The 66,651-nt window shown below is 35.8% G+C and overlaps 4 protein-coding genes across 4 annotated transcripts in view; 1 reads left to right on the plus strand and 3 right to left on the minus strand.

Moving 5' to 3' along the window:
- The window catches only part of LOC306857794 (ubiquitin domain-containing protein 1), a 13,196-nt gene extending 7,300 nt beyond the window's left edge, over nt 1-5,896 (plus strand). Inside the window, exons 2-3 of the mRNA XM_079397955.1 lie at nt 1,027-1,254; nt 3,684-5,896. Of these exons, the coding sequence (XP_079254081.1) occupies nt 1,027-1,254; nt 3,684-4,069 (614 nt within the window). The 3' untranslated portion in view covers nt 4,070-5,896. The remainder of the gene's footprint in view (nt 1-1,026; nt 1,255-3,683) is intronic.
- LOC306857792 (MMS19 nucleotide excision repair protein homolog) overlaps nt 1-8,634 on the minus strand; it is a 44,227-nt gene extending 35,593 nt beyond the window's left edge. Inside the window, exons 1-2 of the mRNA XM_079397951.1 lie at nt 8,443-8,634; nt 4,611-4,711 (exon numbers count right to left, since the gene is read on the minus strand). The gene's annotated coding sequence lies outside the window, so the exon portion shown is untranslated. The remainder of the gene's footprint in view (nt 1-4,610; nt 4,712-8,442) is intronic.
- Nucleotides 8,635-24,144: 15,510 nt separating this feature from the next.
- Nucleotides 24,145-55,251, minus strand: LOC306857937 (anthrax toxin receptor 1-like). The gene is made up of 18 exons (XM_079398224.1): nt 54,633-55,251; nt 47,360-47,431; nt 47,113-47,184; nt 46,946-47,027; nt 46,830-46,860; nt 46,141-46,214; nt 45,984-46,052; nt 45,693-45,773; nt 44,867-44,927; nt 44,154-44,252; nt 42,163-42,232; nt 39,804-39,882; nt 35,767-35,862; nt 35,485-35,523; nt 33,126-33,224; nt 31,772-31,936; nt 31,605-31,685; nt 24,145-27,596 (listed from the first exon to the last, which is right to left on the minus strand). The coding sequence occupies exons 1-18, from the start codon at nt 54,776-54,778 to the stop codon at nt 27,369-27,371; spliced, it is 1,644 nt and encodes a 547-aa protein (XP_079254350.1). The 5' UTR covers nt 54,779-55,251; the 3' UTR covers nt 24,145-27,368.
- Nucleotides 55,252-64,960: 9,709 nt separating this feature from the next.
- Nucleotides 64,961-66,388, minus strand: LOC306858167 (growth/differentiation factor 2-like; the record flags this gene model as incomplete). Its single annotated transcript, XM_079398565.1, has 2 exons — nt 64,961-65,887; nt 66,058-66,388. 2 exons carry the CDS (start codon nt 66,386-66,388, stop codon nt 65,058-65,060), a joined length of 1,161 nt encoding a protein of 386 aa, XP_079254691.1. The 3' UTR covers nt 64,961-65,057.
- Between the last annotated feature and the right edge of the window lie 263 nt (nt 66,389-66,651).

A 66,651-nucleotide genomic window follows, 5' to 3' on the forward strand; every position in this document is an offset into this window, starting at 1 on the left:
AGTATTTGCAGACAAACAGTCATAAATACACAACCTTTGCTCAGGCATGGGAATATGATTAAGCGAAGTTCACTTCTGCTTTTATTGAGATTGAGCTTATTGTACTATAAGAAAAACATGTTTTATATGCATACTAATTGGCCATTAATTTATCTCCATCTTAATTTTATAGGTAGTTGGGTCCAATTAATTATATTTAATAATAATAGGATCAAACTATATGTAAGCTTTATATAATCTTATAAGCCTATATATGTGAGATTTCTTTTCTTATGCTCACCGAGGCTATGGTTATTTGATTAAAAGTACAGCGAAAATTGTGAAATATTATTACAATTTAAAATAACTCTATTCTGCGCGAGTAATGTAAAGCTGAATTTTCAGCATCGTTATTTCAGTTTTCAGTGTCACATGATCTTCAGAAATTATTCTAATATGCTGCTCGAGAAACATTTATTATTATTAGCAATGTTGAAAACAGTTGTGCTGCCCAATATTTTTTTGGAAACCTGATGTACTTTATTTTTCAGGATTCACAGACGAATAGAAAGTTCAAAAGAACAGCATTTATTTGAAATAGAAACCTTTTGTAAAATTATAAATGTCTTTTGATGCCTTTCTGAATAAAAGTATTAATCTCTTTCATATATTTACCCCCCCCCCCCCCAATATTCCATTACACCATAATCATTTGAAAGCAGTAAATGTCAATTATTGTTTATTACACTATTACTCTTACATTCCACTCAATCTCCTTTTTGTTGCCCGTTTATGAAAGTGCTGATGGAAAATGCGAATGAAAGTCTTTGTCGGCCTACATTAGTGAAATCATACGTGCCTTCGCTGTGATTTGAAACTAACCTCATCATAATTCATCAGAATAGTATACTTCTGGCATAATGGTCAAAAATAATGCGCTCTTCACTTTGATCCTCATGAATCATCGAAGGCATTATTCCAGGAAATGCTGTATGGCCTACGCTTCTCACACATTAGTGTTAATTCACACCTCGTCTGCGTCTGCAGGTCGTAATGAGCCGCTGAAGAAAGACAAGCCCAAGTGGAAGAGCGATTACCCCATGACGGAGGGCCAGCTCCGCAGTAAGAGAGATGAGTTCTGGGACACGGCTCCGGCGTTCGAGGGCCGGAAGGAGATCTGGGATGCCCTGAAGGCCGCCGCTGTGGCTCTGGAGTGTAACGATCATGAACTGGCTCAGGCCATCGTGGACGGAGCCAACATCACGTTACCACACGGTGAGAGTCTCCGATCGGCTGTGACCAAACCAGCTTTGTCTGTCTGACTTGCTGTCTTATGAGGAACTGGAAATATGTATTGTGCAAAACTGAAGTTACCATTTCTTTCTGGAAAATTTGGTCAAAACACTTTAACCTGTCAACAGTCAGTTCCACTTTTGGAGCATAGACCTGAAAATGACATTTCCAACTTGAATTGTTATAAATTGTGAATGCTTCGGAGCACAGACTTAAGGTTGGTCTCTTTTAAAAGACGACATTTGGCAGATTATTGTATTCGTGAAAAAAAGTTATATAAATTACCAAAAAGTTTAAGTTTATGAAAATATAAAAATTAATTTATTTTGTGCATTTTTAATAAATTATATAAGCAGGATACTTTTTAAACTAACTGTTAATTAACTAATATATAATTCATTAATTATTGTTAAGAATTAAACAGTCAAAATAACATACAAGCAAATATAAAGAAATAAAGGGGGAAAAAGACAATTACAAGTGATAAACAATCTAAGAGCGCTTTAAGTATCTGAAAGTTTACAGACAAACATAGTTATGGGTTTTTCTTTTCTCCTCAGCATTATTGCTGTTTGATTATTACTGATGAGGTCATATACATTTGCAGCATTCACACTAATGCACAGATCTGTTTCCACATATCATATGTTTTATCCTGTAACTGACTGTTTACACATTAATTCAGAATCATAAAAGTATTCGGAGATGCAAGTGCATTAAACTGCAGCCGCGAGTGAGCTTCAGGACAAACAAACACAAAGCGCACGAGAAAGTCTGTCAGTACACGAGTTTCATGCATCAAATATTTACTGCATTCCAAACGGCATAAATGAAAGTATATCTAAAGTAAAAGACTAAAATAACAGCGAGTGGAAGCACAGTCAAGCAATGCACACGTCTCGCAGAGAATATTCTGTGTAATGACGCCGTGATTGTCTCTAGCTCACACATGTGCCATATGCGGGAAAAAGCCAAGCTCAGATTTAAAAAGAGTGCATTTTTAATACTCGTGTGACAAGCGCGTATGCGTATGCTGTCAGTAGGCTGTAATCGATTATGGGCTATTACTGCATCGATGCAGAATCGTCCGCAACCGCATCGCAACGATTAATATCAACACCCCTAGCATGTACTTGCTGTAGTAATAACAGTAAATTATGCATAATTACATGCAACTAACCAGAAGGAAAACCCTAATCCTAACTCTCTTAACCTAAAGTGCAAGTTTTTAATATTAATCAGTACTTAATCGTACAAGGACTCCTTAAAATAAAGTGTGACCCAAAATTGCATTGTTGTTAAAAAATAAATAAATAATTGCATTAGTGCTTAATTCACATTTTATTACATTAAGAAATATCTGGAAATTTTACACAGTAAACATTTTAGTTCCCCTCGTTCCATGAAAATCTTTCAAATTTAAAAGGTATACAGAACAAGAATAGAGAATGCAAAAAATTATAGTTGCATTCACTATAAATGATATTTATTATAAGCACCAAGCCCAAATGAATTTAAAGCAAAACTGCATTACTGGCATGTGAGAAATGTGCTAAACAAATAAACCTGATTTGCCTTACCATTGCCATCAGGCTCAAGATGAATGTGAGGAGAGGTTAAAAACCAAAACCCAAGAAATAAAACATTTCAATACTAAAGCACAAACCAGATATTTCTTATTCTTGATGCACTGATCAATATTTATCATGATTTACATTTAAAAAAAACTGAGTGAGGATTTGAGAAACGAGAGTCCATCTGTTGTCCAGTGGAGAATCTCATAGGATGCTGTTAAAATTATAGAAAATTAGGTGAGCAGCCCACAAAATAAAGGTTCAATATAAAGCCAACATATGGCCTAATCCAGATTTATATGCATACCTCTCATTTGTTACAAATCCAGTTGTTTCCACATTCCAGGTTTCCTACATATCTTCCATTTCAACATTCCACACTTTTCCAGACTCAAATTTCCAAACCTCTCAATAGATTTTCAGACCATATTCAGTAGAGGTGTGAATCGGCACTGGTTTCACGATTCGATTACGATTATCAGGTCAATGATTCGATTCAATTCGATATCACGATGCATCATGATTATATAACATTTATTTTTGCAATTCATGGAAATTCCATAAATCAAATTCCATACCTTTTCATACTTTTCCAAACCACATCGGAACCTTATTCACAATGTAATGTTGAGTTGGTGTACTTATTGTTTACTCATGTTTCATTATCCACATAAAACAACTTATTTTACAACTTCTAGAGGGGAAGTTTTTACCATAATAAAGAAGTATTAAATAGCATGAAAACAAAAGAAATGACACACACCAACCCTCGTTGTTTTATCTGTCGCACTTTATTTCCCCATCGCTGATGGTTGTTTGTACTTTTAATTACTCCAGGATCCCTGACCGAGTGTTACGACGAACTCGGAAACCGTTACCAGCTACCGGTTTACTGCCTGGCCCCACCGGTCAATCTGATCAGCGAAAGAAGCGAAGAAGACCTGTCTGACAACCCCGAGCCCCCGACCACACAGAAGAAAGAGTTCCAGCTGAAAGTACGGCTCTCCACTGGCAAAGACGTGCGTCTGAACGCCAGCATGACCGACACCATCGGCCTGCTCAAAAAACAGCTGCAAGCTCAGGACGACATCGACCTGGCCCACCAGCGCTGGTTCTTCTCTGGGAAGCTCCTCACAGACAAGACCCGCCTGCAAGATACCAAGATCCAGAAGGACTTTGTTATCCAGGTCATCGTGAACCAGCAGCCCACACCCAACAACTAGGATGGACTACAAAGGGATAAAGGACCAAACCACAGCAGCTGAAAGAACATCGAACCACAACACGTTTTGCACAAAAATGAATCGAGACCATCAAGCAACTTGTTCTGGAGGAAAAAGTGTGATTCACAGCGTGCGTCAAGCCGAACATCTGGAGAAACAAATAAACCAAACGCAGCGGACTTGAGCAGAAGTGCCAACGTGAATTTGGTAGCGAACCACACTGATTTGAGTCTCTTGATGGTCCTCTGAAAGCGATCTCTCTCTCTCCTTTTAAGATAATCGAACTTGAGCTTCATTTTGCACACTTGAGTATCCTAGAATAGTCGTGCCTTGAAAGACGAGTAAATGCTGGTTTTATTTCGCTTATGAGGTACATTCGGTCACTTTCACACGCTTCATATTTTAGGACTGACGTCTTTAAGCACAACTGTACTTTCTATGCAATCCTAAAACCGGAAAAAGACGCTGATGGCGTTCATCCGATGTAGCTAATCTACAACTCGGACACGTCCGCTGACGGAGGCACTGCTAAAAGACTCACTGTGTAAATGGAGTGCGCAGAGACGATGCGTCACATCTTCATCAGCCTCTGTGCGCTGTAGATTACAGGTCATCTTGTAGATGAAGCCGTATTGCTGCCTCCTAAAGGAAGAATGGACACGCTATCAGACGACTTCTTTTATAGTGCTGTAATCGCTCAGGCTGCAATCAGTCGATATTGCTACTATTTTGGGAGATTATATTCTGTACTATTCCAATCTTTACCCTGCTTTTTGTAATCACTTAGAATTTTTAATGATTCTTAAACCTTTATCAGTGGCATTACGAGGCTGTTATATTTTGAGAATGCATTGTCGCATCTGTATCTGTATCAGGCCTGCAATGTTTGGTCCTCAATGTCTGTTCATTTAAATGTTGTTTCTTCTACTAAAGGTTTTCTGCTCCTGATTATATCACCGTGTGACTCTCAGCGCACACCACACTGGTTAGAAACAGCTCATTACCTCAACAGCAACTGTTCCTCATTAGCCCGAGTCTCCCGAACGCCGGCGTGTTTCTCACGCCATTCCTTCTACTTTGGGTTACTTCTTTCCTCTGTTGTTTTTAAGCATTTAATTTTTTTATATATATAAAAAGACACATGGAGATTTATGGATGAGAGAAATCAAATTAATTTATCATTGCAAATTGCAAAAGTTTCATTGGGCATGCAAATATTCAAGTAATATTCCAGGTTAAAAACAAGTTAAGATATTCAGAATCCTCTGTATTGTATGGTCAGCTACCACAGGAAAAAAAAAAAAAAAAAAAACTCAATTTTAACATTTATGCTCTTGCAATGTAAGTCCACAAGGTGTGTACTTTAGTAATAGACAGTATGCAATATTCAAGGGATTATTAAACAGAAAATGAAAATTCTGTCATTTAGTCACACTCATCCTAAAATCTGAAAATGTGTCATCGTCTTTTCTCTTTTTTTGCATTGTGTCATTGTGGTCCAATGTTATTTTGTTTGACATAAAAAGATGAAAAAGTCATGAAATAAGGGATTATGAGATAAAAAGCTAAATTAGGAAAAAAGTCTGAGTTCAGATCATAATTCTGACAAAAATCGCAACTTTATGACTTCTCAATTTTGGCTTATGCGTATTTTGACATTTTGGTAAGTTTCAATATTTGTCAGAATTACGATTAATTGAAATCATCTTTCATAATGTTGCTTTTTATCTCATACTTTTGGCTTCTTTTCAAAATGTTCTAATTTTTATTTCATAATAAAAGCCAGTGTGGTCCAGTGTTGTTTTGGACCCTACAGGCTGTCATTTCAAAAACAACAGCAGAAATATTTCTGTATCTTTTGTGCTTTGCAGAAGATATTAAGTCACACAGGTTTGGAACATGAGGGTGAGTGAATAATGACAATTTTCATTTTTTGGGTGAACTGTCCCTTTAACGTGGAACATTCCTAGTGCTGCACATTGTAAAGCAAAAAAAAACCTACGAACATCGTTTAGTCCAAAAACTCACTCAGTTCCTTTAACTGTTATGTGCGTCATGAATTATATGCTTTGATAAGGAAGAAACGGTACACAGTAACGTTGTGTACTCCTCAAATCCTGCATTCTTTGCTGCTTTTTTCCCAGGTTGGGAACGGTGTGACCTCCGGCTGTCTCCATAAACCTGTCCTTAGTCGGCACAATATGAAACCCTAATGCTGTGGCAGCAGCCCAAATAGATGCACTGTTGCTGCTAATGATCGAAACAGCAAACCTTGATAGCAGTTCTCTCATCGGCATCTGCTTTGTCTTTCTTACATTTCCCCCAAATTGCTACACTTCTGTTACGTCAGGATAATTATAATAGTGACAACACAGGTGTAGGTCTGTATTTTGTGTTCATCATCCATGCTGATTGTGATTATAATGGTTTTAGATTTGAAACCTTGCTGTTATTCTAAATTCTTCTGCACTCAATGTTTTCTTCCTGTATTGTTTGTGATCTGTCTGAATGCATGTATGATGTGGTTAAGGTGTGTCTCATGACATGACGTTTCCAGATTTGACCGAGGAAGCTGCTGGGAAGCCATACATGTGGATGTTTTTGGCTCCAGTGTGTCGGGGAGATTTCAGGAGACTCGCTTTGGACAGTTTTCTTTCAAATCCCAGAATATAAGAAGCCATTGCTCTTTACTCAAGCCTGTGTGTATGGAAGCCTGTTTCTGCCACATAAGAAAATAATCATGTTTTACTGAACGCAAGTCATTATGAGACTAATGAGATTACGAAGTAAAAAACAGACAAAAAGTTGTAATTCTCAAGATTAACTAATTATACCCCCGGTTTCACAGACTTAAGCCTAGTCCTAGACTAAAGTGTAAGTCTGAGCTGTTTGAACTGAAATAAACTTGCACTGACTGGTCTTAAAATATATAGGTGCCTTTGTTTTGTCTCAAGATGCACACAAGTAATGTTTTTTTCTATGCATGTTTATAAAAATTACGTAAATGTCCTAATTGAACTATGATCTAATCCTGGCTTAGTCTAAGCCCTGTCTGTGAAACCAGGCCATAATTTCATAAATTAATTTAGATTTCTCTTTTTCGACTGTTGTAATTATGACTTTGCATTTCAGAATTTTGACTTTCTCATAATTTTGTATTTCGACTGTCGTAGTCACGATTTTATCTTATAATTGAGTTTTTATCTGATCATTTTTATGGTCATAATTGACGTATTTCATAATTTTGACTCACAAATTTGAATATTTGTTTTCATCTAAATTTCAAATTTGTCATAATTGACTTTATATCTCATAATTATGACTTGTCTTATCATTATGGTTTAGCAAAGCATGATTTTTTTGTTCTTGCGTGGCAGAAATATCCCATCCACAAAACACATGAACTTTACATAAACCTTTAGAAGGAATTCACATGAATTTCTTCATAGATGAATATCTGTATATTAAGAGATAAAGTGTGAAATTCTTACCTAAATTTGCTTACAGCCTATTTTACAAAAGATATGTACATTTACAAGGTGTTTTAATTGTCAATTAAAATGAACAGCTGGGAAAGCAAACAGATGTTTGTCAGTAAACTGTTAATTATTTCTACATGTTCTCAGATCGGCTAGTGTTCAGTTTCCTCTGTTTTGTGTCTACACTCTTAAAAATGTTGGGTAAAATATGGATTGTGTTACTGCCCAGAAGGATGGGTTAACATTTAAACATTTAACTCAACTGTTGGTTGAAAACAATCCAATCGCTGGGTTTGTCCATATTTAACTGATAAAACAGTTAAATATGGCTAAAACAAATGTTTATGTAATTTTGGAGTTAACCACCTCAGACCACACGTTACGGCCGCCATGTTGCTGAAAACTGAATTCTGATTGGTTGTGAATGTGTTATATTTCATACAATTAAAGTAAGTATTGTTGTAGTTATTAGCTCTGGACCTCCTAGCATTTATTAGTAATCATACTGTATACAATATAGTTATCACATATATCAAACTAGTTAAATATTAAGTAATAAATATATTTAAAATATATGATAACTGATACAAGTAAATGAAGGTCCAATATTTCCATAACTAATGATATTTGAGATGGAAACTAGAATAATCAGGATAGCGCCATATTTAATTTTTGATGGGAATGAAAGCGAAGTTGTATTTCGATTGTTTAGCTGACAAAACATAGGCCTATTTCTAAAAGACATTCAATGACAAAAAGTCTATTAAAAGTGAGTTTTGAACATTTCAAACGCAGTAAATCGATCCCTCATCTCAGCCTTGTTTTTATCCGTGTATGATCCAAGATGGCGTCTACTCTAAGCTCGGAATAAGTGCAGAGTTGTGTTGTGCTCACAGTGTTGTGGTGTTCATGGCTCCAGTAATGCGGTTGAGTGCTGCTGGAAGTCTGGAACAAACGAGGTGTTGCTGGAGTCCCTGTAGAGAGCTGTCTCACCCAGTTAAAGCTGCTGAATCGGGTTTGTTCCTGACTCGATCTCAGAGGCCTGACTGAGAAACGTTCGCGCGCTTTGACCTTCTTCCCGCCCACGCGGGGAAATCTGGCGCGCTTTGAGGCTCACGCGTCATCAGCAGCCGCACGATGGCGGTATTTACAAAGAAATTATTGTGAAGTGTATTGATTTTCAATAAAGTAGAATATATTATAAATAATTGTCCATTTCATCCATGTATTGGCATCACACACCTCTTCTGTGTCTTTGTTCTGAAAGCAGGCTCCTGAATATTGTTTGTACAGGTAGTTATTAATATTTCCAGATGTTTATTATGATGATGTTTGAGGACATGACCTCAGCTGTTTTCTGCTTCTGATCATTAAATAAACTCAAAAGGCTCAGGGATGCTCATTTTGAGCCGATCAACCTGGTGTTTATCTCTATTAATGTGGGAAAAACTCTTTAGTTTTAAAAACACATGCAAAGTGTTCATGTTCATCACTATTTTTTATTTTTTTTTAAAGATTTAATTGCTAAAAAGTAATAAATGTTTTCATTACAATTCCGTGTGAGTACATATCGTGATCGTGATCATTAAAAGTTTTATTTATTTATTTATTTTTGCTAACACTGCAGTAAGATCCAATTAGTTAACCTTAATTGATGCAGGAACTAACAATGAGCAATTAATTTAGTACAGTATTTATTCATCTTTTGTAACGTTAGTAACTGATATTTTGTTTTATATTGTTATTTTGTTAGTTTTAAATAATTATACAACTTTTGATTTTAATTATGAATATTAATAAATGTTGAAATTAACATTAAAATTAATAAACTTTTAAATGCATTTAACTAATGTAGTTAATGTTACCAAATTGAACAGTAAAGTGTTGTCAATTTTTTATTTATTTTTTAATTAATCAGTTTTTATTTTGTTTGTGCGTGTGTGTGTGTTTTTTACAAATATTATGAATTATTAATTCAGAAATATCATATAGCTATATTTGTGTCCCTGCAGCACAAAAGCAGTCATCAGTAACACAGGTATATTTGTAGCAATAGCCAACAATACATTGTATGGATCAAAATTATACATTTCTCTTTTATGACAAAAATCATTAGGATATTAAGATCATGTTCCATGAAGATATTTAGTGAATTTCCTACCGTAAATATATAAAAACTTCATTTTTGATTAGTAATATGCATTGCTAAGAACTTAATTTGAACAACTTTAACTTTCTAATAGTTGTATCTCAGACAAATATTGTCCTATCATAACAAACCATACATCAATTGAAAGATTATTTATTACTCGATTTAAAAAAAAATACTCTATGACTGGTTTTGTGGTCCAGGGTCACATATAGCATTTAGCAATATAAACTAACCTTGCATTGTCAAATTATCTGAAATCCGTTCCTTTTTATGTTTTATTGCTTCATTTTGGTTGCATCACTTGACTTTGATTTGGTGGACAACATTTTTCAAATAATAATTGACAAATTACAAATCTTCGTTACTGCTTTTTTTTTGTAATGAATGAATAAATCTAGACATTACGTAATCATCATGTCGTTGACCCATGCACATGTTTGGCTGTTTCTTTAGGTGATAAACCCTAATAGAGTTTAAAAAGCACTAAAATGTCTCTGGATCAGGTTCACTGAAAATAACCCTTTCACCACGGTGTGGTTCCTTACATAACTCCAGCCCTGTTGAGGTTAGGATTCAAATCTGCTTGCTAGGCAGTAAAACACAACAGCTGCGGCCCAAAAAAGTCCCTAAGATGGTGGGAATGATGAGTAATGAGATAAATGCCTCAGCCAGAAGCAAAGCGTTTATAGCCGGGAGAGATGCGTCTCAATGACACATTCATCCGCTCGCCACGCTCTCCTACACATGAGCAAACACACATTCATGGCACTGCAGGCCTGGGAAAAAGCCTCCATTGATGTCAACTCACAAGGAGCCGTGTGTTCTTGTGTTTCCCTGAGCTCTGTAGAGAGCGTTGTTTCCCGTCTATCGGCTCTACTGTAGCTGATTTGTGTTTTATATGAAGTCGTTCATACATGCTCAGTGTCAGGCGAGCTTATTCAGTGCTTTTAAGTATTAAACTTTATGGAAAATCAGCTTTTTGATTCTTAGGGGCTTTTGGTCGACTCAGATGTTGGCTGTGAATTTGACCGATTCGATTTTCACTTGTTGATTTTGTCTTTTGCCTCACCAAAGCACATCTGTGATGAAATCATGGCAGCTGGAAGTTGCATACGGTGCCCTCCAATTGGAACAGTAAAGACAAAATTGCTCTGTCGGCTGTGGAGTCAAAACATTTACAAATATGATTAAAAGATGAATATGAGACGAAATTACAGAATGGCACATTTTATTATTGGGTGATTCAACACACAGATGTTTTAGCAGCTAAGAAGTTCAGCACTTTTAGAGTTCATCCCTCTATCTGATGAGAGCATAAGTATTGGAGCAGTTGCCTCTCAGGTCTTTCTAAGTGATCAGCTGTGTCCTGTTGCATTAATTCTTCAGATATTAAAAGCAGGGAATGTGTCGTATCAGTTATATCCATTACTTCTGTATTCTGAATCTGGCATTCGATGATGACACACACAAACCAGGATGAAGACGAGGGAGCTGACTTTGAGAGAAAAGCAAGCAATTTGGATGCTAAAAGAAAAGAGGAAGTCAGTTAGAGCTCTAGCAAAAACAAAGGGCATGGAGAAATCAAGAGTTTGGAAACCACCAGCAACTAACAACTACCTGATTGGCTGAGAAAACAACAGTAGTTGATGACAGACAAATCATAAAAGCTGTGAAAATGAACCCTAAAAGACATGTCTGTAAAATCACCAACAACTTCCAGAAAGCTGGGTGATGCTCTGACAATCTACTGTCCTCAGGAGACTTTGACACAGAATTACAGATGCTACACAGCAAGATGCAAACCTCTGACCAGCACCAAACATAGAAAGACAAGATTAGAGTTTGTTATAAAGCACAAAGGTGAGCCAGAAGAGTTTTGGAACTGTGTTTATGGACCGATGAGACAAAGATGAACCTTTATCTAAGTGATGGGAAAGCAAAAATGTGGAGAAAACAAGGGAACTGCAATGATCCCAAGCATACAGCCTCATCTGTAAAGCATGGTGGAGGTGGTGTCATGGCATGGGCATGCATGGCTGTCTCTGGAACAGGTCCTCTCAACTTTACTGATGACTTAATGTATGATGACAGTAGCAGAATGAATTTGGAAGGGTACAAAACCATCCTGCCTACCAATATTCAAGAAAATGCCACCAGATTCATTGGGAAGTGCTTCATATTGCATCAGGACAATGACCTAAAACACCCTGCCAGTTCAGTCAAGGAGTTTATAAGAGCAAAGAAATGGAAAGTCTTGGATTGCCCAAGTCAATCTCCAGATTTAAATCTGATTGAACACCAGCTGGAGAGGAGAGTAAAGGCAGAAACTCCCCAAAACAAGCAACAATTGGAATTGGCTGCATTAAAGGCTGGGAAAAGTATTTCAAAGGATGAGAGCAAGAGTCTGGTGATGTCTATGGGTCACAGACTCACTGCTGTGATTGTGTGCAAGGGGTCTGCAACTAAATAATAGCTTTTAATCTTTTATATCTGCCTTATGTTCAACTGTCCCAATACTTATGCTCACATCAATGAGTGGGATGAACTCTAAAAGTGCTGTTCTTTTTATTTGCTAAAACATCTATGTGTTGAAACGGCTAATAATAAAATGTGACATTCTGTAGTTTTGTCTCATATTCATCTTTTAATCATATTTGTAAATGTCTTGACTCCACAGCCAACAGAGCAATTTTGTCTTTACTGTCCCAATACTTATGGAGGACACTGTAAAACATCAGTTCTCACTGGTGGTCCCTTCTGTTCTGGTCGTAGACAATACCTCAAAATGTTGTATATGTTTTACTTACACATATTTTGAATTATGCATTGCATTGTGTTTTGTTTTAGCACTAAAGGAAATGTCCATAAAGCCATGGTAACATAATGCATTATAAAGGTATTCATAATGAAGATTGTAAATGCATTATGTATTTTCATAAATAATTGTAACCCAAGTTAAAATGCAATATGTGAAGGTTTGTTTGCCATGTGTTTTAATGCATAACACTTTACATGAAAAGATAAGGATAATGTCGTCACTCACTATTATGAATGAGATCATACCATGCATTATAAAGTGCATTACAAGGGATGATTAATGCATTGAAACTACTTCTATAATGCATTATATTTAAAGGCTTTAAGTAAAGTGCTAGCCGCTTTCCCATTTTTCTACTGATATTTTCTTACAGTATAATCATGCACAGATAGAACATCAAAATAAGCATGGTTTTAATTATTAAAAACACATTCTGCATCTTTTAGTGACGTCAAAGCTGTACGTCAGAAACACCGAGGAGAGTAGATGCCCACTTGTATAAAAATTAATTTAAAGAATCATAACGTTCATTATGGTGAAAAGAGCCTTGGTTTTTATTAATGCACTATAGCTTGAAAAATCCTGAGCTAAAGAAGCACAATCTATGAAACGTCAGATTGTGTTCCAAATTTGAAGTATGCTGATTATACAACACAAAGACAAACTGTTTTGAAGATTTCTATCGCCAAACCATTCAAGTTTCTTTTTGGTGCAAACTCATTTGTGTGATTTCAAGATTTCAACATGGACAGGAAATAAGATAAAAGAGAATTAGACCCGGCTGCATTAAACACACTTCACTAGAAATGAAAATAACAATGCTTTCTGCAGTGAATTGTGAGTATGAAATTAAATTATTAATGTTTAAAACCAAACAGTCAATATAAAAATAATGCAAAACCAAAACACCCGTTTTCCAGGTCTGAATCATTGCATGTTATTAGCCCTATATGTTTGTTTTTATGTACTTTAGTCCAGCAAACACTCCTGATATTAATCTATTATATCCTGATATTAACATAAAATCTGGGTCCTGAAAACATCTCAAAGCAAGCCGAGATTCACTAACTGAGCAGTTCAAGTGCAGCCAGAAGCAAGCTGGGATAAAGCTGCCATAAAATGACAATGTTTCTTCTTTCTCGTCCTTGACACACACATGTCAAATAAATACAGTAAGTACAGGAATTGGTCTTTGGTATGGTGAGTGAAGAGGCTTCATCAGATCGGGACTGGACGACAGCCGGGCTCAAACTGCCTCGGTTTGCTGTAACTGAGCTATTCTGTTTCCTCTTTGGAAAGTATGACGGTCTTCCCACCCACGCTCTCTAAACGCTCTCTACATGAGCCCAAAACACCAGCCAATGGGCCGACTGCAGCTGGAATCTGTGAGGCTGGCAGTAACGCAGCCTGGATTTCACCATTTTCATGCCGTCTTCTTTCACAAACTACTAGAAGAAGACCAAGTGCATGGAAGATTTCTTTCATCAATCTCTCCAGGGTTTGATGAATCGATCATATTTCTGTTCAGTTCCAGCATAAAGGCTTTGAAGGTCACAGCTGTTGAGCAGAGACTGAAAAAAACCCCAGCAGCTCTCACAGGTGAACTTAACGCTCCTTTGTAGAAAGATCCAACCAGAACAGACAGAAAACAGTTGGTGTGTGGTTCAGTGGAAGAGTGAGGAAGGACAGAAGGACTACCGGAGTAATCTTTAGTTTTCTTTACTGAGATTGACACCTGACTCCTCAGAATCAGTAAAACAAACTGATTTCATCTTTGATTTTTGTCTCAAAATACTTTTATGTTGATTTCCATTTATCCATGTACCATATCCAGATGTTGAATGTTTAGCTATGCAAATCCATAAAAAAAATATAAAATTAATTTAAAGAGTGAAATAAGTATCAATTATTTATTTTTTATTATAACTAATAATTTTCAATTAAATTAATTATATACACACATATATATATATATATATGTATATATATATTTAAATATAATATAACATAACTTTAAAATAACTAAAAATAATAAAAAGAATTATTAAAAATCTAGTTTTTGTTGTTGTTATTAACTTTTCCAGTCAAGCTATAATCAATAACTATTTTAGTATATACAAAATTAGCATTTGGAGTCAATTATTTTAGTTCAGAATTAATAAGTATAAATTATTTCAATTTCTATTATAATTAATTAAATTATATATATATATATATATATATATATATATTAGCATTAGCTAATGATAAAGGAAAATTAAAAAATGCTTCCAATTTCCATGACTGTCATTATAAATAATGATTGCTTTCAAACAGGTTTCCTGAACACACCCCCTGTCAGCCATTGGTCAGAAAAAAAGGAAGTTCCTCCCCAAACTCACGCCAGTTGTTCAGTGTAACTGTCTTGGCCCGGTCAGGATGCTTAAAGGAACAGTGCAGTGTCAGATTAGCTCATGTCTCATCCACCGTTGAGAAAACATCGCAGTACAAAGCGCGTAATATTACAATAATAACACCTTCTATTCTCGCTTGCTCTGCAATAGCACAATGAAAGCACTGATGATGTATCGTGTGTGCCAACAGGGTGGGAATATGCAAACCGGAGATATGCAAATACATACGAACCGGAGATATGCAAATACATGCATTGACAGCCAAGTAGGACAGCCTATCGGAGCCCTTGGACCGAGGAATCTGATTGGATGAACATTTTATAGTCATACACCTTCCACAGACAATATAAATACAAATAAATACATTTAGACACTTAAATTAGTGATGGCTATCGGGATGTGAAGAGACTTTCAACCAGCATAAAAAACTAAAAAACAAACCACCTACCATGCCTTTCAGTAAAATAATTAAGTCTATTAAATTGTTTTTTATTTTATTTTTTTATTTAATTGTTTTATTTTATTTAGCTGGTTTGTTCATTTGTTTTGCTTGGTTTTTATGCTTTATTTCATCTCATGTATAAGCAAATATCCGGATCCACACTCCAGTCCAGTCGGTGGTGGAGTTGGTTTGCCATCCACCTATACATAAATAAGAAGCAGAAGAAGTTCAAGCCAAAATTCAAAGAGTTGTGAAAATACACAGAGACAGAAACCGTGGTAAAACAAGGGTAAATATATTACCAGTGTTTTTTATATAATGGAGGAATTTGATGGAGTGGTTGGATTTCAATCGATACGACGAACATGCAGCGTTTCTTCTGGACAGGTAAGATAAACTTGAAGTTAAAACTATTCCTAATATTTTATTGGAAGTATACTTTTACCTGAGACATGTGCCTTAACATTTATAGAGCTGTTAGGGCTGTGATGTTTGAGTTTTTTAAAATATGCTTTATATTTGTTGTTCTGCAAGGTGACCCTATAAGTGCAGAAACTGCCTACCTTAGCTTATGAATTATAGTAAATGCTACCCAATTGCAATATTGCATAAATGATTCTCAGAGAATGAATCCGTGAGTGAATGTGTTCAAATTTGGAGCGGATTATAGTCTAAAAGGCTCACAAAGAGTGCTCTGTCTCTGACCAGATCTGTCTGTGATTGGCTTCATAGCTCAAAAGACATTGTAAATAGAAACCTTTGCCAGGATCTGAAGGTTGATGGGATTGGTTACATGAGTGTGACGGTAAGAAACAGGCACGTTTTTAAGTCTGTTTTTGGTTTGCTGCAGTTTTAAGAAAATGCTCAATGGTGTTGACTGATGAATTTGCACAAGGTTTGTCTTTAAGCTTAATAAAAACACCAAACAGACACGTAAACAATGTTTAAACACTTGATTTTCACCAGTTTTGCATTGCATGCATCACATTTTTCAGAACTAGTTAAAGTAGTTTAGTGAGACTCTGAACTAATGCTAATACACCGGTGCAGTGTCATGCCAGACGATCAATGTTTACCTAAATGCTTCCTGGCTGTAATTATTTTAAGTGAGCACCTCATGCTGCTTCAAGAGGCCAAATCTGCAGTAATTGTGTTGTAAAGCGCTGCAATCCCAGACTCCTCTCTGTGCAGACATGTCACTCCACTGGAAGAAGATGATTAGGGATATACTCTAAACACAGAACCACCCTGTCTTTCCATATGTGATTTAATTTATTTTATTTTATTGTATATTATTTATTTATTTATTTTTAAATGCAGCAACACTCTTCGTCTGAATGGGATGGACACCTCCTGCATAGTTTATATGACTAGAAACATCATCTGTTCCGCATTAAGAGCTATTTTCATTCTCTCAGAATAAATCTGCACATGGTTGCATAACATGAGCTGTATATCTTCACTTTAAACATACCATTCAGCAACATTGTTTTGAAAATAAATATGAATATTTTTCATTACATCCTCATTCTGTATGATTTGTTTGGAACATAAATGAAGATATTTAACAGAATGTCCAGGCTGCCATTTTCCATAATGAAAGTGAATGGTGAGTTCATCTAAATAAATATAACTATAATATAAACATTCACACACACACACACACACACACACACACACACACACACACACACACGCACACATATGTTGGTTTTTGTGGTTTATGGGGACTCTCCATAGGCGTAATGGTTTTTATACTGAACAAACTGTGTGTGCTATTGCTCTACACCAACCCTACACCTAAACTTAGCCCTCACAGGAGACTTTGTGCATTTTTAGATTTTCAAAAAAACACCATTTAGTATGTTTTTTAAGCCTTTTGAATTACGGGGACATAGGCAGTGTCCTCATAAACCACCTTCATATTGTAATACCTCTGTCATACCCATGTCATTATACAAATTTGTGTCCTCATAAACCACATAAACATATACAGACACACACACACACACACACACACACATATATATATATATATATGCACACACACACAATTAAACATTTTTTTTTGAAGTTATATACATACAGTGGTGGTCAGAATTATTGGGACGCTTGGTAAATATGAACAAAGAAGGCTGTGAAAATTAATCTGCATTGTTAATGCTTTTGATCTTTTATTTTAAAAAATCACAAAAATCTAACCTTTCATTGGATAATAAGAATTTAAAATGGGGGGAAACATCATTATGAAATAAATGTTTTTCTCTAATACACACTGGCCATAATTAACGGCACCCTTTTATTCAATACTTTTTGAAACCTCCATTTGTCAGTTTAACAGCTCTATATTTTCTCCTATAATGCCTGATGAGGTTAGAGAACACCTGACAAGAGATCAGAGACCATTCCTTCATCCAGAATCACTCCAGATCCTTCAGATTCACAGCTCCATGACGGTGCTTCTTCTCTTCAGTTCACCTCACTCATTTTCTACAGGGTTCAGGTCAGAGGACTGGAATGGCCAGCAGAAGCTTGGTTTTGTGCTCAGTGACCCATTTTTGTGTTGTTTTTGAGGTTTGTGTTTGGATTATTGTACGGTTGGAAGATCCAAACATGGCCCATTATAAGATTTCTAACAGAGTCAGTCACTTATTGATTTTTTATCTGCTGGTATTTGATAGAATCCATGATGCCATGTGTCTGAACAAGATGTCCAGGACCTCCAGCAGAAATATAGGCCCACAACATCAAAAATACAGCAGTATATTTCATTGAACACATGGGGTACTTTTTATCCCTGTGTTCACCAAACCCATCTTGAGTGTTTGCTGCTAAAAAGCTAATTTTTTAGTTTCATCTGACCATAGAAGCCAGTCCCATTTGAAGTTCCAGTTGTGTCTGATAACTGAATATGCTGGAGTTTGTTTTTGGATGAGCTAGGAGAATTTTTCTTGAAACCCTCCCAAACAACATGTGCTGATTTAGGTGCTGTTTGACCATTTTTTTTTAAAGGTTTTCTGTCCCCGAGACTCAACCTTTTTCTGCAATTCTCCACATGTCCTCTTTCAGGCAGTTTCGTAACATTTTCTGTTGATTGGAAATTCTTAATTATTGCCCTGATGGTGGAAATTGGGATTTTCACTGCTCTTGCTCTTTTCTTAAAGCCACTTCACTAATTTGTGAAGCTCAATTATCTTTTGCTGCACATCAGAAATATATTCTTTGGTTTTTCTCATTGTGATGGATGATTAAGGGAATGTGGGCTTTGTTTTCCCTCTTATTTATATTTCTGTGAAACAGGAAGCCATGGCTGGATAATTTCATGTTCATAATCACCCTGGAGTGCTCACAATTGTGAATATGAATGGGAATATACTTCAGAGATATTTTACTCGTAAGAATTTCTAGGGGTGCCAATAATTGTGTCCAACGTGTATTTGAGAAAAACATTTCTTTCATAATGATATTTCCTCCAATTTTCAATTGTTTTAGTTCAATGAAAGGTTACATTTTACCATTTTTAAAAATAAAAGATCAAAAGGATTAATGATGCAGATTTTTACAGGCTTTTTTGTTCACATATCAAGGGTGTCAATAATTCTATCAATTCTAAGGCAGGGAGGTAGGTAGGTAAGTAATTAATAATTAATTATAAAAAAATAATAATTAAAACCCTCTAATTCATCCAGTTCAGATTCATTTCTCATGCAGTTCTTTTGTTTCTGTCATCTTCTCCCCCTGGTTTATATGTCCTCTGTAGTGCATTCAGTTCACACAGCAGATCTGGGATCAGGTTTCTCTGCTGTTTCTAACATTGTTTCTCATCAAACCCCCAAACCTTGAGTCAGGCCTCAGACTGCTGTTGGAGCGGGCAGCAGCTGGCCTGCTCTGACCAGCAGGAGTCAGCGTAATTTCTCAGAGCCGGTGACATGAGAGCGGGGCCCCGGCGGTCTGCTGCTGCCAGTAAAGGGGAGGAGAGGAGGGTGCCACGTTTGCATGACGGCCCATTCCTCAGCATGGCTTAGCAGTTTCAGCATTTACTCAGTTCAGAAACCTGAACAAACACACAAAAACCTGACCCTCAAACACCAAAGGCTCTGTTTGCAAACATCTGAGAGAGTTTATTTTTGCTAGGATCATAAACACAATCACTTGAATTCGCTTAATCTATGATTATGTTTTTAATTTCTGAATTAAAATTAATTTGGACACTTTTTTATTTTTTTACATGAAATCAAAAATGTCAGATGCAACTGTTTTAATATTATAATGAGGAAAAATGCTTTATTAAAATAATGAAAATTATTTAAACACTGTAAACACTGAAGAAGTATGCCATAATATTTTATTAGAAGTTTAATTAGTAGAAAAAAGTGACAATTATTATTTTTTTCTTGGTTAAACTATTTAAATATGAAAAACAATTTTATATATAATATAATATAATATAATATTAAAGTCATGTGCCCCAACCAACATGGAGAAACATGCAGAAAAAAAGACATAAAACATGAAATGACATCATAGAGATGTCAACATTTAAAAGGCAAGGTTAGTTGAAAAAAATGTCATGTGGTGCGACTATTTCTGAATTAATAATTTATAATGTGTATATATATATATATATATTAGTGCTGTCAAACGATTAATCGCAATAAAAGTTTTTGTTACATAATATAAGTGTGTGTACTGTGTATATTTATTATGTATATATAAATACACACATACAGTATATATATTTAAAATATTTACATGTATATACATTTATGTATTTATATTTTTAGATTTTATATTATATATAAATATATTTAATATATAAACACACATTTGTCTTAAATATATATATATATATATGCATGTGTTTGTATTTATATACCTGTATACATAATAAATATACACAGTACACATACATATATTATGTAAACAACAACTTTTATTTTGGATGCGATTAATCATTTGACAGAATTAAAATATATATATATATATACAGGGCTTAAAACTAACTTTTTGCAGAAAAATCTTTTTTACAGCTCATGAAACTCTTTTTGCAAAAACACGCAGTTATTACTACTACAACGACATATTTACAATGTCTTTAATTTGTCCTTCAAATGGAGAAATCTATGGTGTTACGCCTGTTTCACACGTACTCAGTCGATTTAAAAAAGTAAACACACATTTCTCTGTAATTAATCGTGATTAATCGCATATTTATATTGTCATAATTTCACATTGAACCTCCAAATTAATGTAGAAACAACATAAAGATAGTATAGTTTAAATATGTTTTTTACAAAGTAGCCTATTATTAATGAAGCATTAATACCCAAACTGCTACTGCTACTATTAAATGCATTTCCCCTCAATTTTCCCTATTAATTATAGCCATTCAACATATAATTGAAAGCCATTATTTTTTTTACATTTAATAGGCTCTGAAATATTAAGTGATTTTAAAACAATCTTCACATATACTATAAATCGTAGCCTAAATGCATAAACTATACAGATGAATCTTTATTCAGCTACAAAAGTTAATCAGCGACTTGAGCAGTCGAGTGATTTCTCTTTTTCTTTTGTTTGATTTACATCAATGACTTATTAGAAATATGTGTACATATTTGATGGTTACACCACATGACATTTTTACATTCATTAAATTTAAATGATAAAACAGGAAATGACATCATACAGATGACCCAATTTGACAAGGTTTTATCAGATAATTTGCCCTTTTTATGACAAGCCAAGGTTAGTTGAGAAAATGTCATGTGGTGCAACTTTGCAAAACTTTGACTTAATTTATGATAAACCAGATTTTTAAAAGATTTGTCCTTTTTTTATCTTATAATTTTTTTTTTATCATTAGCACCATGAGTTTTAGTGATGCCAATAAATAACACACTCAGCTGATGTCTGTAAATGGCATGGGATTTGGATTATCAGAGAAGACACCTTTCCAATGCTGAGATGTAAGAAAGTTTTAAGACTCGCTGTTATTAAGCAGAGTAATTATTCACAGGAAAAAGCTGAGACTTGTATCAAAGTAGTTTCATCTATAGACCCCAGACAAGCCAGACTTTATGCAAATGTATTGATGAAAACGCTCACATTCCTGGTTCTGCTGGGTTCATGTCTTGATTACAGTGTTTTCACTCCAGAACGTCTCGTCAGACTGCACTCTCTATACTTGTGTTCTGCGCTACGTCTGTCCTCACAAATTGCTTTGGCTAACCGAGAAACATCTGTGTCTTTGTGTGTTACCTTGGAGACAAGGGCATCCAAACAGCAGGCCAGAGGAGCGCAGGAGAAGTTCAGATGGGGTTGCAATGTGAGAACGGCTCCAAAAAGCCTGACAATCAGCACATTCCCTTGGCTCGGGGTTTTTGAGCAGAAAAATATCAGCGAGTGTCGGTGGACGCGGTCAGGCCGTGCATAAACAGAGACGAGGGGGGATTTACAGCTCGGCCTGCTGCGCATGACCACAGACGGAGGAGGAATAGTGCAAGAGACCGGAAAAAAGAATGGCCTGCTATCGTGTCTGACATTTGAGAAGCTAAATTACTAGGAAGCTCTCTTTGTTTGTCATGTGTGTCTCTGGAGCACAAAAGCAGTCATGAGTAACACAGGTATATCTGTAGCAATAGCCAACAATACATTGTATGGATCAAAATTATACATTTCTCTTTTATGACAAAAATCATTAGGATATTAAGATCATGTTCCATGAAGATATTTAGTAACTTTCTTACCATAAATATATCAAAACTTAATTTTTGATTAGTAATATGCATTGCTAAGAACTTCATTTGAACAACTTTAAAGGAGATTTTCTCAATATTTAGATTTTTTTTATCAGCCCAAGATTGTTTTATGAATTTAAAACAAATGGACCCTTATGACTGTTTTTGTGGTCTAGGGTCACATTTTAAAGCCTGAATTCCCCATTTGCTCTCCTTTGGAACAACAGTTTCGTTTTCAAATAGTGGTTGTTTAATAGCAAAGCCACTAGAAGGCAAGCCTGCAACCTTTAGCCGGAAAAGCGTAACGGCTAATGCTAATGCTTTTGCAGTACACGGGAAAGGAGGCCAGGGGCCGTTTTTTTTTAGCTTTTTAGAGAAAACAGCTCAACATTTAAAGGGTTACTCTACCCCAAAAAGATATTTTTGTCATTAATTACTCCCCCTCATGTCGTTCCAAACCTGTAAGACCTTTGTTCATCTTCGGAACACAAATTAAGATATTTGTGATGCATTCTGAGAGTTTTCTGACCCTCCCATACAGCAATGTAATTAACACCATCAATGTCCAGAAATGTAGCAAGGAGATGCTTTACATAAAAGGAAGTGAAATAGTCATTAAAAAAAATAGTCACAACAATAAAAACAAGGAATTAAAAATATAATGATAACAATAAAAACAAGGAAATAATATAAAAATTTATTTGCCTCATTCCTAGTGTTCCCAGAATTCCAGAGTGGAAAACCCCTCCCATTGTTCACCCTCTTCCTACAGCAGGCTGTCCTTCCCATGAAGCAGATTGATGCCTCCACCAACTGCCATATGTGTGTACAAACCCGATTCCAAAAAAGATGGGAAATTTCAAATTTCAAAATTTTATTCAGAATACAACATAGATGACGTATCAAATGTTTAAACTGAGAAAATGTATAATTTTAAGGGAAAAATAAGTTTATTTTAAATTTCATGGCATCAACACATCTCAAAAAAGTTGGGACAAGGCCATGTTTACCACTGTGTGGCATCCCCTCTTCGTTTTATAACAGTCTGCAAACGTCTGGGGACTGAGGAGACAAGTTGCTCAAGTTTAGGAATAGAAATGTTGTCCCATTCTTGTCTAATACAGGCTTCTAGTTGCTCAACTGTCTTAGGTCTTCTTTGTCACATCTTCCTCTTTATGATGCGCCAAATGTTTTCTATGGGTGAAAGATCTGGACTGCAGGCTGGCAGAATCAAATCAGAAATTAAATCAGAAATAAAATTGTAAACAATATTTCATCTACTTGCCACAACAAAATTTCATTTATTTTAAGTTGAAGTATCAAACTAACATGGGCTAAAACTAAATTTTTTTTTAAAAACGATATAGAAATATATATATCTGAGTTTAACTAAAATATAAAAATAAAAACTAATTCAAAATATTAACAAACTATAATAGTAGATCAATGATACAAAAATAACTCTGGTCACATTTAAAATGACATGAATATCTTTGTGTTATAAAACAAAACTTGAATTATAAAATAAAACTTTTACTTTAACCTTGTGTTTTTGACCCATTTTGAACCCCACCATAAATATATATATATATATATATATTATATAGTGACTTCAGGTTACTTCATATAACCAACTCCATATCCTTATTCTTCCATCATATTCAGTGTTTCCATTTAAGAAAAAAAACCTTGTTTGATCAATATCTACCCTTTAACCCACTTTTAATTTCCCTTGGATTATTGTCTAAAAGAACAAGATATGAGAACAGGATTTGTAGCGTCCTTGCTGGGAAACCCAGAGAGATTCAGAGGTAGATTCAGTGGACTATGAACCTGCTGAGGGTCAGGAAGAGCTGAAGCTCCCATCAAGCTCACATCTGATTGTGCATATTTACATGCATTGTTTTGCATCACAAAATCCATCCTAAACAAAACAAACTATTTCCAAAGGCCACAAAAGCAGCTTAATACCATCCTAATAACTTAGTCTTGTGAGCGGTTACACTTCTTTTAACACAAAGGCGTTTCAAAAACCAGACAAATGCAGTAAAAACTTGAAAATCGACCTTTATTAATACTGTGAAAAAAGTAAACTTTATGAGCCTTTCAATAGATGCATCAGTACTGTTATTAATACATTTACTACGTCATAACACAATATAATTGTGATTTATAATTCTGGTATCAACTTTTTTGTGGAATAGTACAGATCACAATGTTTGCCACAAGCAAATAAAACAACACAAATCCAAACGAAAGCACAAACCTATAGCATCATACTGCAGCTGTCGCCATCAATAGCTTTGGTTTGGTCCACATTATACCTAACTTTAATAACTGGGTGAGATGAAAGTGTTTGCTTGTTCACAGCGGAGCACTATTTGACTTTCATGACAGAATGGGGAGAACGGGGAAACAAAATTCATGCACCAATCTTCCTTTAATACAACGAAAGTATAAACAGTGCTACTGTATCATACTTGAATGACGTATAAAAAAATCAAATAAAAAACGACACACAGAAGGCACTGGCTGTTATCTGAGGCTAAGTGATTTTTTTGATTTGAATGTTTTTTGGTTTCATGCACAGTGTCCTGTTTGTAACAGAGGACACCTTGTCATATTCAAGTACCTTCCTTTAGGCGTGGGGATAATAAATTAAATGCTGTGAACTGCCCTGCAGTTGCAATATGTTTGATGATGAAACGCAAATGAAACAAGATGAATATCAACATACGTACAGTACAGCTGCAGAATACAGAAAACATGACGAGAACTGACCTGACTTTGCATTTAGAGGTTCAACCTTTACAATAAACAAACCTGATCTCATGAAACCCATCAAGAACATGCCTGCATCAGAAGAAACAATTACTCTCCTTCAGAGATTTAGCATTCAGGAAGCTCCCTTTATTCTCATTACCACAATGCAAAAAAAACAACATTATTTGAATGTTATAATGATAATTACAATTCTATTTAGTATTTATACATCATAGTAATATTTGTTGTACTTCCTTCAGTATATGCAGATTTAAATATTGTATTATATATTTATGGAAACTTGTTTCTGCCACAAGATAAAAAAAAAACAATTCTATCTTTCTAAAAAGTGGGAATAGTAAGATAAAAAGTTGCAAATACGGAAAAAAATAAAAAAAAGTCCAAATTTTAAGATAAAGATTTGCAATTACCTTTTTTTTTTTATTTCTAATTGCATACATATTTCTTAAATTTATTATAGTCTCATCATTTCGAAGTGTTGGATAAAAGTCCAACATAAACTTAAAAAATTGATAAAATCTGTACACTACTCCAACTTCAATCATTATGAAATGTTGCTAATAAAATATCATGATAATGCAAGTTTGAGAAGTATGTGGGATTTATACATTATACATTCACTAAAAATATTGTATTACAATACTGATAATCTAATAAAAAAACACTTGAGAATAATGGTAATTACAAAAAATGATTCTTGATGCAATACGGTAATGAGAATTTTGGGCTTAGATGCTCTTAACTGACATGGAAATAATGTCATCATAGCAAAATTCTTTCTTTTTATCTTTTCGTTTCATTTACGTGTGAAATGTGACCTGGACATATTTTCTTGACATTCACCCACACTGTAAAAAGTGGTAACCAGAAATTGTTACCTTAAAGAGCAACTTTTACCCCATAAAAATGACTTTTGTTGGTATAAAAGCATGTATTTAGGTTGATACAGTGACGCTAAACACTATTTTGTGATTTGAACAACACCATTAAAAGGTTACCATTTTTTCAGTGCAGATAAAGATCCGTGATAAAACCGAAACCGTTCTTAAATCCACTTTTGCACCTTCGAGAATCTGTCAGAATTCCAGCAACTGCGTGATTTAAGACAAACCCTGCGCATCAGCTGCGCCTAAACGAAGAAACTTGTGACATACTAAGACAATAATCATCAATCTACAGTAACAGAAACCATCCAACCCTGCCTTTACGCGTTCATCACTTGCATTCCTCTTACATTTTGACCTGCGATGATTTCCCCTCGTACAGGATCAGAGACTGACCTGAGAGAACCTGTAACTCAACGACTGTGACTCAACACTGCTGAAACAAATCGAAATACTAACAATATAACATAGCATCTAATACTGGTTACTTTGGACATGATATCAGAAGCTCATAGGATTCATATGTGCTTTAAAACACTGTACATGAACGCAACGGGAACCAGGAGCACAAAGCTAAAAACGTCTCTCTTAATCTGCGTACGCAAAACTCAGTAGTTGAATTTTTCTTTTTGCTTTTCTTACATTTTTTTTGCTGTCCAGCAACAAACGACACAGCACATCCTAATCGAAGCTGAGCGATAAATAGCACGTGTTTTTTTGGTTTCCCAGGTTAAATAAAAAGTACACTTCTGTAATGTACTTAAAGTGCTCTATTTTTGCGCACTAATTTTGTACTTAATATACTAAAATGATTCTTTAGTACTTAAGATAAACTTAAGAGTGTACTCAACTGTGCTATTTTGGGACACTGTGAATATGAACTAAAATACACTTTTAACATACTGTGTACAAGTGTCTGAAACATGGTTCAAGTGTACTACAAGTGGTAACTAAATACAGTAACTGTCGACTGTCAGTAGCAAATATCAGTTTATATTTCCATACATTCGTTTAGCCATTAATTGTAATAATCCAGTGAGATGTTTGAGATCTGATCTGATCATCATCAGTCTGTCTGGAATGACATGAAGAAACAGAACAAACTGAGACTAAATCCAGAAGAACTGTGTCTCCAAGACGCTTCAAGAAACCTCCTGCAAAGCTCCTGAGAAACTCTGCTCAAGTGCACCGAGGACAACAGCTGCTTTAAACACAAAGGATATTGGATATGGATTTTATATATATATATATATACTTGCTACCTGTACTGCATTGGGCTAACTGAGACTTGTCATAGCACTTGCACTTTATTGCTCTTTTGTTGATTTTGATTGCTTCTATTGTTGCTTTGGATAAAAGCATCTGCTAATTGATGAAATGTAATTTTACTTCATATTCATGGTTTCCCAAAATAGCACAGTTGAGTACACTTAGTTGATCTTAAGTTTATCTTAAGAAGTACTAAAGAATAATTTTTAGTATATTAAGTATAAAAATTAGTGCGCGGAAATGGAGCACTTTAAGTACATTCTGGAAGTGCACTTTTGTTAAGCTGGGCTGGTTTGGCTGTAGGATGGATTGCACTGAGGGGCTGGGTGTTTCTCTCAGGGTCTCGGCGGGGCTCGGGTCGGCGGGGGACCGGGTGGGATGCGGGCGGGCGGAGGTCCGGGTGGAGGCTGGGGCAGCGGCGGTCCTCTGTTCGGAGGTGTGCTGTCGGGGCTGGGGACAGGCTGGTAGTCTGGAGGAGGTGGAGCTGGGCTCTGGGCTCGAGGAGGAGCTTTGGCCGCCGCCGCCGCCTCCTCTTTGACTCGCTGGAAGTTGATGCATCGACCCTGAGGAGAGAAGGAGAAGCGCGTCACATCGCTGAGCTCATCTGCTGAAGCTGGATGCTCTCTAGTGCACAAGCATTACTCGCTCCCGTTTTCCAGAATGTGCAGCAATGACGCCCAAATCACTCACACACACACACACACACACACACACACACACACATGATCTCGCAAACTGGCTGGAGCTCTGTGAAAACCACAGATGAAATCACCCAGAATGGTAAATTATGCATCATGGAAAGACTCTGAAAGTCCTCTATAAGCCCAAACCCTGCTCGAACCGCCTGGACACCTTTAAACCAGGGTTTTTATCGTTAAAAACTAAAACTAAAACCATGATTTTTTTTTGTCACTTTAAATAAATGAAATGTTAAATGTATATTTAAAAAATAAATGTATGCATTTTAAATACTTTTTTATTTCAGCTAGCTGCCATGACAACGTTTCTCACTTTAATTAAATTTGACGATGTACTAAAACAACTAAAACTTTAATAAAAATGAATCAAACATGAGCATATATGTACTAATTACGTTCTTAATTAATAAATATTTCTGGTATTACTGTGCACAATTTACAGCTCATTTTACTTTCATAATGTCATATACACTATTATATTACTACAGTTATATCGTTATATTTATTATTTTTATTATTATATTGTACATGAATGGAATATTAAATAATTATATACATATGTTTATATATATATATATATTAGTGCTGTCAAATGATTAATCGCATCCAAAATAACATTTTTTGTTTACATAATATATATGTGTACTGTGTATATTTATTATGTATATATAAATACACACACACTCATGCATATTTTTAAGAAAAAGATGTTACTTTTATATATTAAATATATTTATATATGATATAATTTATATAAATATATACACGTAAATATGTCAAATTTTCAAAATATATGTTGTATGTGTGTATTTATATATACATAATAAATATACACAGTACACACATATATGATGTAAACAAAAAATTATTTAATCGCGATTAATCGTTTGACAGCACTAATATATATGTGTGTGTGTGTGTTAGAAAATAAATACAATAAAATATTATTAATAAAATATTATTAATAAATATTAATATTACATGATAAATATTCCTGGTCGTATTGTGTGCAGTTCACAACTCATTTTCCTTTTATAATGTGACAAATAATATTATATTCATTATATTACACATGAAAATAATACTAAATGTACAATTAGTTGGATTTTGTTTAAAAAGCAGAAAATTTACCTAAATATATACATATTTAATATTCTTTTCAAAATATAATCACTGCATTCAAAGATGAAATCAAAACTATTTACTTGTTTATTTTTTTTTTTGTTATTATTTTGGTACTTAAATATGTTCTTTTCAAATGTAATACAGTGATATCAAAACTATTTTGATTTACCTAACTAATATTGCCTTATTGTGCATGATTCATAAGTGCTTGTTATTCCAAAGAAACATTTCCCCATTTTCTTTCTTTTTTTCGGTTGAGGTCATCAATCTCTCTTATTTTCAGCATCCAAACATCCTGATGAACTCAAGTCCTGAGCTACAGCTTTATGAACACATTATGAAAGTCACATGAGCTGTTAAATGTTAAGGCCACATAACGACGGGTGAAGTAGGTGTTTCTAAGGCTGTTTGTTGAGGAAAATGACCTCCTGACACATCAGCAGTTCTAGCTGGGGTCATAAAGCAGTCTGAAGGAAGTCTCAAGACAATGTGGTAGTTGTCTGATGTGTGCATGAGCTCCACCAGAGTGATGGAGGAGGGGGAGAACGCAAGCCTAAAGCTTGGACGTCAGAGGAAAGCTGATCCCTGTGCATTATGGGACACAGAGGCATGAGGAAGAGAGCTTAACCAGGGAACAAATGAGAAAAACAGGCCGAGCACAGATAATGATACACTATAGAAGACATATGCACACACAAACCAACCAGAAACAACATTAAACCCTGGAAGAAGTGCTGGCTTCCACTCCAAACACACAAGGCAAAGCCAAAACCTGTGAGGAAAGTACAGACAGAGTGAAAGGGACAGGAATTTGCTCTTTAAGAAAGAGAAAAATTGCATTATGTGAGTAAAAGCATTGCCATGACCTTGTTTTTATTGTATTTTTGATCAAATAAATTCAGTTATGTTGAGCGTAAGTGACTTACAAGACATAACAAAAAACATAATTATTCCAAATGTTTGATCAGTAGTGCATATATAATAAATGATTAGTTAAACAGAAACTGATGACATTTATTTCTTACTCCACAGCAGAAGCACTGCGGCATAAATGTTGTTCTCTTAATTCAGTTTTATTCAGGAAATCATGCAGATTTCATTTCTTTTCCAAATATTCAAATAGAAAACAGTTGTCAAAATATTTCGCAATCAGGGTTATTTCAGTATCATTGTAATACATTTATAGTATTTTTTTCAATATTTTGAATTGGTTTTTATTTTTGTATTTTCTGCTTTATTTTCATTTTAAAGTTTTAGTAATTTTGTTGTGTTTTGTAATGTTTATTAGTTATTTGTTTATAAATATGTCTATATAGTTTTTATAAATCTTTATTTCAGTTTTAGTTATTTTAGTACATCAAGTTAAATTAAATAAAAATAAGAAATGTTGCTTTGCAACTACCTGAAATATAATATAATACATATTATATTATATTATGAATTAGTTTTCATTGTTGTATTTTCTGCTTCATTTTTAATTTTAAAGTTTTAGTAATTTTGTTGTGTATTTTTATTATATATTTTTTATTTTTGTTTTTATATTTTTTAATTTATGTTTTATGCTGCTTTGGCAACTAGCTGAAAAAGTTTTTACATTTATTATATTATATATTCATGTTTATTACATTTCATTTGTAATGTTTATTTTACTTCAAGTAACACTTTTTTATGGTTTTAGTTAACTATAATAATCCTGTTCACAATACTACTATTTTTATTGCATTTTTGATCAAATAAATGCCGCTTCATGTGCAGAAGAGTCTTCTTTCAGAAGCATAGTGTGGCACTGCATATCTAATTAATGATGAATTAATACTAATAATATTTATCTAGTATAACCTGACTGATTTTTCTTCCAATAACTACTCTTTCTTAAGTAAAACTTTAGAGATTCTCGTAAAAGCATTCCCATGATGACCTTGTTTTCAACTTGCGCCGATGCTGCGAGTTCTTCTTTCACAGCAGAAGCACTGCTGGATATATTTTATGTCCTCTTAATGCAATTTTAGACAGGAAATGATGCCCGTTTCATTTGTTTTCCATACTCAGAAAGAACGAGGGCGAGAGAAAAGAGTCAGTCTGGGCATTTTTCAGGCCTCTCGTCACAAACCACAGAGCAGCGGAGAGGCCCAGGCATTACAGGACGAGGAGGTGAAACCATTCCTTTGCGTCATGCAACCTTTCGCTCGAGGCGATTAAAACCAGCCGGCTCAAAAACTCAACCAGAACCACTGTATGCATTGATTATGAATGGCTTAATGATTCCTTGGTTGCTAAATTTGGCAGATGCTCTTAAACATGGAAAACGTTTTTCTTATACACACATTAAACGGTTTAACTCACACCTGGAGACAGTTCATCTCAAAACGCTTGTGTAAAAACTCTAAATCAGATCCGATAACATCGAGAAGTCAAACCATGTGGCTGCTCTGCATATGTAAGAGTCGGACTGTCTGGAAAGCATCTACGTTTGTGTTTTATTTCAGTTTTATGGCTACTGATTTGACGCAGGTGGCGAGCTGTGCCTATGAAGTTTGGTCCGGGCTGACAAATGAAAGGTAAGGAAACGTCTGGCCGAGGCGAAGAGGAATGAGTCAAAAAATCCACAGGACGTTGATTTATGAGGTTCAAACGCCTTGAAAGCTTTCGGTCAGACTGCTTGTTGTTGGAGGAGTTTGTTTGACGTTATACTTCTGGATGAAAGATAATGCTAAGCCGTTAAGACTCTTTGATCATCTAGATACTCACATGATCTCCCGGTTGTGGCCTCATAAGTGAAACTTGATCATATCCACGTCGGAAAAGAGCCAGGATCGCGTCGAGTTTACCCTGAACAGGAGATAATAACACTTACAATGTGCTTTGAACACCAGCAACTTCAGTAAACAATAATGACAGTGACAAAGCTTCTTTACCCTAATGGGAGAATACCACTTCCTGTCTTGAGCTGGCTTCCTGTTTGGTTTTTTGGGTTTGGGATCAAAGGGTTCAAACTCCTGCTCAGGCATCTTTATGACAGCGTTTTTGGGTTTTTCCAGCTTGGCTCCCTCCTCGGTAGAGCCCTTCCCTCCCCAGCGAACCTGGACCACAGACAAAAACATCAGATCATATCTTCTGAAACCTGTTACAGATCTGCAGCAAATGCAAAAAGCATGCCTTTCAGTTTTCGGTTTCCTTCTGAGATGTTTTGATACTTCACTTCTAGGAGACTTCTAGCAACTTAAAATGACTTTTTTTTTTAATTATAAATCTGAGTGAAATCTAGTTGTGTGTGTGTGTGTGTGTGTGTGTGTGTGTGTATGTATGCAATATATGTATGTATATATACATGCGCATATATATATATATATATATATATATATATAATTTTTTTATTTTTTATTAAATAGACTACGTCAAAAGATTGGAATAGTTACAATTGTTTAATTTTTTAAATAAATGTTTTCTTCTGCTCACCAAGGCTGCATTTATTTGATAAAAAATACAGTAAAAATTGTGAAATATTATTACAATTTAAAATAGCTGTTTTCTATGTGAATATGTGTTAAAATGTAATTTATTTCTGTGATCAAATCTGTATTTTCAGCATCATTACTCCAGTCTTCAGTGTCACATGATCTTCAGAAATCATAATAATATACTGATTTACTGCTCAAGAAACATTTCTGATTATTAGCAATGTTAAAAATGGATTTTTCTGCTTCATATCCTATGTTTGACGGAAATACGATTTAAAAAAAGACCGAAATTAATACAGCAGGGATACAGTAAAATGATAAAAAATGACATTAAAGACATTGATTTCTATTTCAAACGCTGTTCTTTTGAACTTTTGATTTATCAAAAAATATGCAAAAAACGCAGCAAAAACATGTTAATAAGAAGAACCATTATTAATAATTAAGCACCAATAATAAATGATAATAACTTAGCACTGAGATTTCTGAATGATCATGTGACACTGAAGACTGGAGTAATGATGGTGAAAATACAGCTGCAGATCACAGAAATAAATTACAGTTTAACACATATTCACATAGAAAACAGCTGTTTTACATTAGAATAATATTTCACAATATTACTGTATTTTTGATCAAATAAATCCAGCCTTGGTGAGCAGAAGAGGCTTATATATAATCACTACAAGACAATTATTCTTCCAACAGCTACATTGTATTTAGTGAAGTTCAGAGAGTGCTAAGAATTTGTTATTTCAATAATAATCACGACACATTTTTCTTAGATTGCTCCTCTTTTGAGGAACCCCACCTCCATTCGTTTAATGCCTCCGACTCCTCGACCGCCGTAATACGAGGCGTCCACCGTGGGCCATTTCTTCTTTGGCATCCCATCCTCATCATCTGACTCCTGAAGACCAAAAACATCTCGCATCATTTGCAGAAGCACGGGAGGTACGAAACATCTGCCAGCGCTTCTTTGACATGTTGATGTTGTTACACTCAAAATCATCTGATGGTTTTCATTAAAGTCTCTTAATGAATCTCACACTAAGAAAATTCAGTTCCTTCTAACTCTGCTGTGGTTTAGATGTTGACATGGGTTTTGCTACTGAATACAGAAGACCAGATATCTGATCTGATCTGATTTGAAACTGTACCTTTTCGAGCAACATGCTACTCATTACTTATATAGTCCAGGGGATAGGTGCAAAATTTGAGGTGATATGTTAACTTTTTCATAAAAGCATGAAATTTGGTACACTTGTATAGTTTGCGGCCCTAAACATGTTCAGAAATGGAGCCATCCATACCTGAAGACAAAAGGGCTAGACACAATACTGCTAGGACCTTCCCGCTGGAGATCCTGCAATCTACAAGACGTTCCTGAGGAATGCTGTTCCTTTGTTATTCTAATGGGATGGATCATTTGGTTCACACCTTTATAGACACAGTTATGTTATTTATTTCAAAGAATGACTAACTGAACATTAACCAATGAGGGTTCAGCAGTGGCCATTCAACCGAGACTACTTTGCTGTCGGTCACTGTTTCTCCTACCAAATTCTACCATTGATGACACACATTGATGACTATCATTCATTTCAACCAGACAATCCAATAGTAGCTGCATGGATCTCAGGCTGCCTGACAAACATCTCAGCATGGATAAAAGAACATCTCCAGCAGCTCAACCTGGCAAAGACTGAACCTCTCGTTGTCCCTGCCACTCCGACTCTACAGCATGATTTCATCATCCTGCTGGGTTCATAAAAACATTATTCTTTGTTGAAGAGCTGACCTTCAAGGATCATATTGTAAAGACCACTCGATCATGCATGTTTGCATTGCACAACATCAGGAGGATCAGGCTCTTCCAAACAGAGCATGCTGAACAACTTCTTGCCCAGGCCCTTGTCATTTCTAGGTTGGACTATAGCAATGCTCTTCTAGCTGGACTTTCATCATGAGCAAACAAACCTTGACAAATGTTTCAGAATGCAGCGGCACGACTGGTCTTCAAAGAGCCCAAAAGGGCCCACTTCACACCTCTCTTTATCTCCCCGCACTGGCTACCGGTTGCTGCTCGTATCAAGTTCAAGACATTGATGTTTGCGTACAGAATAACCACCGGTTCAGCACCCTCCTACTTCCTCCTCACTCTTACGAATCTACATCCCCTCCAGAAGTCTGAGATCTGTAAGTAAATGACGCCTTGTGGTAACATCACAGAGAGTCATTTTTTGTTCACCTTTCCTGGCTGGAGAAATGATCATCCAACACTTGCAGTAATTAACAGAACACCTGACACGTTATCTGACAGCAACACTAATTTAATCCTATACCCGACCCATTTGACATAAAAACTGGGACCCGAACCGCACCTGCATTAAATCTCCTACATTCACCTGTTTCACTGTTTGAATCACTCCATTTGCAGTGATTCTCACAGTGAGTGTCATGGCGGACGCCCAAATCCATTATAATTTTATAAATAACAATATTTTTGTGTCACGGAATGTAGTTTTAAGAGTTTTTTAGGCAAGAACGTACTTGTTTAGACTTCAAACATGCAGTTTGTTAATAAAGATAACGTCTATTTGAAAATTTGCTTCAACAATTTTGGAGATGTGAGCTCCAGGCTATCAGCGGCCTGCAAATATTATTTCAATAAATAATATTCATATTAATAATAGTAGTATTTATTAATGGTATTTAGTATTGGGAAACGGTGTGTGTGTGTATGTGTGTTGTGTTCGTTAGTTACATTGTTCTGAAAATAAGATGGTGACAAGAATCTGTTTTTATGAGTGAGTCAGCAGTGAAGACTTTTATATTGAAAGAAACTAAAACGCAAGGAAGCAAGGAACAAGGAAGTTATTTTTACTTTCAACAAGCACCCAACAATTGCACTGAGCAGCACTGTCACCGGAAATCACCCTTAACAAATGAAAGGATAGTGCGACAAAGATATTGCTTTCCTCAGCGGACATTCAAACCAATGTTTTATTGTGAATATGAGATTGAGATGATGAAAGAATGCAGTATCAGATGCAGGTAATCTCAGCTCTCTCATCACTGCTATGGTCTACCAGAGACCCATAAATATTTATCAACGTGCTCCGTCTGTGACATTTAATGCTTTAGTAGCAGATAAAGCTGTAACTTACTGGCTCTGGAGGTGGAGGAGGTGGAGGTTCCTTGATCACCTGTGGAAAGATGTGTCAAATAATCACATAACCACAAACACAAGTCACATTATACACATAAAACAGAACAGCATGTTAAATCATGACCTCGCTTGAGACAAACTGACCAACTTTCCACCTTAATTCACTCAACTTTTACTGCAAATCCATAGGCCTTTGGCTCCCAGATTAACACCGTACTGGAAGATGTGTTGTGAGAACGTATGAAGACTGATATTTACGGTAAATGAGGCAATGACTTACTACAGTGCAGCAAAGCGGCCAGAACCACCACATGAACAGCAAACCCAGCAATAGAAACAGCACCAGCAGGGTGATCAGGAGGATGGTGCCGTCAAACTGCAGAGAAAAAGACAGGGAAACATTGAGGAAGACAGAGAATTGGCACAATTATTATGATTCACGGATAAAAAGTAATGCCATATTGCAGTGGCGAGCGGTGACCTTTTTAACCGGGTATGCTGAGTGCTAAAAATAAGACCCCCCCCCCCCCATCCTCTCCTCTCCTCATCGTTTTTAAAACACACTCAAAGAGGAAAACACTGTGGCAGGTGTCAATTTAAAAGTATGCACATTCATCCCTTATTTGTAAATGAAATTCATCTCCAATCCTTCATCTATAGTTTCAGGTTTATCCATAATTATTCGAATGCTAGAAAAAAGCTGCTTTTCCCAAGTAAAAACCGGCAAATAACGTTTACACATAGTTTTGTGATGATACGTAATATTGAGAGGATGGGGAGAAGGGGGATTCCCCCGCTCTATATGACTTAAATTTAGGCTATTTATTTATTCTTTTATTTTTTTTTATTCCCGGTGAACCGAGTTAAAACTCCCACCCGGGTGACACTACTCCAATAATAGACCATGAAAATACAAAAAAATGTAATAAATAAAAGATTGCCAAGTAACGTTACAAACAACAATAAAATCAGAGAAGGACTTTAACTGTAAGCGACACAAGTATACGGGAAAAAAAAAGTATTGTTTCTTATTTTTTCCTGATGATTGTTTTTATTTAAAATTTCATATACATTTTTATAAACCTTTTTTTTTTTTAACCACTTGTTGACAATAACGTCTTCAACATTGTCTACCAGCTATGTTTTTAGTGGACTTTCAAAATTTGCTTTGCTTGAGAAAGCATGAAAATATACAGTTATGATGTTTTTTTCATATGATTTAGTCGAGTTAGTTTTGCATTAAACACAATGTAATTCTCGGCAATCGAGATCTGGCAGAAACAGCTCATTATTCCGCTTGGGCGAGCGCTTCGCAGACAGTTTACCTCGCACATGAAATCAGCCGCATACCAGCAAATCACTGAGAACGAGCAACAATCCTGAGGAGTCGTAGCAACACGGAGGCGAGAAAGCTGCAGAGAATCCGCTTACCTGGAAGCTCCCGTAACTGACGTAGATTTACAGAAAATTACCGTTGTTTGTCAAATAAATAATTTTACATACTTATTCCCAAGCAGTAAGTCACATCTCAAATGACAAGGGATCAACTTATAATCATGTTTATATTAATAGCCCGTTTATATTAATAGATGGCCTTGGTATGCGGCGCATTCGCAGCTTATATGGACGGAACGCCACTGCCATATTGTAATTTGACCTTCAATTTCATTTAACTATTTAACTAACAATATATTGACAATAATGAAGATCAGATTAAAAATATGCATTATGGTTAAATTATTTTAATGTAAACATTTCAGACAAAATAACCCTGCAAAATAGTAATATTTCTACTTTATGTTGATGAATTTATTTGTTTGACATGCTGTATTTTATTTCATAAATGTTGGTAAATTTAAAAACATTTAAATTAAATCATTTTTGTCAGTTAAATGTAAAATTAATGAATATGACATGATGATAATGTTAAATATTGTAAACAAATAACGTAATTTTTGTAAGTAAAACTTACAATGGTGTAAAACCAATGAATAGGCCATATGTTTAAATATTAGAAAATAATAACTCATTTGTCATATTTGTCAGTAAAATTGCTGACTAAGACATCACAAAACAATGTTTAAATATTGTTAAAATATTATGTCAGTTTTTACAATAAAAAATAAAATACAACATCTAAACCTAAAGTCTAAAATAAATGAAAATGACAAAATAACTAAATAATATTTAAAATGATTTACAAATAAATAATTAAAATGTAAAATGGTGTGAAATTAATATTTCAGGATGAAATGTTTAAATATTAGAATCATTTTTACATTAAAATGTAAAATGTTGCAAAATTAATGACAACACAAAATAGTGTTTAAATATTATTTAAAATGTGCATGTCCTTTTTGCCAGTAAAATGTGAAATGATCTTTTAAAAATATTGACTAATGGGCATTTTCATCTAAAGACAAGCTATGACCACCAAAAACTGTGCAACCTCGCTGTTAGAAAGTAAGTCATGGGAAAAGAACGGGAAGCGCACAGTGCATTTGTGAAGTATTTGGAGAAGAAATGCTTCATAAAAGTAACTCTGTGGTTGTGGCCTGAAGCCTGCGCAGTGAGAATCAGAGACGGATCGTTCTGGGGCTTTGTCTGCGGTTTGGCCCTTGATGTGTGTGTGTGTGTGTTTGGGGGGGAAGGGGTTCGTGAAGAGAAAATGATGATAGGGGACGACCTGAACGTGAGGAGAATGCAAAGAAAATAAGGGGTTACCAACTAAAGACCACCCAAAACTCTCCAATGATTTATAATGTAGCATAATTACAATCAAATATAATAGATATATTTAGTTATAGCAGCTACTTTGATTTAATGAAAGTAATTAAAGTGTGACACCTAAAAACATTCTGAGGAAAATAAATGTAAGTGAGGAAACAGTTTAATATGTGGAGAGCTAAAGGAACCACGAGACAGTTCTAAATCCTGATTATTGGATGAGAGGGTTTTTAATAATTATTATTATTAAATTAAACTACTATTTGAACTATTACTATAGTAATATATATATATATATACATACACATACATAAATATATACTGTATATATATATAGGTTGCTATTGAATATTTAATTGTGTTTGTGCAATTTTAATTATAATCTTCAACCAATATACATCTGTGCGTATTTGTGACAACGCTAATTTGCATTGTGCTTGGTATTTTGCGTTGGCCGATATGCAAATGAGATGATGCGTCTGTGTTCTTTAATTTGGGCATTGTCAGTAAATCACCTGCATGAATTTCCACATCCATCAGCGTTGTTTTGGAAATACGCTCTCTCACGCTAATTTGCCCTGTTTAGTAAATCTGTCCCCAAGATACCAAGATTATGATTCTGACTAACTGTTCAAAAGTTTTTGGTATCTCATGACCCGTAGGTGGCACTGTCCCCAACTTTGGCATGGACCCTCAGATCATGGTGTTGATGAAGCGTACCAAGTTTAATTTTTATTGATTAAAGTTTGGCCAAGATACAGGCTCTGAAGCAATTTCAGGTCAACCTCCTTAAGTTCACAACATCATTACCTTTCTTCACCACTAGGTCAAAAAGTTCTGTTCTGTCATTTCTATGCGGCTCAGTCCAAAGATCATATCTGCCAATTTTGGGAAGAATTGGACCAATTTAGAAGGAGTAGTAGTGAAAAATTGAATACTGTACTTTTCAAAATGACTGCTACTGTAATGGGTGGAGTTTTAATGTAAGCCATTGATTGTGATCAGCATGAGCAGAGTAATCAGGTGGACCAAGTTTCATTTTTCTAGAACAAAGGGTTCAAAAGTTATAACCGCTTGAAAAGGGAATGTTTGAACTGAGTTGGTCCTAGGAAGCCCAAAGTTTGTCAGATCACTATTCATGGCCATCACTACAAGTGTGCCAAATTTGATCATTTTCCTAGGTTCCCTTCATAGGGCTGCCATAGACTCCCATTGTGGAGGAATAATAATAAAGAACACACACAAATGCAATAGGAGCTATGGCCCCTTTGGGGTTTGGCCTCTAAATATTATTTAAAAAATTGCATGCACTTTTGTTAGTAAAATTTTAATTGGTGTAAATTAATGAATACGATATGACAAAATAATGTTTAAATACTGTAATGTTTAATTACATGTAATTATTCATTGAAAAATGGTGTACAATTAAGGAATATTACATGGCAAAATAAGATTTAAATATTAAGGAACTATAACATTTTTCAGGATGTAAAATTAATTCTCAAATCTCAAAATGAATGAGCATTTAATATTTAGTAGTTTGTGTTGTAGTTGTGCTGGATGTGATGCTGTGTTTGTATTCAGACTTACACACTCAGTTGTAGTGATGTGAACGGAGCTGGTGATGAACGACAGACCCTCGTTCATGCTGACTTGCAGGTACACCACCCTGAAGCGCAAAAAACAAACATCAGTTTTCATACCCATATTTGTCACTTTGAAAGCCAGCAAATCCTGTAACGTTGCACAGCAGGATCCAAAAAAGTAGAAACCCAAACCAACGGATTCAGAGAGACGTGTGCCAAAAACAACCCCGCTAGATTTCTCTTACATTTTTTACACAAAGATGTTTAGTTGTATGAAAAATGCCTTGCAGACCATAACTGGCAGCCTCACAGAGCTCTGTAGGTGCTGGTTAAGTTTTGTTGAGGTCAGCTGTCTAGTGTCTCAAACATTTGATAAAAACAGCTTTTCAAATGCTCAGCATTCTCGCCGAGGTTTGTCTCCCGACACACAGAGGCCAAGTCTGCGTTTCTGACAGATACGACCATTTTCTCTGATGGAGAGCATCTACTTCAGATTAGCTTCACATTCCTCTGTGCAAAAATATAATGATGAACCGCCTGATGTTTCACCACACAATCATTACTGAGAGGAAAAGTAAAGTTTGGGGTGGTTCTTTGACTCTGTTCATTTACATGGTGTCAAACTGAGTACACTTTCACACCAAACGAACACTGATGGACCAAAAGCTCTAGCGTGAGAGTCTCACTGTTTGAGAAATTATCTATTTTACAAGAAGAGCCTCGGAGGAACTGTTGACATAAATCACAGCGAGATAAAAGAAATGGCATGGACTGTTTGATGGAGGATGGCACAGAAGACAAGATGAAGGCGAGAAGAGAAGAGAAATGAACTGGTGATCGGGCTTTAGGACGTGTGAAGAGCTAAAGAGATCATGAGGTTTAGTCCTAAAAATAAATGTTTTTATTAGAACACAAAAGTTCTAAATTCTGATCAGAAGAATTGTTTATTCAGATTATTCTTAAAAAGTCGAACTACGAATTAACACCAGGGTTAGTTAGCTAAAACTAAATATTTTGTGTAACTTCTATTTAAAAAAATATATATATTATTAAACATATTTTAATTTCGTCCCAATGAATTTTAAATGTGTCCCAATGTGCACACTATCCATCCTAAATTCTATGTGATATTAGTCATTTTCAATACTATGTAGGGCAGATAGGGTGGATATGCACATTGGGACGCAGGGATTGTGTGATTATGAGGCACCGGGCTAGACAAAAGTGAAGCGAACGCGGAGAGAGAGAGCGAGAGAGAGAGATAGAGCGAGAGAGAGAGAGAGAGAGAGAGAGAGAGAGAGAGCGAGAGAGAGAGCGAGAGCGAGAGCGAGAGAGAGAGAGAGAGAGAGAGAGAGAGAGAGAGAGAGAGAGAGAGAGAGAGAGCAACAGTGCGTGAGAGATATGTATACTCATATGTGATAAGGGTACAGCGAACCAGTGTTGCCAGGGTCGCGGTTTTCCTGCACAATTGGGCTGTTTTGAAAATACAGTCGCGGGAAAAATGACAGAGCCGTAGGTTGCGTTTCTTTTGGGCTACTTTTATAATATATTGCGGCTGCCCAAAGTGTATACTGTATATACACGTGATCGCAAAAGGAAGTTATTACAAACTCTCGATGGTGGTTTAAAGTGAGTGCTGAGTAAAAGTGCACTATTAATCTCATAAATTTTCTTATATAGCATGATGCTAATGTTAGCTCTAATGCACCTGCAGAACAGGTCCAATTCTTCTTCATAATGCATTTTGTCATAACACTTCATGTAAGGTCGCAAGAAAATGTTAGAAATACTTTTGATAATAGTTGGGTAAATGTATACTGGGATTGAAGCGATGTGGCTTGGTAAACGTTTTATTGCCAGTATAAAGGCTGATAATAAAACAAAAGAATAATAATGATTATGTCTCATACCTGGTGGAGGTGTGAAAGGTTCTGTTTCCTTAAACTAGTTTGTCATGCATTTCTTTATTTCAACACATTTACAGGTAAAAAAAAGTTTTTCTTTCCAGCCATAACTTAAAAAACTACTAACCTAATACGCTGTATCATTGTTGAATGGAAAATATGGATCCTTGAGGGTTTATGGGAGCAGTAAAGGGAAAGAATGAAATAATGGATGAGGAACAAAGAGAGAGTGGGTGTGATGAACACAATGATTTCTGAGGAACTATCTGCTTTTAATGGGTCCTCATGACATCATGTAAAGCTTTGATTATGCAGTTCTGACAGGAAAAAGAAAGCCATGAACCGCCTGCATCGACAGCATGACCTCAAAGCTAAAGCAGCGAGCTGCGCAGGAAGTGGAATGTGACCTTTGACACGGATCATAAACACGGCCTAATGCACGGCAGACCTCACACTTACTTTCCAACTTCATCAATAACAGGCGCAGGGCACAGCAAGAACGTGTCTTCGACACTCGCAGGCTTCTCGTCTGTAAACAGAAGATAAAATGTTCTAGTGCTGTCAAACGATTAATCGCGATTAAAAGTTTTTGTTTACATAATATATTTATGTGTACTGTGTATATTTATTATGAATATATAAATACACACACATACAGTATATATTTTGAAAATATTTACATGCATTTACATGAATATATTTATATTCATATAATTTATATTATATATAAATAGATTTAATACTCAAACACAACATATTTTTCTTAAATGCATACAGTGCCGTGAAAAGGTTTTTGCTCCTTCCTGTTTTTTTATTTTTTTGCATGTCAGACTTAAAAGATTCAGATCAACAAACAAATTTGAATATTACACAAAGATAACCCGAGTAAATACAAAATGCAGTTTTGAAATGATGATTTAATTAATTAATGGAAAAAAGCTGTCCAAACCTATCTGGCCTTACGTGAAAAAATAATTGCCCCCTAAACCTAGTAACTGGTTGTGCCACCCTTTGCAGCAACAACGGAGATAACTGGCAATGAGTCTTTCACATCGCTGTGGACGAATTTTGGCCCACTCTTCTTTGCAGAATTGTTTTAATTCAGCCACACTTGAGGGTTTTCGAGCAAGAATGGACTCTTTAAGGTCATGCCACAGCATCTCAATCAGATTTAAGCCTGGAATTTGATGTGGCCACTCCAAAACCTTAATTTTTCTTGAGCCACCCAGAGGTGGACTTGCTGGTGTGTTTGGGATCATTGTCCTGCTGCATAACCCAAGTGCGCTTGAGCTTGAGGTCACAAACTGAGGGCCGGACGTTCTCCTTCAGGATTTTCTGATAGAGTGCAGAATTCATGGTTCCATCAATTATGGCAAGACATCCAGTTCCTGAAGCTGCAAAGCAGCCCCAGACCATCACACTACCACCAACATGTTTGACTGTTGGCATGATGTGCTTTTTATGAAATCCTGTGTTGGTTTTACGCCAGATGTAACGGGACACACACCTTCCAAAAAAAGCTCAACTTACGTCTCATCAGTCCTCAGAATATTTGCCCAAAATTCTTGGGGATAATCAAGATATTTTTTGTCAAATGTGAGACAAGCCTTTGTGTCCTTTTTGGTCAGCAGTGGCCTTTGCCTTGGATGCCGTTTTTGCCCAGTCTCTTTCTTTTTGTTGAATCATGAACACTGACCTTAATTGAGGCAAGTAAGGCCTGCAGGTGTTTAGATGTTGTTCTGGGTTCTTTTATGAGAGGACTAGGACTAGAGCGCGGCATGATGTGTTGCTCTTTAAGCATGCTTCACTTTGTCAGACAGGTTCTGATTGAGTGATGATTAAGTGTCTAAGGTCCTGATTAAGTTAATCAGGCTTGGGTTTGGCTAGTGAAATTTAACTCAGCTTTCAAAAATAATGTGGTTAATCACAATTCTTTCATGATTTAACAGGAGGGGACAATTCATTTTTCACATAGGGCCAGGTAGGTTTGGACAGCTTTTTTCCCTCAATAAATACATTTCATACCTACATTTCACTGCTGGTTATACCCTGTATAATTGTGTATGTGACAAATAAAAATCTTGAATCTTGAATAAATGAAATCATCATTTAAAAACTGCAATTTGCATTTACTTGCATTATTTCTAAGTAATATTAAAATTTGTTTGATGATCTGAATCTTTTAAGTGTGACAAATATGCAAAAAAATATAAAAACAGGAAGGGGGCAAAAACCTTTTCACGCCACTGTACATGCATGTGTGTGTATTTATATATATACATATACATAGTACACACACATATACTACGTAAACAGAAACTATTATTTTGGATGTGATTAATCGCGATTAATCGTTTGACAGCACTAAAATGTTCAGCGTTCAGTAAAGCAGATCAAATGAGTTCTAAAGCAGCTAGATACGCTGGCTTGTCATTCTGAGAGGCACTCACTGAGCGTGACTGTGTCGTTGATTTTGAAGCTGCACAGGACCTGGTCAATGTTTCTGGCGTGTCGAAACCCATTCCCTCTCACCACCACCTGAAATGACTCTGAAGCACAGATTTCCACAGACGCTGCTCAAAAACGCTGATCAATGACGTCATTTCCCTCAGAAATAGCAACTGTATTTTCAGCACATGGGCCAATGTCTTCCTACTGAAATCATCAGAGCTCAAGGAATGCTGGGTAATGTAAAACCACAATGACATAAGTGTCCTCTCTGGTAAATGTGTCTCACAGACTCTTATGTTCAACACCGGAATTTTCCCTACAGTTATTTTATATTAACTTGCTTATTTCTTTTTTACATCTGATGATGTGCAACGGTAATGTTTGAATGGAAATCTAGTCCAAAAGAGTGACGTTTTGGAAATGGAAATGAAATGAATCATTAAGTGTAACAGACTTACTGAGTTAAAAAGATTTATGGCACATACATAATCCACAGAGAGACATGTATATGAACAGAAATGAGGGTTTATGTACAAAATAATTGAAAGTGGAATGGCCATTGCATTTATATATAAATATATATATATATATATATATATATATATATATGTGTGTGTGTGTGTGTATATATATGCATATAGTATATACAGTCCATACACACAAACACACATAAATATATATATATATGTATGTAATTTATTTATTTTCATACCTCCTGCACATACGCTGGATGGCTCCGCTGCCAAGATCTCGATGCAAGACTTTTTGATTATCTAAAAACAGAAAATATTTAATTCATATCTATTATTCAAATTCAAACTACACTAAAAAAATTGGTTTAGGATTGACCAGTTTTCACTCAAAAATTGCTTGTAAATTTCACAAATAATTACAAAGATACAGCAAGTAACACAATTAATTAAATGTTACATTTGGAAGCAGATAACCTGAAATACTATTTTCTCGTAAGTATTTTTTTTTTTTAAACATTTACAAAATATATTTATTTACTTATATGTGTGCTAATCAACTATTATTAAAGCCATATTTATAGTAGTCTCTGTATATTAAATACTGTAAATATAAACATTTGGTCATCATTTACTCACTGTCATGTCATTCAAAACCTATAAAACTTAATTACACAAATTAATCCATATAAATCAAGAAATTTAATCCAAGATTTGTGAAGAGATGCAATTGCATTATATAATAAAAATATTTAATTTAGGCTTTTAATTATGAAATTAATTCATTTTACAATGACTTTATAAACAGTTTGGATCTTAAATTTTGGTTATCTGGACTTTCAATGAAGAGATAGAAACCTCTCATTAAAATGATCTTCATCTGTGTATTAAAGATTAACCAAAGTCAACATGATGGTAAGTAAACGATGAGAGAATTTCATTTTTGGAGATGCTTGGACAGAAGTACCACTGAACAAACCCCACACTTCAGCTTAAAGTAAGGAACGTGCATCTGTACTATATGCATTTAAAAAAAAATCTTCCATAGAGCCAAATGCTTCAGTTTACCGAGTCAATCATTCCTCTCAGCGCCTGGAATCCTCCCAAGACCGGAAATACATGCTTACTGGTGTCCGCTATGGTAGCCAGCTAGAACAGGACAAACCAATGTTTATTTACAGCTCATCTGAGAGTCGATTGGTTGATCTGATCAGTTTCCTCCATATAAAGTGCATTGTGGACACTGAATAACATTCTCTGGTTAAGTGCATTCTTGAGGAACAGAGTCCATTAGTGTTTGTTAGTAATTATTGCAAGACAAATAGGCCTTTAAAAACATCAACAAAAGATCATCATTACTTGTGTTTCATTGAAGTCCTTAACGCCGACACAATACACGATTGCACCCAATGTCCGAGCTCGTGCTGCCTGATGAGACATCATGCAATCATAATTAAAAACCATACATTTTTAGATTTCTAAATGTCTGCAGACTGAATGCTGAACATCATGTTACCTCCTGTTGAGCTGCTATCAGCTGATGTTCTTGAAGCTCACCGTCCGTCAGTGCAATTATGACACTTGCAGTTCCTACAAAGTGGAGTCAAGATTGTCAGGTAAGAACAAACGGTAACACTTTATTTTAAGGTGTCATGATACAGAGTAATTACCTAAGTACTTAGTAGTAGCTGTCACCGAATAAAACTGTAATAGAGTTTAATGGAATTATCATTAAACTGACTAGAGCTGAATAATGATACTACCGTCTTCTGTAGAGATATTTCACACAGCTATTGAACTGACTGAATCAATAATGAACTGACTTACAGTGACAGTTCACACAAAATATGGAAAATTCTGTCATCATTTACTCAAGTTGCTCCAAAACTGTATTAGTTCCCCTCTTCTGTTAAACACACACAACACATCTTGAAGAATGTTGGTTGGTGATACTTTATAGAATGGAAGAAAACACTATGATTGTTTAGAATTTTCATTTTTGGTTGAACTGTCACTTCAAATTTAATAATGAAACTATTGCCTTTTTAGACTTGCTTTACAGCAGAATTTATTGAAGACGTTTGCATCATCGATTCTGTTATGTTCCTCTTTATTACTGTTAAGCTGCTTTGAAACTAAATATCTGTAATATATAAAGCGCTATACAAATAAAGATGACTTGGCTTGTCATTAATGTAAACCTACCAAAGTTTTCCTGGTGTATTTGCTCATTTGCCTGTGAATAAATTTAGATAATAATGTTAAAAGACATTAAAATAAGTACATCTGAATGATAAACATATTTAATTTGAACATTTTACCCTTTGTAGACCAAGATGCATAAATGTGTCTCCGCCTGGGATCTCTCGTCTGAGAGCATTAAGGCCTTTTCTTATGGTCTCCCTTTGAAAAATTACAAAATCAAAAATGATTTTGAATGTAAAAAATGACAAAAAGGTCCAGCACTAGAAGAAGTGTCTTTCCGCACCTGTTTTCCGTGAGTCTCATGATTGTTTCCCCTCTGGTTGAGAACACGATGAAGGACATTCGCAGCATTGGACTGAGAGATAATGAAAGACAGACTGAATTTATAAAATGCATTTGTAAAATCATCCATGACCTACTTCGGAAATCTTACGCAATTGGATAATGTCAACAAAAACATGCCATTCCGTTGAGTCCAATAGTGTGGCTCAGTGCATTTGTTTGTTTTTCCTCAAGAGATGCTTTAGTACCTGGTGAATTTCTCAGCCAAATGTTCCACAAAATTGTAGATTTCATGCCAGTGGTGCTTGACACTTCCTGACCTGAGGAGAAAGAGGTCAAACGATCAGTAAATGGGATGTTTCTGCGTTTAATGCATCAGATCAATCCAACTGAGGATTCTTCCAATTAATTATCAATGCTTTCAACTTAGCAAAGTCATCTAATTTTGTCCCCTATTGTTTTTCCCCCTGAGGCGCAGCTGTAAATGGTTTATGCCAGCTGGTCATTTCCCGTCTTTGCCCCTGAGAGGCAACCTGTGGTAATTCATTAGTGCTGGATGACAAATGGGAAATGAGCTAATTGAGTCTACTGATCTGTGCTTGAGTCAGTTTGACTAATTGATGAAACATGCTGCAGAAATAGGCTCTGCGTTGTTAAATCGCATTCCCTGGCTGATGTAACATGTTTGGTCTGAACGCCAGACATAACAGTAACTAGCTCGTTCTATGAAACCGGTGCCATTAGCAGTCTGACGAGGTGATTTTAAAGTACATTTCTGTAAGATTTCAAATGAGGGGATTATGCATTGTGTCATACAGTAACAAGGTTGAACGTTTTTTAAAATGGTCAAATTTAATGTACCACCCTTGTGCTCAAGATTGTGAAACGTAATGTTTAATATACAGTCATGGTAATAGGGTTGATGCTACAATCATCCTCTACTGATAAAGATAACAAAATATAAGATAAAATTATAAAATGGATGCATTTTTACTTTTCCTTGGAGAGTTTAATTCCTGAAACTATAACGAAATAATGTTATCTATTAAAAAAATAGAAACATATGGAGTTGAAACACAATGTAGAGTGTTTCAACAATATATTATATAAGTAGTTAAAATATAAAAATACATAGAAAGAAAATAAAAAGAAAAAAGTTTTTATTTGCATCGAATTTATGGCTCAAAGCTGCATGTTTGTTCTTATACAGAAATAAGTGCTAGCGATGGCGAGAGACCAAAAGGACATTTTCATGAAGACAAAGGGGAGAAAACTAAATTAGTTACTAGATGTTTGCTGAAATGTTTTAAATAGGGAATAATATTTGGAATAATTGCTTTTTCTAAATGTTACCTCTCTATGATGCACTAAGGCTGCATTTATTTGATTACAAATACAGTTTACTATTTTAATATATTTAAAAATGTCATTTATATCTGTGTTGGCAAAGCTGTATTTTCAGCATCATTACTACAGTCTTCAGTGTCACATGATCTTCAGAAATAAAAATGTCTTTATTTTTTTTTTTTTTACAGAAATCAAAATAAATTAAATTTAAAACATTCAGATAGAAAACAGTATCACAATATTACTGTTTTATACTATATTTTTGATCAAATAAATGCAGCCTTGGTGAGCAGATGAGATTTATCTTTCAATGCAACTTTTATCTTTCAAAACATAAAAGAAATGTTAATTATTCAAATTTTTTGAATGGTAGTGTATATTAACAAAAAATAAAAGTTGACAATTACTGCACATATTATGACCTATTTGTCCCAACTCTTCTTGTTAGACAAGAAAAAACAACTCAAATGGACTGACTTTTATTGTTTTTAATAAAATGACCCATCTTAAAAAAGCTGGTTGTGTTCCTCCAGAGAAATGCTAAGCTAATAACTTTGTTTTATCCTGAAGGAGAGTGATGAATGCTCTCGAAAAGCTCTTTCTGGAACGGCGTGGGAGGAAGATGTTTTTATAACACAGTCAACAAAAGACGGGCCAGCGCACAGCCAGCGCGCTCTGAAACGGCAAAACAGACCATAAGTAACACAGAGGAGAACGCTGGCCAGAAGCAGGTCATGCTAAGGGCTTGCCGCAGTTTTCAACTTCAGATTTCTGAACATCACAATGGACGCTGTTTGTGTTGGAAGCAGGACTTTCTTGAGGTAACAGCAATCATGGGATCGGTGCCTAGCTTGCAGATTTCTCACCTGTGCAAACAGCGTTAGGAAAGGAAGTGGTCTATTCTCAAGTGAGATCCTTGATGAAATATGTTGCGGTGCCCTCCTTTGATCTAATTTTAATGGGTTATACTAAACCATATAGAGCCAGTGAGATTTCAACTCTGAAGATGATCCTAATTCACAGAGAAAGGAATTACATCATCTTTTAAATGACCCCCCAAACTCATGTTTTCTACAGTTACACAACTCTTCGTATATAACTGCACATATGTTAAGACATGTGAAAGTCATTGCGGTTTGATGCAACAAGAGCCAAGACGGGAAGACTCATTGGAGTAATATTTGGAAGAGGGCTAATTAGAAAAGTGTGTTGTCTCATCTGCTCTGAGATCAGCCTTCCCTCGAGATCGAATCCTAAACTGATTTTTCATATCTGCGTTTCTGCCAGAACCAGAAACCAAAACACAGCTCATAAAAAGCTCTCTTTGCTGTCGAGTGCAGTTACCTGTCTGCGTTCCAGATTAAAGGGGTTTCTGAAGCGCTAATAATAATAATGTTTAAAGAGGACCAGAGAAGACCAGCAAACGTGACTGTCGGTTTAGGTTTAGGTGAAGTCAGCATTAGCTCCCCTTCCTCCTGCTTTGTATTTCCTGAGACATGGTAAGAATATTATGGTGGCATTTCCCTGACACTGCTGTTTTAATGGCTCCTCCAGGTCCTCAAACATCTTCTAGGCCTAGAGCAGTTTAACAGAACAAGTCTGGATGATCTCCTCAGTGTTTATAAATAGCCTTAAAAAGCATTTTGCAATAGTACATACATAAAATATTCAAATAAATAGGTGGTGAGGTCTTTGTGACACTCCTAGACTCCGAATCACAATTTAGGGTCCCACTATATATTAGGTGGCCTTAACTACTATGTACTTACATTGAAATTAATCATTTGATGCAATTCCTATTTAGCACCCAAACTCTGGAACAATCTACCTAACACTGTTGGGGAAGCAGACACACTCTTTCAGTTTAAATCTAGATTAAAGACCTATCTCTTTAACCTGGCTTTAACCAGCTCCATATATTTGGGTTTTCTGACGTGGTAAACTTGCTCAGTAGTGCACCTGGTACAGCATTGCACTTGTGATATGAACTTCTACGTAGTCATAAAAAGTAAGTGTATTTGTTAAAAAGCAGAAAACATCATCGCAGGGGGTAAATCAAGATGGCATCACCATAAATAAATAAATAAATAAATCATACATTTACTATATTTTGTCAATGTTTTCAGACAAATGGCTATACAGAAGAATTATTAAAAAATACTATACTATATATTACACTACAAGCACTCGCTGCCTGTGCTTCATTTTACTCATACATGTTTGCAGACTTTGGGTTGGCTGACATGATTTGGGAAAACGGAGGAGCAGTTGAAAGAATGGGAATGGGTCTAATTCACTGGCCAAGTTAGCAAACAGCTGGGGCTGGTTGTTGGAGTGGTATTTAAAAGACAAAGCTTCTTCTCCTTTTTTACAATAAATATCAAATGCTCTGAAAATGGTAATGTGTCAAGAAAAAAAAAACTGCCCAATTACAATTGTCCAATTTGGTTAATGCATCCCATTCTATGATGATGAACGACTGCACTCCAGTTCAACTGAAAAACCACTAATCTTTTTTAAAATCTGTGCTGGGAATCTGAGCTTACGCTTCTGAATTTCTCGATTTTAGTCTTTCGGTTTTCTGTGCTGGTCTGAGAACACCAGTTTTCTGCATATCCAAATACTTTTTACGCCCTGGGTACACTTCACAGCAGTTTCTGGTCTGCATCCAGAAAGGAGATTTGTGGTGTGTGATAACATTTAACTAGGAATGCATGTCTCCTAAAACTGTTCCAGGAGCTTTACCAGTAGGTAAAGCTGAATTTGGGTGTATTAGGGGAGAAACTCGACGTGACTCTCAGAGAAGGGCTTGCCATTTATGAATCATTGGCACGCTAAAGCTGTTATTCTGGCTGTTTTAAAACAGATGACTCAATGCCTGGGTTATCTTAAGCTAAACAACAGTTAGTGGAACCAAAACTATGATTAACACAGTGATGTTTCAAAACAATCATAAATATGAAGTAAATCAGACTGCAATATGTGTCCAGACATTGTTTATGGACAAAGATTGCAATAAACAATTACCAATCCCAAGAGTCAGGTGGTCAGAGGGATGCAGTGCGACATCCTAAAATGCATTGCCCAAAAACTAAAATGATATCATTACTCTCGCCCATGTCATTTCACAAGGTCTTCAATGTTATGTTATTTTGCCCTTTATTGCCTTTCCTTCGTTTATGCATTTGACAGATGCTTTTATCTCAAGTGACATTGCATTTCAAGTGTACATTTGATTCAATTCAATTCAATTAATTTAATTCAAGCGTTCACTGGGAATCAAACCCATGACCTTGGTGTTGCTAATGCAATACTCTACTGTTTGAGCTACAGAAATGCATTATGTGAAGTAGAAGTTTTGCACATGATATGGACAAAAACGTTTTTTAAAACATTGTTTGTGCTTCACAGAAGAAAGTAAGCCGGGTTTGGAATGACGTGAGGGTGAGTAAATATTGACCAAATTTTCATTTTTGGGTAAGTTCTCTTTTTAAGAACCTGAAAAAAGGCACCGGCAAAAATCACCAGAGTTTTACAGTGCAAATAGCACACTAAGCATTCCAACGGACAGTTTCTTTGTTTTATTCCACTTGTTAAACAGCAGGCCATGAACGACCAGTTGACTGGATATGAATCACTTCCCAAGGCCGCAACTTCCCAGAAAGCCTTTGGGCCACATGAAAGCAGAAGTGGAAGCAATGATGCCAGGCTTGAAGGACAATTTTGAGGCCCATTTAAGTCATTTCTATAAATCCGGCCCTTTTTAGCCCCACATTTTCTATTTATATAATCAATATTCCACTGATATGCTGGGACTTTCCACAATGATATGCAGCAAATTTACTTTTAGGAAAGAGGATATTTAATTTGAACCTTCTGATGAAGTCGGTTTGTGTTGTCCAATGGTAATTGTTTTAGATCCCAATATTTTTAAAGGTTAAAGATGTTCAAACTTTACTTCCCTAGAGATTTAAAGGACCTGATTTTAAAAATAAATCTCATTGTGAGGTTGTGGAGAGATGAATTCCTTTTGACAGATAAACATGCCAATTCCTCGAAAACAAATCAAGGAAAGCCCCTCCTCAGAAGTCCAATAATGGTGCATCTGAAGCTAAACACTCTTGTGCAATACAGCTGTTGTTTGCGATGCTTCAATACCTCAAGTTCAGCTTATTTGGTGATAAAACAGATACAGAAAAAATGCCCTCTATGCACGCAATGGCACGGTGATTAAAAATACAGAATAATGCATGCACAGGGAATTACTTAAATTGTTGAAGCTGAAGGCTTGTAATGTTCTGAAAGGGCTGCAGATGTTCATGTGCATGCTATTTCACTAAATGTCAGTTTTTCCAAAGTCTGTAAAGTGAAAAAGGGGGGTGCTTGGGTTGGCTATGTCTTCTGCCATCACATCATGAGAAAAACTGGGTGGAAAAGGACTTTGCATGATAGTTTTACTCAGCTGATCCATTCCAGAGCATGTTGCATGACACATGAAAATCAAATGACATAGAGCATAAAGGATTTATGGTGCATTTGATTGTTTCTAATGTTTTCACTGCTAATTTTATCCAATATGACCTATTTCTTCTCTTTATGACAGCTGCACATGCTGAACTTCTGACACATGGTCAAACAATATCACTATCCTTTCATCAAAGGGCCTTGAAATATGTGTTCACAGATCAAGCAATAAGGCAATATTAAAACAGTCTAACCCATCTAAACAAATGAATACGAGACACCTTTTCTCATGAGATCAATGGCGTTTCAGACAACCCACACATTAACATGAGTCTCATAAGACTAACAGCATAAATGTAACCCTGGAGCACAATACCAGTCTTAAGTCGCTGGGGTATATTTGTAGCAATAGCCAAAAATACATTGTATGGCTCAAAATTATTGCTTTTTCTTTGTCAAAAATTATTAAATAAAGATCATGTTCCATGAACATATTTAGTAAATTTCCTACTGTAAATATATCAAAACTTAATTTTTGATTAGTAATATGCATGGCTAAGAACTTCATTTGAACAACTTTAAAGGCGATTTTCTCAATATTTAGATTTTTTTGCACCCTTAGATTTTCAAATAAATAAATATTGTCCTATCCTAACAATGGAAAGCTTATTTATTCAGCTTTCAGATGATGCATAAATCTCAATTTCGAAAAATTGACCCTTATGACTGGTTTTGTGGTCCAGGGTCACATATGATAGTAAAGACAAACTGGGCAGTTTTTCTCAAATCACAATTTTCACCTATTTCAACTTAACACTTAAAAAATGAAGTATAATCAACTTGGTTACATGAGTTATGCCAACTAACATTAAGCTGACTTAAATCAAGTTCAGTTTCATGTTATTTAAAAGTTAAAAAAGTTAAAATTTCTAAATTTATTTAGATGAGTTCATGTAAAAACAGAAGTTGCCTTTACTTAATGACCATATCATTTTACAGTGCATATAAAAAAGGTGTTTTATATAAATAAATGTGTAATTAGACTAAACATCCTGTAAAGAATCTTCCCAGTCAAATCGTGGGAAAGGATGTTGTTTTTCTGGGTCTGTTTAACAATGGTAAAGGATAAGAGGCAGGAAAAGAGAACCACAGAGGAATGAAGTTGTGACCGTCTGAAGTGCTTATTCAGCAAACTTCACATGTACCACCCCTCTTCTCATCATTACACACAGACAGAGCACAAAACAACACATTGGCACAATACAAATAAACTGGATGTTTTCTGTTAAACAGTCATTGGTATTGTTTGGCATTGTCTCTCGCACTTCCTTGAACTCTAATTGAACCCAGCCAAGTGATACCAAACAATAGACATCTGGTGATTTTGGTGATGCAGAATGAGAGAAATTAGGGGAAAAGATGGAGGATTTGAGTGGAAATGTACTGGCCTACTTTATCCAGGCAGTATCTCTCAGTGTGGAAAATATCAGGCCGACAGACCGTGAAAGCATCCCTAATATTTGCACTTCAGTCAGATCAAGTTGCCTTTATATGTGATTGACGGGTTTATGCTGCATACCAGAGAGTTTACCAGCTGTTAGAGCAAAGAGATTAAAGATATAATAACTTACAGACTGACTTTCTTTTACGTTTAGAGAGAGAGACGGGATTCTTTGTTCAAAAAACGATTGAATTGTAACAGATACTTACTTGTCAAGGACAAAATACAAGTCAAAGGCGCCCTGACATGATCTCTCCTCCTCCACATCTCCTTGCGCTCTCGCAGATGGAAGCGAGAACAACAAAAGTCCAAAGAAAAGTACGCCAAGACACATTTGAACAACTGCAAGCGCCATCGTGTCTTAATGCAAAAACATCAATCCTCAAGAAAGCCGACGGACATTCACATGATCCACTAAAAGAGCCTTTGCTGAGCTCCTGAGGGAAGGATGCACACAAAGAAGAGGAGTTTAGCGGATGTTGACGCAGTCCTTCCTCACATCAGTCTGAAAACTGGAACTCCAAGCTCGAGATACGATGAAAACGCGCTATTCCCAAAATATACTGCACAGACAGCCGATGTCCAGGGAAAACACCACAAAAAACACCCCCAAAGTGTCTGTTTAGTTCTCTTTATATAAAACACTAGGTTTGTTGTTTTGAAGAACTGTTGCTGCACGAAATCCACGTGTTAAAAGGCCAGATGTATTTTGTTCAAGAGCTTGATATTTGATGTTAATGTGCAAAGCAAAGACGGAGTCGTTAGAGAAAAGAGTTGGCAGAAGAGGAGCTGGTGTCATATTTCTACCCTTGTAGAAAAAAATGGGGCAGTTTCTTCTCCTGCTCCTTGAAGGTTTCCTCCCTTCTTTTGGATATGCAAAATATATGGGTTTTGCGATGTTTTTTTGTGCTTGTCTGCTAATGTTGAGGAAATACATTTAAAACTAGAGTAGAAAATTATTTATTTTTACGCATTTAAAATGTTTAGTTTATATATCAGTCTCTCTCTCTGTGTGTATGTGTGTATATATATATATATATATATATATATATATATATATGTAAACATATTTATTTAAATATATTTCTTACTTTTATTCCATCTTGCAGTAGCTTATATCAGGTGTTGGGTTAAGATTAATTAATTAATTTCATTTACATTTAATCACGTAGCAGACATCCAAAGTGACTTATAAATGAGCACAATAGAAGCAATCAAAACCAAAAAAAGAGCAATAAAATGCAAGTGCTATGACAAGTCTCGGTTACCCAACACAGTAGCCTACATGTAGCATGGTTTATACACACACACACACACACACACACACATGTTGGGTTTCCATGTTTTATGGGGACATCCCATAGGCGTAATGGTTTTTATACTGTACAATCTGTATGTGCTATTGCCCTACACCAACCCAACGTCCTGGGGACCAAATGTCCCCACAAGGATAGTAATACCAGTAAATCTTAATCTTGTGGGGACATGTTTTGGTCCCCATGGGGAAACAAGCTTATAAATCATACAGCATAAAGTTTCCTGTGAGGGCTAAGTTTAGGTGCACCAGGTGCACACACACACACACACACACACACACACATACAAAGAAAACAACTAGATAGAATAGAAAAAGAATATAGAAAGCTAGCATTAGAGTTTTTTTAAGAAAAACAATTCATTAAATATTGTTTATATTTGATTTATTTTCTCCTTTTCTTATGTGCACTATTTCAGGCAGGTTATTTCAGCAGTGTACATCATTACACCAGTAGTTGGTGATTGGAGTGAGCATGTTTCTTGTGTGTTGTGAGTGAGTCACTGAATCATCAGTCAACTGATTCCTTCAAAACCCTCACAACTCTATAGTCATAAGCTTCTGGCAAATTCAAGAAATCCCACGTTCATTTATTTGAACTTTTATCAACTTTTAAAAACAAATAAATTAAGCGTTTCAACAACGTCTGTACAGGCCATATATATATATATATATATATGGCCTATATATGTACAGACGTATATATATATAGATATATAGATATATAAGGACTAATATGCTAATGAAAATACATGTTTATTGCAATTCTTCAACATGGAGTTTATATATATATATATATATTGTGCATACAAATTAAAGATTGTTATCCAACACCTGCTATCACCCGTGAGAGAAAACTATTTGCTCCTTTAAACGTAAAATTAGTTTGTGCCACCTTTAGCAGCAAGAACTGCAAACAAACTTTTCCGATAACTACAGATCAATCTTTTACAGCACAGTGGTGTATATTTATATATATATATATTACTTTTTTATCTGGTGACCCCCATTGTAAGAAGGTTGAATCCATGCTTGACAAGCTCCTGTCTCATCATCTCCACAGGCCTGTTCATTTGTTCTGGACCACCATGTCAACAATGCTCTTGTTTCATTTAAAATAATCGTGATTGTCCTCCTGAATAAACCCAAACTTAAATTCTGGAAAATGTTTGGACATTTACAGTAAATAACAGAAGTTGTCCCAGGAGGACTAAAAATCTGTACTATCAACAATCATAGTACAACACTTTATAAGTGTTTTGACAACCAATGACTCCCCCCAGCTTCTCTAAAGGAGAGGCCATGGTTTCTAACATGGTAAATTAAGGTAATTCTGCTTTCATTTGAAATGTGTCTACTTCTCCTTCCACCCAGCTGTCCACTTCCTCTCTGTCCATGTCTTTCAGTTTCTCCTCATGCTCTTACCACTACATCAGTGCCTTCCTCTCTGCTCTTCTCTTCTGCCTCTCCTTCTCCTCTCCTCTTTTCTCACATCTTCCTCTCTACTCTTCTCTTCTGCCTCTCCTTCTCCTCTCCTCTTTTCTCACATCTTCCTCTCTGCTCATCTCTTCTGCCTCTCCTTCTCCTCTCCTCTTTTCTCACATCTTCCTCTCTACTCTTCTCTTCTGCCTCTCCTTCTCCTCTCCTCTTTTCTCACATCTTCCTCTCTGCTCATCTCTTCTGCCTCTCCTTCTCCTCTCCTCTTTTCTCACATCTTCCTCTCTACTCTTCTCTTCTGCCTCTCCTTCTCCTCTCCTCTTTTCTCACATCTTCCTCTCTGCTCTTCTCTTCTGCCTCTCCTTCTCCTCTCCTCTTTTCTCACATCTTCCTCTCTGCTCATCTCTTCTGCCTCTCCTTCTCCTCTCCTCTTTTCTCACATCTTCCTCTCTACTCTTCTCTTCTGCCTCTCCTTCTCCTCTCCTCTTTTCTCACATCTTCCTCTCTGCTCATCTCTTCTGCCTCTCCTTCTCCTCTCCTCTTTTCTCACATCTTCCTCTCTGCTCTTCTCTTCTGCCTCTCCTTCTCCTCTCCTCTTTTCTCACATCTTCCTCTCTGCTCATCTCTTCTGCCTCTCCTTCTCCTCTCCTCTTTTCTCACATCTTCCTCTCTGCTCATCTCTTCTGCCTCTCCTTCTCCTCTCCTCTTTTCTCACATCTTCCTCTCTGCTCTTCTCTTCTGCCTCTCCTTCTCCTCTCCTCTTTTCTCACATCTTCCTCTCTGCTCATCTCTTCTGCCTCTCCTTCTCCTCTCCTCTTTTCTCACATCTTCCTCTCTGCTCTTCTCTTCTGCCTCTCCTTCTCCTCTCCTCTTTTCTCACATCTTCCTCTCTGCTCTTCTCTTCTGCCTCTCCTTCTCCTCTCCTCTTTTCTCACATCTTCCTCTCTACTCATCTCTTCTGCCTCTCCTTCTCCTCTCCTCTTTTCTCACATCTTCCTCTCTGCTCTTCTCTTCTGCCTCTCCTTCTCCTCTCCTCTTTTCTCACATCTTCCTCTCTGCTCTTCTCTTCTGCCTCTCCTTCTCCTCTCCTCTTTTCTCACATCTTCCTCTCTACTCATCTCTTCTGCCTCTCCTTCTCCTCTCCTCTTTTCTCACATCTTCCTCTCTACTCATCTCTTCTGCCTCTCCTTCTCCTCTCCTCTTTTCTCACATCTTCCTCTCTGCTCATCTCTACCTGTTACACTCCTCATCTTCCCTCTCATTACATCCCTTTCTCTACCAACTGCACCACATTATAGACCTGCACCCCCCCCCCCCCCCACTTTAATTGTAATTATTTTTATTTATATTTTATTATTATCATTTGCATATTCGTTCTTGCTCTTTGTATACTTTCCCTTTTATTATTACTCGAAAGCAATTGTCATAAATGTGTAAACGATTAGGAAAAGTGCATTTTCTGTGTTGAGTGTGATTAAACGAGTAGTTATCAGTTTAGGGCCAATCGAAAATATATCATGTTCATTTGATAGAATGACAAATGACCGAGTTGTGTTTGTTGTGTTTGGACAAATGGTACATTAATGTTTGTGATTTGTGTAAAACCTTTTTTCATATATTTTAAAGTATTGGTTGGTTGTATTAACTGTTGTGAAAACATTTGAGAGTTTTGTGCACATTGTTTTGAGAAAATGATTTGATGATTTGTAATTTGTATTAAATGAAAACGTACAATCTGTTTAGGACAATTACAAAGTGTTAGATCACTGTGTTAACTGTTTTGGGAACAGTGGCCTGAGTTTGGAGAAATGTGTCAAATCGATTGAGAAAAACTGTGAAAGATTTGTTAATAAACCACACCACCACCCGCTGAAGCCTATATAAAACCAAAATGCAAGGTAATACTGTGGTAATACTAATAGAAAAAAAGTATAAATAGATTTTGTACAGAACTACGTTTGCATCTGTAAAATATTACAGCTGGATTCTCAACTGACTGAATGACTAAAATTCATATATGCATTTCTTAACCTTCTTAGACGGGTAATTGGCAATATTTTTAATTTAGCAGGTTAGATGCTGGTATATTACTGACATTGGTTATGCTGGATATTAGCTCGTCTTGACCAGTAGCCCTTACGGAAATTAACCATGGTTTTACTGCAAATAAAACCAAAAAACATGGTTATTAGTTCAACAATAGTAACCACAAATTAACCATAGTTTATGGTATTTGTAGTAAAACTGTGGTAATACCAATAGCAATACGCCAAAAAAACAAAAACAAGGTTACTACACCCTTACTATAATAAAACCATGCTTAATTTTCATAAGGGAGAGCAATGCATGACTGACTGACCAAAACCAGCATGATTGTGCTCAAAAAACACCTCATTTATAACCAGCAACAACAACTGGTCATTTTTCATGAAGGGACACAAAGCTTATATGGCAGTGCATTTTTATTGCTGGACCTTTACCTTTGACACGTGCCATTAGTGTATTGAGGATAGTATTTATTATCCAGTAAAATCTGTTGTCAACAGGTGCTACATAACTGTAATTTTATTAGGCCTGTGGGTGGATGTGCTTTGGCCAACTGATAGAGAAGATGTGCTGCCATCTTCTGGTTCTATGCTGCTAATTTCTGAAAGAAATGGTGTAGTAAACACATGTGTATAAAAATTGTTTTGTGATGACCTCTGGTGAGCAAAAAATAGATTTTTGACTTACCAAATATGAACATTGTTTTTGTTGTGTGTGGGTGAGTGTGTTTGTGATTTTTGTTGAGATTGCTAGCGGATAAGTAGAGGTAAATAATCTGATCAAAATAATCTGGAAAAATCAGGCTGATACATAAGTATGTCTGCAATTGGTTTATGTTTGTTAAACCCGTTTTACCTCATTTGTGAGGAATTTTTGATTTAATCTTTAAAGCACATTACAATTAGAACAGTTTCCATGTGTTTGTTATTACATTTGATCATTTGCTTTCAATATAACGCCAAAATCGTAATTTTCCCCAGTTTATTCTGAAAAAGATTTAAATTGCTTTTAAAACAAGACAAATTTTTCAGTTTGTTAATATGCATGTGTAAACACACGCATAAAGATACTTTCTAAACATTACCCTAAAGGTCTACACAGATTAAAACAGCATCTTCACAACATGTCATCCTTCTAAATAACTCATTTGCAAAATCATTTGGCTTCCATACCAGGCCTAGAAGAACAGCTTATTTTTGGCCAGAAAAGTGCTTATTGAGGATGCCCTTCGCTGTGTCGAGGGCGGCATCAGCGGGCACTGGAATATGAGGGGCGATGCCAGCACCCTCCCAGGAAGGGCCCTGAGCAGTGTCTGAATGGCTGATTGGAACAGACAGAAAGATATCGCTTTCACCAACACTGAAGGTCTCTGGGGGGTGACAACCTCCATGGGTTGTCTCACCGATAATCATTGCACGTCCCAGCCTCTTCATGATAAAAACAAACTCCTCAGCGGCACCAGCGGTCACACCACCGGTGAGGACTATCACACTCTTTTTGCTGCCGTATCTCCTGCCTATAAAGAGTAGAAATGCACTGTTCATTTTGCAGTATTATACAGTGGTGGCCAAACACTGGTATTTTCACCAGAAAAAATGGTTTTAAGTCAGTTATTTTTATCGTTTGCTGTTGTGTGTCAGTAGGAAATATTTTTCTAATCATTCATTTAGCCATTAATAGTAATAATCCAGTGAGATGTTTGAGATCTGATCTGATCATCATCAGTCTGTCTGGAGTGACATGAAGAAACAGAACAAACTGAGACTAAATCCAGAAGAACTGTGTCTCCAAGACGCTTCAAGAAACCTCCTGCGAAGCTACAGAGCTGTTAACAGTTTTAGGCTCTTGTGTAAAAATGCTGTAAAATGAGGATGCTGTCAAAAATTGATTTTCTTGATCAATTAACTTCTATGAACTAAATGAAATCAACATTTGGTGTGAGCATGTGTTTAAAGCAGCTGTTGTCCTCGGTGCACTTGAGCAGAGTTTCTCAGGAGCTTTGCAGGAGGTTTCTTGAAGCGTCTTGGAGACACAGTTCTTCTGGATTTAGTCTCAGTTTGTTCTGTTTCTTCAGGTCATTCCAGACAGACTGATGATGATCAGATCAGATCTCAAAAATCTTTTTTTTTTGGGTAAAAACAAGATGTTTGTTTGTAAGGAAAATAAATCATAAGACAAAATGCTTAAGCACTGTATATTAATTGGAAAGTTTAGCCTTTGTTAACTAGTTTATTTAGTCTCAATGTTTATGACCACTTTAGTTTTGTTGAAAGCATTTTGTAGCACTGAGCAATGATTAATCATGATTAAAAATGGTCTGTATTATATATGTGTGTGCACTGTGTATATTTATTATGTATATATAAAGACACACACGTAGAGTATATATTTTGAAAATATTTACATGTATTAACATGCATTTATTTATATTCATATAATTTGTATTATATATAAATATATTTAATATATAGACATAACATATTTTTCTTAAATATTTACATGCATGTGTGTGTATTTATATGTACATAATAAATATACACAGCACACACACATATAGAATGTATACAGAAACTTTTATTTTGGATGTGATTAATCGTTGCCCAACACTAATTTTAAGCAATAAAACATTAAAAAGAGTCTAAATATATTCTCTTTGGATTATGGTCCTGAGGAAAATAAGGTCAAGCTTTCAAAGGTAACGTCTGGGTCAGGCTAATGGCATTATTACACAGCTAAACAGTTGTCCATTTAATGAACACTAAGATGCACTTGGCTGGCCTCATTACATGAAACCGTAACATAGAGTTCGTACATCGACAATTTGGTGCAGTAACGTATATATGGATGTATATGGATTTGATTGTATAATATTCAATGCATTACTAAATAAGATCATTTATTCACTCTTTGGTAAAAACTGTGTGTTATTCAAAGGCAGAACAGTCATGCTTATAGATTTTCTCCCTCTATTCTTATAGCATTAGTGTGAATTTCGAGGCCCAGGCCACTTTTACAGGATGGGATTATATAACTCACATTCACTCAGCACTAATTGGTGCTGCACTGTTAATCTTGTTTTATCTTTTAATGCTCAGAGTCTTATGCAATTCTATCTGCTGATTCCACGTGGCCAATCAGTGATTGCCAATCTCTTTTTAAGATGGCTGGAGTTTTGTCCAGTGTATCTGTGCGAGGAAATGTTTCTAAGCTGGAGAAACAGGTTAGCATGACTTATCTGTCCTTGAGTTGTTTATGATCTAGAGAACGGCTGTATTGATTTAAAAGCAAATGATGTAAAAATGAACAAAGCAAAAAATGACCAGAATCGTTCAAATGCTATGACGTTTGTGCCCTCATAAATTATAAGGGTAGATTTTGTTTATTGTTTGAGGATCATGCAACTTAACTTCGTATGAATGTTACAAGCATCACCTTTAGGGTTGTTCAAATTGTCAGCACCATCTGAAAGCTTTGAACTGCTTTGCCTGACTGAAAGGGGAGCCCAAACTGAAATAGCTTTGATGCATTTTATTGATAAAATATAAAACAATTCATAAATTAATAAAATAACCATTGCAAAACTAAATATTTTGTATGTAAATAAATATATGCCAGAAATACATAAGCAAAAACAATTGACTATATACAGTACACATTTCTTTTTGTGAGGAAAAAAAAAATTAATAAATGAAAAAATAGATATAGTCTGTTGGAAAATGTATGTAAGCACAATAAGTACAATAAGTACAGGAAGAACAAATACATTGATAAGTTATATTCATGGGAGTGACTTTAGGGATCAATGTTTTCAATCCTGAATGTTTTGGTCTGGAACTAGTGGGAGGTATTGCGTAAAAACGTAAATTATACAAGCATTTCCCTAAATATATTTGGGCTGTTTAGAGCATTGGCATTGGCCCTGGCAAAATGCTCATTATGAACCATCCATCTAGTTTATCTAGTGACCCTAGACATGATTTTAAAATGCTTGGGAACTGCTCTCATAGATGTGGACCTGACATGAACTCTATGCAGTAACATATGTGCCAACACTGTCAGCTCCTTCTATACTTTCACTGCAATTTTTGCTGATCTGAATCTTATATGCATATTTATAGCAGTCTACCTGAAAAATACCTCATCCTGTTTAATGGCACAAGCATTGGGGCCATTACTCTATCGCCCTCTTGAGGTTTCTTGCTAGTATGTACTACGCACGCTTGGCCAAGCATTGGCATCTGTTTCTGCATACTTGTGGAGAGTATGTTTCTGTATTAAAATGTAAAACAAAAATCCTTGGGAGGGAATATCGCTCCTGATGTTTTGGTCTATGTCCCAGATGCTGTCAAATCCTAGAAATGCCCCTGTGTCCCGGGGTATATACTAGTGGACATAAATGAAATGAAAACACAAAAGCATTTTAATCAAGTTAGGGAAGCTGACTTTAACCAAAACCTCATAATTAAAAATTTTGCTTAATATAACAACTACACCCTTAAAAAGGGTCTTTATTGTCATTTATGGAAAAACCTTTAACATCCATGGAACCTTTCCATTCCACAAAAGTTACTTTATGCATTTTTATAAATAAAGCGATGCCATAAAAGAACCATTTTTGGTTCTCCAAAGAACCTTTCAGTGGTCAATTCTTAAAAGAACCATTTTTTTTAGTGTGAAGAATATTTTAATAATCTGAAGAAATCTTTTTGTGCAATGGAAAGGTTCCATGGATGCTAAAGTTTCTTCATGGAACCATCGATGCCATCGAAAAAAAGCTTTTCGGATTATTAAAATGTTCTTCACACTAAGGATAAAACTGTTCTTTTAAAACAGTTCACTGAAAGGTTCTTTGCAACAACCCCCCTTTAAAGCATTTATTTTTAAGAGTGTATTTCACAAATGGGCAGTGTTGGGGAGTAAAGTTACATGTAACAGAATTACCTAATTTAATTACACAATAAATGTAACTGTAATTGGTTACAGTTACTGAGAAAAAATGGGTAATTAAATTAGTTATTTATTACAAAGGGGATTACATCTAAATACACACACACACACACACACACACACACACACACACTTAATTGATTTCTTTCCAAATTTGCATCGACTGCTCTAAAATACGAGATACCAATGTTTCAGGAGTTTAGTACACAGAATAGGACACATGATTATTTGATAACTGTTTTATTTCCTATTTGTGTTTATGCATATGATTTAGTTTTTAAGATGAACCATTTTTTCCAAGGCATTGTTAGATGCCAGTGTTTCCTGTTTCTTATGCAAAGATTTGATTTCAAAAACAGTATCATAACTATGAAACTATATCTTATCATTTTCAATCTGTATTTTACCTCAGAATGATCTCAAAATAAGAAGAGGTGCTAAAGTCTGATTTTGTGATGTCTGTGCTTTACAGTGTTTGTCAGCTGCTTGCACACTAAACCTTCACTCATCACAGTTTCTGAAAGCTGTCACTCAAACAGCAGAAGCACACACCAAATCTGCAAAACCAGACACTAATTCAGTAAAATGAAATTATTATAATCTCAATTCAAGTGATAACGGATTTTGACAGTCTTGATAGTAACCAGTGTTGAGTGCTACTGTAAGATGAACCCTGCCTGCTTTAATAAAATAATCAACAGTTGAAAACATTCATTAGAAATTTTAGAAAAGTAATCAGTTACATTACTTTAATAAAGTAACTTACATTTATTACATTTTAAACAGGGTACCTTGTAATCTGTAACCTTCCCAACACTGTGAATCAGAATGATAAAACAAATGCTGGTGCAAAGATGTTTTATACAGATGCACGGATAAGCAAGAAAAATTACCTACATCCACACTTTGCTACTTTCATCTCCTCATAGAGATGTCGGACCGTAATGACACCCTTTTCTTGATACATAACTGCAATTGGATCCAGCTTGGTTGGGACGCAACATGCCATGTTTGCCTTTTTGGGATTGCTCAGGTTAACCAGAGTTTGGATGATTGCATGTTTGGAGGGGGTTACATCATCTGTGAGGGGGAAATAACACACGCCTTTGCACTCATAAGCATCGTACTCAGACGGGGCCACGATCCATTTGTCCCATCCGATGTCTTTGAAGTTCACCTTCAGAGAAGTTCTCCGACAGTAATTGTTAGTCGCTTTCCTCTTTCTCCTGAGGTGCTGGTTCACAGGAACGTGATCCTTCTCATGAAGAAGCATCTCCTTTACCTCTTTCATCGATTCTCCCTTTCTGTTCCCAAAATTATCGGAAAAAACTATTAAGACTGCCGAGCTGTTGTGCTCTAAAGCCAGGCTTATGCCCAGGGCTTCACAGTCTTGTTCGATCTCCACCTGGAGTTCACCGGCCCCGCGTCCAGATCCCTGCCAGCTCCTGACAGCCCTGCTCACGTCAAAAACCTCCCATGCGTTTCTGCCCTCGGTTACGTCTCTCCCATCCAGAAGAGTTAAAATATTTGCGCTCTGCTCATAATCTACATCATAAACATTGATGGAAGCGAACAGATCAGCGCAAGTGATTTTACTTCTTTCCCAGAGAGTGAACAGCCTCAGCTGGACTGATGTGATCTCTTCATGATTTGAGATGGAAACGTTGAATAGCAGTCTGTGTTGTGTTTTGTTGCCCTGTCTAATTGAATAAATAACATCTGCAGAGAACATGAAATAGAGATTAATAAATCTTTCCACTAATAACCAAGTCATTATTGGTATGGAGAAGGTGAATGCTCTGGCTTTGGATACAGAAACATTGACTCCTCGTCTTCCCAGAATCTAATGCATCTGCCTCAGAGATCGTGAGCTTTCTTTATGTACTTACCCTGTATGACGAAGCTTCGGATGACATCCGACCGAGGGATGGAAGTCTTGTCAGAAGCATATTTATTATAGAGCTCGATCATGAACTGAGGAGGCTGAACCTTTCGGTGTTCTTGCGGCACACCTGATAAATTCAGCTTCCTCAAAAAGTCTTCTTTCATGAAGCCCAAAGAGTTAAAGTCATTTTCTTCCTCAATGTTTTGCTCTTCTCCCTGAATGAGCATGGCATCTTCTAAAGCGTTGATTTCGCCTAAAGATTTCCCCTTGCAAAGCCCAACTGAAGTAGCAATATTGATTGACAGCATGAGGAGCAAATATCTCAAACTCTGCATCTTCGTTTAGTTTCTCAAATGGATAGGTGACTTTCCGCTGCAAGTTTTACATCTGACTTTGGTTTGTGGATGATCCTTTGAAATCGGGGTTCTTCAGGTTCTTTCCCATGGCCCACACACTCTGGAAACCAAAATAGTAGCATAGCTATTCTTATCTTTGACACTGATGTCGTAGTTTGAGCCTTGTTATCTTGAGGAAGCTTGTAGTTAATGAGGGTTCTGTAAACACTTTGGGAACAGACTTATGAAAACTAATGAGTGAG

Source organism: Barbus barbus (genome assembly GCF_936440315.1).
Source record: "Barbus barbus genome assembly, chromosome: 38".
In the NCBI taxonomy this organism is placed as follows: Eukaryota; Metazoa; Chordata; class Actinopteri; order Cypriniformes; family Cyprinidae; genus Barbus; species Barbus barbus.

Coding starts and splice junctions, on each gene's coding strand:
- LOC306857937 (XM_079398224.1), bottom strand. CDS start 54,778: ATGGCGCTTGCAGTTGTTCAAATGTGTCTTGGCGTACTTTTCTTTGGA. Junction 44,928..45,692: donor TGAGAGGAATGATTGACTCG/GTAAACTGAAGC, acceptor TTCTGTTTTTAG/ATAATCAAAAAGTCTTGCAT. Junction 35,524..35,766: donor GGCCGCTTTGCTGCACTGTA/GTAAGTCATTGC, acceptor ATCTTTCCACAG/GTGATCAAGGAACCTCCACC.